Below are 65,228 nucleotides of genomic sequence, written 5' to 3'. Positions count from 1 at the left end.
TATTCTACCCACCACTGCAACCTGTATGCTCTCGTTGGCTGGCCCTCGCTTCATATTCATCGCCAAACCCATTGGCTCCAAGTCATCTATAAGTCTTTGCTTATCTTAGCTCACTGGTCACCATGGCAGCATCCACCCATAGCACGCGCTCCAGCAGGTATATTTCACTGGTCATCCCCAAAGCCCTCCTCTTTGGCCTCTTTTCCTTCTAGTTCTCTGCTGCCAATGACTGGAACAAATTTCAAAAATCACTGAAGCTGGAGTCTTTTATCTCCCTCACTAACTTTAAGCATCAGCTGTCAGAGCAGCTTACAGATCATTGTATCTGTACACAGCCCATCTGTAAATAGCCCACCCAACTACTCATCACCATATTGTTATTTTTTTTCTTCTCCTTTGCACCCCAGTATCTCTACTTGCATATTCATCTTCTGCACATCTATCACTCCAGTTTTGAATTGCTATATTGAAATTATTTTGCCACTATGGCCTATTTATTGCCTTACCTCGCCTTCTGGATGGTAACGGGGTGAACAGTCAGTGGCTCGGGTTGTTGTTGTCCTTGAGGATCTTTTTGGCCTTCCTGTGACATCAGGTGCTGTAGGTGTCCTGGAGGGCAGGTAGTTTGCCCCCGGTGATGCGTTGTGCAGACCGCACCACCTTCTGGAGAGCCTTGCGGTTGTGGGCAGTGCAGTTGACGTACCAGGCGGTGATACAGGCCAACAGGCCACCCTTTGCCTTGATGACAGCTTTGCACACTGTTGGCATTCTCTCAATTGTGCATATATAAAAGTTTGTGAGGGTTTTAGGTGACAAGCCTAATTTCTTCAGTCCCCTGAGGTTGAAGTGGCGCTGTTGCGCCTTCTTCTCCACACTGTCTGTGTGGGTGGACTATTTCTTCAACCTCATGGCTTGGTTTTTGCTCTGACATGCACTGTCAACTGTGGGACCTTATATTGACAGGTGTGTGCCTTTCCAAATCATGTCCAAACAATTGAACTTACCACAGGTGGACTCCAATCAAGTTGTAGAAACATCTCAAGGATGATCAATGGAAACAGAATGCACCTGAGGTCAATTTCGAGTCTCACAGCAAAGGGTCTGAATACTTATGTAAATAAGGTATTTCTGTTTTTTATTTTTAATAGATTTGCAAACATTTCCACAAATCTGTTTTTACTTTGTAATTATTGGGTATTGTGTGTAGATTGATGAGGAAAACAATTAATTTAATCTGTTTTAGAATAAGGCTGTAACGTAACAAAATGTAGGAAAAGTCAAGAGGGCTGAATACTTTCCGAATGCACTGTATCTGAACTAACATCTATCTGAATTTCTGTCGTTGTCCATTTTGAAAGTCCTGAAAGAATAGGCCTACCTCCTCGCAGCCCGTTTGTTTGCACTTGCTTATACTTACCTCAGCTTATACTATAGGGCTAAGTGTTAATGATATAAGAACAAACATGATGAATTTACTGAACATAAACTTAATATTGTTTGTGTATGGTTCAGAAGTTAAAACTCATGTTGGCGTTCATTATTATTGAAGGAGAATGCGGTTCTTATCCACTTACACAAAACCACAAGGAGTCAGTAGAAACCACATTTGTTTAAGCAAGTCAGCCCATATCAGCTTTAGTTTTAAAAAGGCAGCAATGAGGCTGAATAAACTGCTTCACTGCCAGACGAGGCTCCGCTGATAACCAGGTATAGCGGTGGTAAGGATTCATTCCATGGTGCTGAAAGGAAAGCTCCGCTGTTGGGACAGCTTTATGTAGGCCATAACAGTTTGTGGGCACCGTTTGTCACCATTATAATGCAATTTGTGTATTGTGCAGTGTTGTGTTGTGCAGTGGCTTTGCTGGCATGCAGCTAGAAAAAAATTGTTGAGTTTGCCCCACCAAGATTTATATGCTAAAATTGCCACTGACTGCAATGTGTACAATTTTATTTGGGCTTGTCACGCCCTGGCCTTAGTTATCTTTGTTTTCTTTATTATTTTAGTTAGGTCAGGGTGTGACATGGGGGATGTTTGTGTGCTTTTGTCTAGTCGAGGGTGTTTGTAGTGTCTAGGGGGTTTTGGTAGAGTTTATGGGGTTGTGTTCAGTGTAGGTGTCTAGGTATGTCTATGGTTGCCTGAGTGGTTCTCAATCAGAGACAGCTGTCTATCGTTGTCTCTGATTGGGAGCCATATTTAAGGCAGCCATAGGCATTAGACAGGTTGTGGATAATTGTCTATGTGTAGTGTTTAGTGTCAGCACTATTTGTTTGAATAGCTTCACGGTCGTCTGTTTGTTGTTTTTGTTCGTTTGTTCGTCTTCTAAATAAAAAGAAGATGTCTTTCTATCACGCTGCGCCTTGGTCCACTCTGCCTCATTACGACGATCGTGACAGAATTACCCACCACAAAAGGACCAAGCAGCATGTTAAGCAGCAGCAGGAACAACATACACAGGATTCATGGACTTGGGAGGAAATACTGGACGGTAAGGGACCTTGGGCACAACCGGGAGAATATCGCCTCCCTCGTGAAGAGCTGGAGGCAGCTAAAGCCGAGAGGAGGCGATATGAGGAGGCAGCAAGGAAGCGAGGCTGGAAGCTGGAGAGTCAAACCCAAAAATTTCTTGGGGGGGGGGCTACAAGGGTGTGTGGCGAAGTCAGGTAGGAGACCTGCGCCAACTCCCCGGGCTTACCGTGGGAAGCGAGAGTACGGGCAGACACCGTGTTATGCGGTAGAGCGCACGGTGTCTCCTGTACGTGTGCATAGCCCGGTGCGGTACATTCCAGCTCCTCGTATCGGCCGGGCTAGATTGGGCATTGAGCCAGGTGCCATGAAGCCGGCTCAACGCGTCTGGTCCCCAGTGCGTCACCTCGGGCCGGCATACATGGCACCAGCCTTACGCATGGTGTCCCCGGTTCGCCAACACAGCCCAGTGCGGGTTATTCCACCTCCCCGCACTGGTCGGGCTACGGGGACCATTCAACCAGGTAAGGTTGGGCAGGCTCAGTGCTCAAGGGAGCCAGTACGCCTGCACGGTCCGGTATATCCGGCGCCACCTCCCCGCCCCAGCCCAGTACCAGTGCCAACACCACGCACCAGGCTTCCAGTGCGTCTCCAGAGCCCTGTTCCTCCTCCACTCACTCGCCCTATGGTGCGTGTCTCCAGCCCGGTACCACCAGTTCCGGCACCACGCACCAAGCCTCCTGTGCGTCTCCAGAGTCCTGTGCGTCCTGTTGCTGCTCCCCGCACTAGCCTTGAGGTGCGTGTCCTTAGCCCGGTACCTCCAGTTCCGGTACCACGCACCAGGTCTACTGTGCGCCTCAGCCGGCCAGAGTCTGCCGTCTGCCCAGCGCTATCTGAGCTGCCTGCCTGCCCAAAGCCGTCTGCGCTGTCCATCTGCCCAGCGTCGCCTGCACTGCCCGTCTGCCCAACGCCGTCTGAGCTGTCCATCTGGCAAGCGCCGCCTGCGCTGCCCGTCTGCCCAGCACCGTCTGAGCTGCCCGTCTGTCCTGAGCCATCACAGCCGCCCGTCTGTCCTGAGCCTTCAAAGCCGCCCGCCGGCCAGGATCTGCCAGAGCCGCCCGCCGGCCAGGATCTGCCAGAGCCGCCCGCCGGCCAGGATCTGCCAGAGCCGCCCGCCGGCCAGGATCTGCCAGAGCCGCCCGCCGGCCAGGATCTGCCAGAGCCGCCCGCCGGTCCGGAGCTGCCGCTCAGTCCGGAGCTGCCGCTCAGTCCGGAGCTGCCGCTCAGTCCGGAGCTGCCCCTCAGTCCGGAGCTGCCCCTCAGTCCGGAGCTGCCCCTCAGTCCGGAGCTGCCCCTCAGTCCGGAGCTGCCCCTCCGTCCAGTGGCGCCCTCTGGGATGGTCTTCAGTCCGGGACTCGCTGCAAGGGTCGCCGTTCCAGAGGCGCCACGAAAGCGGGTAGTGACTATGGTGAAGTGGGGGCCACGTCCCGCACCCAAGCCGCCGCCATAAGAAGGCCCACCCGGACCCTCCCCTTCTGTGTCAGGTTTGCGGCCGGAGTCCGCACCTTTGGGGGGGGGGGGGTACTGTCACGCCCTGGCCTTAATTATCTTTGTTTTCTTTATTATTTTAGTTAGGTCAGGGTGTGACATGGGGGATGTTTGTGTGTTTTTGTCTAGTCGAGGGTGTTTGTAGTGTCTAGGAGGTTTTGGTAGAGTTTATGGGGTTGTGTTCAGTGTAGGTGTCTAGGTATGTCTATGGTTGCCTGAGTGGTTCTCAATCAGAGACAGCTGTCTATCGTTGTCTCTGATTGGGAGCCATATTTAAGGCAGCCATAGGCATTAGACAGGTTGTGGATAATTGTCTATGTGTAGTGTTTAGTGTCAGCACTATTTGTTTGAATAGCTTCACGGTCGTCTGTTTGTTGTTTTTGTTCGTTTGTTCGTCTTCTAAATAAAAAGAAGATGTCTTTCTATCACGCTGCGCCTTGGTCCACTCTGCCTCATTACGACGATCGTGACAGGGCTGTTGCTACTCCTCGTCTGTGCACCCCTTTGCTGACAATCAGTTGCACAACAGATGTTGTACTGTTTTTAGAGGCTGTCTTAAAATAGCAAGCATGAACACCCTAACTCAGTAGCTCTTTGTGTGTGCAATTGAATCATCTGGCATCATAACTTTCAACATAATTTTTTCACCTTGCCATTGTCACTCTTCATTCCAGTAGAACATAAATGAAAAATTTCCATGGAAGTTGGCGTCACTCAAAATAAATTGGATTGCAGTTTCACTACCGGTCAAAAGTGTTAGAACACCTACTCATTCAAGGGTTTTTCTTTATTTGTACTATTTTCTATATTGTAGAATAATAGTGAAGACACCCATAGAATCATGTAGTAACCAATTTTAATTTTTTTGACAAATCAAAATATATTTCATATTTGAGATTCTTCAAATAGCCACCCTTTGCCTTGATGACAGCTTTGCTAACTCTTGGCATTCTCCCCACCAGCTTCATGAGATAGTCACCTGGTATGCAGGTGTGCCTTGTTAAAAATACATTTGTGGAATTTCTTTCTTTCTTAATGCGTTTGAGCCAATCAGTTGAGTTGTGACAAGGTAGAGGGGGGATACAGAAGATAGCCCTATTTGTGTTTGTTTATAAAGTGTTGGTCACATTTCTCATGAGTAGACATTTCCATACGCACAAAAAGCTTATTTCACTTCAATTTTGTGCACGAATTTGTTTACATCCCTGTTAGTGAGCATTTCTCCTTTGCCCAAATTATCCATACACCTGTCAGTTGTGGCATATCAAGAAGATGATTCAAAGCATGATCATTACACAGGTGCACCTTGTGCTGGGGACAATATACGGCCACTCTAAAATGTGACGTTTTGTCACACAACACAAGGCCTCAGATGTCTCAAGTTTTGAAGGAGTGTGCAATTGGCATGCCGACTGCAGGAATGTCCACCAGAGCTTTTGCCAGAGAATTGAATGTTAATTTGTCTAGCATAAGCCGCCTGCAACATTGTTTTAGAGAATTTGGCAGTACATCCAACCAGCCTCACAACTGCAGACCACGTGTAACAACGGCAGCCCAGGACATCCACATCCAGCTTCTTCATCTGCGGGATTGTCTGAGACCAGCCACCTGGACAGCTGGTGAAACTGAGGAGTATTTCTGTCTGTAATAAAGCCCTTTTGTGGGGAAGTACTCAGTCTGATTGGCTGGAGGGCATGGGCCCACCCACTTGGGAGCCAGTCCCACCCACTGGGGAGCCAGGCCCAGCCAATAAGACTGAGTTTTTAGAGGGAGACAGAGAGAACATGCTGATTCTGTTGCATGAATGTAAGATCATAGTTTGGGGGTGCTGTCTTTTTAATTTTTTTTATATATATAGTTTTTTTGAAGGGGGGGTGCAGAACAAATATTTTTGCCCGCGCTATATCTGTCAGCTAATACAGCACTATTACAGCACTATGCCAGCTAATACACCACTATACACAGCCCAGTGCACTACTTTTGTCAGAAAAATACATAAAAAATATATATATTATTTCTATATTTTTTTCATTCTATTTTTCAGGAGGTGCTGCAGCACGGTCAACACCCCTACTTCTCGCGACTATGCGTAAGATTCACCATAATGGGTATCTGTTTGAACGGATATACACTCCATGCAAGATATACACTTGCACTATCAGTCAAAAAAAATCTGTATCTATATAGCTGCAAATATTAACAAAGCAGGCCAATTACCTAAATAGCAAAAAACTTGACTTAATAGTGGGTTAATTAGAAGGGTATTCCTTTACTTATTACTGTAGGTAATTTGTAACTAAATATCTGCACCTAAATTAACTATTATTTACAATTTGAGTGGAAATAGGATCAAAAATGTATTGATAAATAGAACACTGTAAAATCTAATTTAACCAAAAGTGTACTTAAAACAAATATCCAAAGTTATCTATGAATGTATCTCTTATGTGTTTTATTGTATCTCAGAGATTAAGTATTATAACAATTATTTGTGTTTCTTATAACAAAATAATTCGATTTCTCGGGGAAATTGTCTTTGCTCTGTGCATATCTTTCTTTTACATAATCTATTATATATTTGACATATTTTGAAGCAATTTACACCAAAAGTAAGGTAAGAGACAAAAAAAATCACTCTTAAAAAATATTATGGGCATTTGTTTTCTAGATGTTTTGGGGATTTTATACATCTTAATTTGTCATAGTAGTTTTTATTTTGATAAGAATCCTCTCATGACTGACCAACAGTGTCTCCTCTTACACTGTGGTCCATGTTCTGTGTCCCCTTACTGTGTCTTTGTCTAAGAAAGGGTTCGCAAAGTTATGTTTTCTGTTCTTTACTTCATTTGTTCTTGTGCTCTAAAGGACTGCAGTTTGATTTGATCTCTTCTGTGCTATTAACCCCACTACTCAGATTTTCAGTCTTACTGATGCCATGTCTATACTCACAGATCCAAGAGAGCTCTCCATATCTGTGTTTCATAACCCTATATTCGATGGAATGGCTATTCTGTGGTACCAGTCCCTGTCTTTCATATCTTTCATATTATTCAACCGAGATGTATGGCTGTTAAATAGTTATAATTCTGTACTGTTAAAATTAATAGATGGGAATATATTTACCACTTTAGGGGTTTCTGAAAATATATGCCCCTCATTTTAACGTCATAGCATGTTTTTTGTTATGTTGTTCTTTAGTTGCCTGGTTGTACTATGCAGCACTATCAATAAAGATTGAAAGTTAAATATCACTCGTATTAGATTGATTTATGCATTCAAATGTATTGAGGAATTCACAATAGTATCATCATTTTAACTTGGTTTCTCTCCAAGGGGAGGCTGCTAGAGTATTGAAATAATACCAATATTTCTTTCCCTATCTTTTGAGACTTGTTAAACAAAATCTCTTTCTCTGAGCAATTGTATTAGTATAAAATAATATAATTTACCAATATTTGAAACATGCAATAGGAAGTTCACTGTTTTCTGCCTTAATATTAAATCTAAAAAGGTATTTCATTCGTATCTAGAAGCACACCTGATTGTTTTCCTACAGATCTACACAACCTACTCAACATTTTCAAAGTGAAAAAAGTTATAGAAATGTTTCAAAACAAATACAAAATAAACTGAATGATCATAATTGGATAAGTCTCCACCGACCTTAGTTCGTCGAAAGGAGTGGACCAAGGCGCAGCGTGAATTGAGTTCCACATACTTTATTACAAAGTGAAACTTAACAAAAACAACAAAGAATAAACGAACGTCCAGTACAGAGCGCACTTAGGCACTAACTGAAAACAAAACAATATCCCACAAACGCAGGTGGGAAAAGGACCACATTAAGTATGATCCCCAATTAGAGGCAACGATCATCAGCTGCCTCCAATTGGGAACCATACTCACACCAACATAGAAATACAAAAACTAGAACACCCCCTAGTCACGCTCTAACCTATTGCACCATAGAGAACCCCGAGGGCTCTCTATGGTCAGGGCGCGACAGTACTCCGACCGCAAAACCTGAACCTGGATGGGGAGGGTTAGGGTGGGCAACTAGCATCGGTGGCGGCTCCGGTGTGGGACGTAGCCCCCGCTCAGACCGCGGATCTGGCCCTGAAGCCGGGCTGAACGCCTTGCCCTGGACGCCGTGCCTGGACTGGGCACCGGCGCAGAGGACGGCTCCGGCCATGGAGCCGGGACTGGACGCCGTGCCTGGACTGGGCACCGGCGCAGGAAGCTCCGGGCCGTGAACCGTCATTGGAAGCTCCGGACCGTTGATCGTCACTGGAGGCTCCTTGACCGTTGACCGTCACTGGAGGCTCCGGACCGTTGACCGTCACTGGAAGCTCCGGACCGTTGATATTTGTTTTATTAAACTGCAAATAAATGCCATTCAATTCTATTGTGTTGTGTAATTGGTTTCATAACATTTAAATTAATAAAAAAGGTGTAATTGTGCATTCACCAAATCTATAATCAGATTATGATTATAGATGCAGATTATAGATGCTCCCCATCATGCAGGGATGGGGAGTAGCTCATGAGACTGTGGCGCGCACCCAGAGAGAATTAAACTGATGCAATTAATGGTTTTAGACACGAGGGAGTTATTTCAATACATTTTTTTATTTATTTTTGTACAATGCTGGTTGTACAAAAAGACTAGGCTACAAAATATTGTATGTGCTATAGGTAGCAGATAAAAGCTTTCCCTGTAGGGAGATGCGCTCGGTAAACGGTATCGACGTCTCATCCATCGATCAATGTCTTAACCGCTAAAACATGTTATACTATCACACATTTACACAAACGTGTTGTACTTGCCGAGTTTAAGAATAATAATTTCAGAATACACAATGTGTGCACATCCAGGCACCCATTTTCAAGAGTTTACTCTTTCACACAAAGTGCGCAATAGTCTCTTCCAAGATCTTCAGCCAAATGCCTGTACCCGAGAATCAGTGAAAATTACAGTCACAGTCACATCTATCTTTCCTTACTCTCATAGGATCTTACCAAAATCCTCTTCATGTAAGCTGATGGTTGAGACAGGGGAGAGGGAATCCAAAAATATTCTACCGCATAGCGTGCGCTCTCTCTCTCTCTCTCCCTCTCTCTCTCTCTCTCTCTCTCTCAATTAAATTAAATTAAATTAAATTCAAGTCAATTCAGTGGGTTTTATTGTACATTACCAAAGCAAGTGAAATAGATAATAAGCAAAAGTGAAATAAACAAAGTATAATGAACAGTTAACATTACAAACACTCACAAAAGATCCAAAGGAATAGAGCCATATCAAATGTCATATTATGGCTGTATACAGTGTTGTAACGATGTGCAAATAGTTAAAGTATAAATAGGAAAATAAATTAAAATAAATATGGGTAGTGTATATCTCTCTCTCTCCCTCTCTTTCTTTCTCTCTCTGTCTCTCTGTCTGTCTCTCTCACGCTCTCTCTCACGCTCTCTCTCACGCTCTCTCTCACGTTCTCGCTCTCTCTCTCCACATGCCAAACTGCAGATATTAAATGCGTGGCCGTGATTCCTCCTCTCTTTCAGGACCTCTCCTCAACATCATAGCAAAGAGAGAGCCGTGGTAAAATTTGAGAAAACGTGAGAAGAAAATTTTAACTGCAGCTGTTGGAGCTGATCTGGCGTAAAGGACAAGTCGAGCCACTACCAGGTAAAGAAACTGTGCTGTTGTAAGAGAGGAATAGGTTTCTCGAACAACAAGACAGGGGTCAGGACTGCAAGGTGTGCCCAATGTTACTCATGAGACTTAGCTAAATGCGTGCGTAAATATACCCATACAGTGCGTCTCCATCATACATGGGCATGAATAAAAACAAATCATTATTATATTATTCGACCTACCCAACTGCAATAGTTATCAATTGCAGTTGGAGTAATGCAAATGTAAAAGTAAAATAAAGTCAGTATCAAAATGTGCTATAAATTGTTCATCTTTTTTTTCAAACATTGGAAATTACAACTGTTGGTAAAAATATTATCCAAGATATTCCAATAAAACACATCTAATTGGTGTTTATTTATTAAGGCTTGGTTAATTGGACATCATGTACTTGAAAATGGCGCAGTGTCTGTATGACCAGTCATCCTCTACGGATTGTGGTGTAATAATTTAGCCTATTAGAGGTTGCAGACAAGGAATGAAATTTGATTTTTTAAATATATATTGCTTGGGCTTGGTCGGTTCTGAAACCAAATTAGGTATAAACAGACCCAGTGAAGGGCTGCGCACACCTCTGTCTATTTCAGTCATTTTATGACATGATAAATGTGTCATTCCTTTTGGCTTTAGATTGTCATTTGTTTTACATGCAAATGTTGCATCTCATTCAATATTATACAGATTTTTACCTTTGACCTTGACAATATCAGACATATAAAAATGTAGCTCTTGTATACAAGCATCTCTAAAACGTGTCTGTAAATAGTGGCATAGTGACATTCCTGGCCAGTGATTACACTTGCTGCCTGTCTACAGCACTTTATTGATTTAATTATGATATTCTATGTATTTCTTTTCACTGACTGTCAATCATTAAAGGGACAATCAGCAGTAGAAACTACAACAAAGCACACTCTCCATAGCTGTTTTAGTAAAAAGCTGAGGTATGGGGCTAGAGAAATGTAACATAAAAATACAATAATCATAAACAGGGCTATGGATGCAAGGACTGACCATCCATGATACAATCATTATAATTTTAACCATGTTTTGAGGCTTTATAGTGTTTGTTTACATTTACTTTGTTGAAAAACATTGAAGTAAAACAAGCTTATTTTTTTAGGTTCTGATGGTGTACAACAGTTGAACTTAGCTTATGAGGCATTTATAAGTTATATTCTTTTAGAATCAATGTGTACATATCATTCATTTAGTGCAAAAAACTGTATGTAGGAACTGCTGATTACCCCTTTAAGATGTAATAGTGATGTGGCTCATAAATGTGTGTTTTGGTCTTTAACGAGGTTATCAATCCTATTTGTAAATGTCCAATAGCGATATCTGAATTTATAATTTATCTGTGTTACTCTGCAGGGAAAACTCACAGACTGCGCCCCCATAAGGGGTTGAATGTCAATTGTTATTATAGGGCATTCAACCACTTTATTTGAGAGCAATATGCTGCTTTTCCGTCCTGATTTTGAGCATGCTTTCTGAAGACCGGCACACCTAAACAAGAATTGACACATAGTTCAACTTTCCTATTGATTCTCCCTCCAGAGCATAGCAAGTCCTCTTGAAAAGGTGAAGGCCATCGAGGCTGTGATGGAGAGTTTTGAGCGAGGGGCTGAGGTGTTGGCCAGCGCAGTAGGGGAGCTCTTCCCTCTCTGTGTGGCAGCCGGCCCTGTCCTGCAACTAGCCCTGGACAACGTGCAAAGCAAAGAGGTCTTCTATGTCAAAGAGCAGTTCCAGGCCGTGGGGAACAAGTTGGACGTACTGTCCACCCAGCTGGAGGACATTGATTGTGAGATTAAGAAGGGCTGGCTGGATTCCAAGTACTTCTCGGTGGAGGAGAACATCAGGAACCAGTTCCGGAAATACATGGACATTCTGGAGGCCAAGCCACAGTTTCAGGAGGTCAAGAAGAGACTGTTTCTGGAGCACTTCTCCAAGACCGGAGGGGAGAAGAACCTGTATGTGCTGTATGATGCTCTGATGGGCACCAACAGCTTTGGGGAGTCCATCTTGGAGGTGGTGGAGAGGTAAAGTTTTCTTAACCATGCTAAATGGACCTTTATGCACCTGGGGAGCATGGTGTTTGTTGAGTGTTTTAGTTCGAGAACACTTGTGTTATCAATTTGAACTGCTAACTTGTGATTATGGGAAATAGGATGATTACTTTTATTGTTATTCATAACAACTGAGTGGTTGGTTCTTCATCTGTCTCAGGTATGAGGCAGGAAACAGGCGCCTACTGGAGGACTTCTGTGTGAGGATGAAGGAGCTCTTCTGCCTGGGCCTGATTGCCCTGCTGGGCCACTGTGCCCTCACCAAGGGCCCATGTGAGGAAACCATCCGCAACTGGAGAAGCAAAATCAAGGATGTGGAATTAAAGATGAAGGCATGCATCGAGGCCTGCGTAGCAGCCTTCCCTAAACAGGCTGCCCAGAGTCTTCTTCAGGAAAAATAAAAAAGGAATCTTCAGGACACGGCTCAGGAAGTACAGGAATTCCTCACCGGGAAGTACGACTGGGTGAGCTGGTCAGTCCGAGTGGTCAACCACACTGGCAGCAGCTGTTGGAACTGCTGTGCCAGGGACCACTTCCAACACATGGCCGGTCAGAACTGTTTAAAGGCGCTGCAGGTGAACGATACCAACCTGGTGGTTTCCTACAGCACCAGTCCCCAACCAGTGCCTCGCGACTGCATCCGGCAACTGATGGAGGGGCCGGGGAAGAAGGGTGATGCCCAGGCCGTGGTGGAGGTCCTAGAGAAGCAGCTGGCAGGGTTTGTGGTGCATGCTGTCAGTCACCACATGGAGAGCGAGGCCACCTGGAGCTTCCCTGAGGACTGCCACTACTGGGAGAGGCACAAGAACGTGGCGCTGTGCGTACATTCAGTGTGATGCTGATAGAGGTGCAACAAGCAGGACAAAAAGGGATAATCCATGTAGTCAACCTGAGGGGTTATTCTAAATTCTGAATTGACCGACTCAAAGAGGATGTGTGGGGAATTATGGTAAATGGTGATGAGGTTTTGTGACTACGCCATGCAGTTTGTCCTAGCCATTACATAATAAATTGCACTGTGTATAGCAAGTAGCTTTGGTTGCAATTAGATTCACTGTATAGAAATATGAATGTATTGCTAATTGGAGGCAGTGTTACAATAGTCCAGTGTTCGCAGAGTACTTAATGAACTGTATATGCATTTTATTATAAGTGACTAACCCCTACCATAACTTATGACCACATTTTACTCAATACTCTCTCGTAGTTAAATAGCTTAACTCAATGCATCTTACCCTACTGCCAAATAGGAATAACCTTGCTGCCCACAATTCCAAAGAGATGATTTTGCTGAGATTGCAACTCGTGAGCTGTGCTCTCATTTAGTCTCTCTACGACACAGGCTGGCCTACATTACAATGAAAGAGAGCATGGAAGCTATTTTGCCATCCGGGAGAACAACTTGACAGTGTTCTCTACTGTGCCTTGTCTTCACAATACACTCAAACCCTTGCTTCTGATCCCATAGCAGGCATGTTGCAGTAGCAGAACTTTAAGGGTATTACCTCCTGAGCTGTGCCTGTTTGTGAACACATTATTTATGCCAGTTGTTACAGCATGGATGTGAAGTGATGTTTAATTGACTAATCTTTCTAATTCCTACTAATTCAGTCATAATAAAAACAACCTTTGGCATTATGCTTTGAAATCAGCTGTTATTGGATGTATATATGTGTGTCTTGCCTGTCTTGTGTAAACATGTTGACGTCTATTGCCATTAAAGCAAGCTAGTGCAGCCGCACTCACTGGGGCCCCTACTAATTGAATTGATATTTGCACATAAGTCAGCGTTTCCTGTCCACAGCTTTGGTTTGATAGTCTATGAATAACCTTTGGCTGCGCTAATATCCTGAAGACGAGCTCCAAAGTGCTTGGATCAGCATGATGGAATCACACATTATCGGTGTTGGAGGTGGAGAGCGGTGGAAACAGCCATCGTTTCTTGGCCGGTGGAGTAGCTATACGGTTCTGCCAGGGCTTTAGCCTCAGTGCTACACTATCGGAAATCAAGCCTGTCAACATTGATTGAGTGCAGTCTGTAACATACAGTGCAGTAGGAAATAGACCTTTTTAATCATCCTCTTGTCTTCCATGCATCCTCTCAATGTGTCTAAGGGATGTGTGAGGAAAACAGGGGTTAGGAGATTTCTTGTTGTTTACTAGGGTGGCTTAATAGGGTAACATTGCTCCTCTCTGAAGGTTGAGTTTCATAGTCAAGGGTATGAGTTCCATAAGAAGGGTCTCATTGATCATACATTTACCACCATTGAAAAACAGGTGGTGTTGAAAAGAGATAGAATGCTGCAGACTGATGGGTGTGTCAAATATTCACCATTAAAGAGCACTTCTCTTCAAACACACCATAAAACCTGTCCTGCAGACCACTGGTGAAATGCATCATCACAACAGGATAAACAATGCCATAAAGTTGAATTTGCCAACTTTGCCAACTTTTTCCCAGGAGAACGGGAAATTGGGGTTAACAGGGCATCCTTGGACTTCATTTTGCTCTTCATGCAGCCTAGCATAGTATGCTATAGTATAGTATATAAGTATGGAAATAATTGCAACGTCTCAATTCATAGGCTGAGGGGGTTTATGTTTTTATTTTTTTAAATACAGGATTGGAGCCATGTTGTCCCTCTCCATGGTCTGTTTATCACTGTAGGTTGGTGATTAGTTCAGCTCTTATTACATAAACCATACAGCATAAGCCCATGGAACGTCTTGTATTCATTAGTGGTTCTGTGGGCTTTTCCTGGGTAACGTCTATTGATCCATGGAGCTCTACGCCTGCATAAAGAGCTTTCCCTGTGATAGCACGTCAATTCCAACTGCCAATATGGAACGATCAAAGCTTCTGCTTGCTAGCCTGATATATTGAGAGAGTCTGCTTTGTGGGGAAGGAGCCAAAGCTACCTTGTTCATCTGGATAAAAATATTATCTGGTTTCTCCATCATGAATGAGAAATGTTGTATGGTGACATGGAGTAGGTGCTACTCTGAAGACAGAGGGCGCTATCACCAAACAGATCAACAGGCTTCTCGTTGGTCTTCTCCAAGACTCCCTCAGAATGACAGATTTTGCATGTTGATTCTCCACAATCTGCAGCTGTCTCAAAGCAGTTAGGGATTAACATTTGAGGGTTTTTACCACATATTGTGCATGACCGTGTTTGATTTTTTTAGACCAGATTATTTGCAATATGTGCTAAAATGTTAAGCTTTTCAAAACCTTAAAAAAATACTATTCTGAAAATAATTTTCCAAAAGTCCTTGATTTTTACTTTCACTTTCATAAAGTATTCTAAGATTCCCATAATTCAACAGGACCACATGTAGCTAAGCAGTGGCACTGCTGAATGTCAGAGTATTGATCCCTGTCTTCCATCTCCAAATCTCCCCTAGATACGGATGAAATAGAAAAGAAGCGACGGCTGACATTTCCATTGGAATCTATGTCTATATACTTCCTCTCTGTGACAATCAGCATTGAGGAGACAGGACACGAAATCAATCATGTTGTTTGCACAGAATGGCTGAGCCCCCTAATGTTAGGAGACATTAACGAACAATCAGCAACAGGTTTGTTGGATTTAATATTTTAACCTGCTCAGGAATTCTAATAAACTCTATCTAGTAGATCCAAAAGCCTGCTTAGAGACATGTTCTTCTCCTACTAGCCACGTTTACCCGTCTTCAGGAAGAGATCGCAGCTAATATCAATATTTCATAAACAAATGAGTGATTTGATGGAGGACAGCATCAGAGTGGCCCTGGAGGGTCTGGATCAATGGCAGGATGGCTCTGCCTGGCTGTCTCTGCCAATCCCAGCCCAGGATAATGTTATTACCCATCAGTCCGAGTGGACCATCGACCAGCCCGCTGCTCTTTTAGAGGGCTAATCTGATAAAAAGCATTAAAACATTTGTTCAGTGACACACAGCAGCAGGTCCAGCCCAGCACTCAGGATCGACTCTGTAAAACGTTTCTCTATTGGTTGGAGGTTCTGCATTTAGAGTTTGGGGCTGTAGTCAGCTACGCACTTCTCTAGGAGTAGTGGTATATGAGACTTTTTGTAGAACACATCTTTATGGTGAAAAACCATGGGAAAGTGTTTCCAGTGAATACAAAACATGTGTTTTTGCCATCTGCACTGCCTCAAACAGTTCCCTCATGTTGGGCAACACTTCCGGTCTCCCCTCGAGCTCTCAGTGGCCTCCCTTTAAGGCCCCATGAAGTTTGTGTTCGCAGTATAGACTGGATTTCCCCCAGCCAAATTCCTCTCCTCATAGCTGTTCATACATCACATCAGAATCTCTACTCTCTCTCTCTCTCTCGCTCTCTCTCTCTCTCTCTCTCTCTCTCTCTCTCTCTCTCTCTCTCTCTCTCTCTCTCTCTCTCTCTCTCTCTCTCTCTCTCTCTCTCTCTCTCTCTCTCCCTCTCTCTCTCTGCCCTCTCTCTCTCAATTCAATTTAATTCAAGGGCTTTATTGGCATGGGAAACACATAACATTGCCAAAGCAAGTGAAGTAGATAATCTCTCTCTGTCTCTCTCTCTCTCTCAATTCAATTCAATTCAATTCGTTTTATTGGCATGACGTAACAATGTACATATTGCCAAAGCTATTTTGGATATTTACAATATAAAAATAAATAAAAATGAGAATCAAAATTGTCAACGGGACAACAGTAACAACAATAACCAAGGGTCAAAATAACCATACATTGAACAATAACAATAAGCATACAGTAGAGTACATTTGCAGGTTGATTGGTCTATCAGACACTGTCCCTCAACTTATGGCAGGCAGTAATGTAGTGCGTTGCCAACCCACAGCTCTCTGCGTCCTCCCCCAACAGGATGGGTAGCCTATCCTTGTCTGAGAGGTCGTTGAGACCTTGAATAAGGGTTTCAAATTTGGGAAAATGACACTCTCTAATTGTTTTATATTTTGTACATTTTGTCAGGAAATGCAGCTCCGTCTCAGGTCTCTCTCTCTCTCTCTCTCTCTCTCTCTCTCTCTCTCTCTCTCTCTCTCTCTCTCTCTCTCTCTCTCTCTCTCTCTCTCTCTCTCTCTCTCTCTCTCTCTCTCTCTCTCTCTCTCTCTCTCTCTCTCTCTCTCTCTCTCCCTTTCTCTCTCTAGGAGATAAGAGCCAGAACTTCTTGTTTGCTCTCCTCCCCCACACTTACCCTCCTCCCCAAACTACACGCAGAGTAGTTCCTCTTTTATACTGTCCAGCACATTAACCCATTTTGTTAGAGGACTCATCTACTGTAGCCTTGTATGAGCTGGGAGTTAGGGGCTATGGAGTGTGTGTGGGGAGGGGGCTAAGAGGCCTTCCCCCTGGGGAGGATAAGGAGTGTGAGCAAAAGCGTGAGAAAGAGGAAATGGAGGAAGGGAAATCAGGAAACCACACAGCAGCGATCTATGATTGTCAACGCACAGGAAGTAATAGTTTGGAATCTACATAGAATCCCCATCTAAACAATATACGTCATAACTGGCTTTGTGGCTTCCTAATTAGGCAGTAGACTTTCAGGGAAAATGTCACATGTACAGAAGAGAACCAGCTTCAACCTCAGTCTGGGTGGTTCCCTGTAGCAGGACTATAAATAGTCCTACAGGCTTCCTTTTATTTGTCTGTCCATACAACCATTAGCGAATTAAAGTTGTACTGTAATCTGTCTTTTGATCTGTGCTGTGAAACATGTGCTCTCTCTGTTCTCTCTCTCTGTTCTCTCTTTTTCTCTTTTCTATCTCTTTAGCTCTCTCTCTCTCTCTCTCTTTACTCTCACTCACCCCACACGCACTCACCTCTCACTCTCTTACATGCACATATACTGTACAACCAGTTACTCCAGAACTTCAGCATGGATAAAATACAATATATACTCTTCAAATTGTTTCAATTTCTTACCTTGTCCTTTGAGAATGATACCATTGCAAGTTCCACGTTTGCAACTTGTATGGTGTAAAATTGTCTGCCTGTAAAACAAATTAACATTCTGGAGCACAACACTGGTACAAGTATAGCTATATATACCTATGTAGCAGACTTTGGTGGACACTCATGGTTACCCTATGTGGCCTCTCTATTAAACCCAAACTGCTACAGACCTATATCTATCCTACCCTGCCTTTCTAAGGTCTTCGAAAGCCAAGTTAACAAACAGATTACTGACCATTTAGAATCCCACCGAAGCTTCTCCGCTATGCAATCTGGTTTCAGAGCTGGTCATGGATGCACCTCAGCCACGCTCAAGGTCCTAAACGATATCCTAACCGCCATCGATAAGAGACATTACTGTGCAGCCGTATTCATCGATCTGGCCAAGGCTTTCGACTCTGTCAATCACCACATTCTTATCGGCAGACTCAACAGCCTTAGTTTCTCAAATGATTGTCTCGCCTGGTTCACCAACTACTTCTCTGATAGAGTTCAGTGTGTCAAATCGGAGGGCCTGTTGTCCGGACCTCTGGCAGTCTCTATGGGGGTGCCACAGGGTTCAATTCTCGGGCTGACTCTCTTCTTTGAATACATCAATGATGTCGCTCTTGCTGCTGGTGATTCTATGATCCACCTCTACGCAGACGACACCATTCTGTATACTTCTGGCCCTTCTTTGGACACTGTGTTAACAAACCTCCAGACGAGCTTCAATGCCATAGAACTCTCCTTTCATGGCCTCCAACTGCTCTTAAATGCAAATAAAACTAAATGAATGCTCTTCAACCGATCGCTGCCCGCACCTGCCCGCCCGTCCAGCATCACTACTCTGGATGGTTCTGACTTAGAATATGTGATCTACAAATATATACAACTACAAATACCTAGGTGTCTGGTTAGACTGCAAACTCTCTTTCCAGACTCACATTAAGCATCTCCAATCCAAAATTAAATCTAGAATCAGCTTCCTATTTCGCAACAAAGCATCCTTCACTCATGCTGCCAAACATACCCTCGTAAAGCTGACCATCCTACCGATCCTTGACTTCGGCGATGTTATTTACAAAATAGCCTCCAACACTCTACTCAACAAATTGGATGCAGTCTATCACAGTGCCATCCGTTTTGTCACCAAAGCACCTTATACTACCCACCACTGCGACCTGTACGCTCTCGTTGGCTGGCCCTCGCGTCATACTCATCACCAAACCCACTGGCTCCAGGTCATCTACAAGTCTTTGCTAGGTAAAGCCCCGCCTTATCTCAGCTCACTGGTCACCATAGCAGCACCCATCCGTAGCACACGCTCCAGCAGGTAAATCTCACTGGTCACCCCCAAAGCCAATTCCTTATTTGGCCACCTTTCCTTCCAGTTCTCTGCTGCCAACGACTGGAACGAACTGCAAAAATCACTGAAGCTGGAGACTCATATCTCCCTCACTAGCTTTAAGCACCAGCTGTCAGAGCAGCTCACAGATCACTGCACCTGTACATAGCCCATCTGTAAATGGCCCATCCAACTACCTCATCCCCATACTGTATTTATTTATTTATCTTGCTCCTTTGCACCCCAGTATCTCTACTTACTTATTTATTGCCTTACCTCCCTTATCTTACCTCATTTGCACACACTGTATATAGACTTTTTTTTCTACTGTATTATTGACTGTATGTTTGCTTATTCCATGTGTAACTCTGTGTTGTTGTATGTATCGAACTGCTTTGCTTTATCCTGGCCAGGTCGCAAATTAAATTAAAAAAATTAATAGGGTAAATCATGCAGCGTCTTTTGTCACCATTTCAGATTTTAGAGAAACAACAAATGTCAGTACATATAAGTGTCTTATATCGGCTGAAAGCTTAAATTCTTGTTAATATAACTGCACTGTTCAATTTACAGTAGCTATTACTGAGATAAAATGCCATGCTATTGTTTGAGAGAGAGCTCCTAACAACAAAACACTTTTTCCACCGCGATAGGTTTGATAAATTCACCTCTGAAGGTGAAATGTGTACTTACATTCTGAAATCTTGCTCTGATTTATCATCCAAAGGGTCTCAGAGATAACATGAAGTGTCGTTTTGTTTGATAAAATCCTTTTTCATATCCTAAAAAGGTCCATATAGCATGCACGATCGATTTTTCTAACCTTTTGCCACAGCATGCCTTTTCCTTTTGGACAAAAATAAGAATATTCAGAGTTATGAATTTATGAAAACTGGTTGTTTTGCAAATGTTGAACTTATAATATGGCTACTAATACTGGAAAATCTAAATCAAGGTCCAAGTATACAGATTTGACAATATTCTTGCTGAAAAATGTAATATGAATGCCAATGTCTGTCACGCCCTGGCCTTAGTTATCTTTGTTTTCTTTATTATTTTAGTTAGGTCAGGGTGTGACATGGGGGATGTTTGTGTGTTTTTGTCTCGTCTAGGGTGTTTGTATTGTCTAGGGGGTGTTTGTAGAGTTCATGGGGTTGTGTTCATTGTAGGTGTTTATGTAAGTCTATGGTTGCCTAGATTGGTTCTCAATTAGAGACAGCTGTCTATCGTTGTCTCTGATTGAGAGCCATATTTAGGCAGCCATAGTCATTAGGTAGGTTGTGGGTGATTGTCTCTGTGTAAGTTGCCAGTGTCTGCACTTATTTGTTTGTATAGCTTCACGGTCGTCTGTTTGTTGTGTTTGTTTAGTTTGTTTTAGTGTTATTCGTCTTTCTTAAATAAATACATGATGTATTTATATCACGCTGCGCCTTGGTCCTCTCTTTCACCCGAAGATGATCGTGACAATGTTTCCTTCACGATTTGCCCAAATGTACCTGGGTGACTTCACACTAAAGGTCATGTAGTTCACTCATGCTTCATCTTATCCATCTGAAACTTTGCACATACACTGCCTCCATCTTGTGGACACCATCGGAATTACAACCAGAGTGATGGCTAGAACTGGGACCTTTCTCTTGCATTTCAAAGATGGTGTTAGAAAAAAAACAGTTGTTTTTTTCTTTGTATTTTCTTCTACCAGATTTATTGTGCTATATTCTCCTACATTCAATTTACATTTCCACAAACTTCAAAGTGTTTCCTTTGAAATGGTGCCAAGAATATACATATCCTTGCTTCAGGGCCTGAGCTACAGGCAGTTAGATTTGCTATGTCATTTTAGGCGAAAATTGAAAAAAAGGGGGCTAAGAAGATTTATTTAAACGCTGTGGCAGTCCTCTCTTCCTATGAATGGTATTAGTTGTTTGGCTGGCAGAGTGGGCCTGTGTGTGGAAGGCTGGGGTCCACAGCAGGGGGCCATGGCCAATGATACTGGAACAATGAGGCATGTGAAGGAATCACGTCACTGTTTGGCTGTCCACCTCCCCCTCTCAAATACTGATGAGGCCAGATTCTAAAGAGAGCTACACTGCCTCACTGGGTTGTGTGCAACTCAATCATGCAAATAGACCTCTATGTTTTGAGACACAATAGAATGTACAATCTGGTAACAATGAAACAGATGATTGGAATTTAGCTGTTGTCCACATTTTCTAACATTGCTCTTACCTGCGTGCACTAGAGACATTTTAATGTATGAGCCGCTCTGCTGAAACTTACAGTAAAATGCAATCCTGAAATAGGGGGGTAAAAACATATGCTTTAACAAGATTTACAACAGTCAGAGTAATTTCATTTCCAATTTGTATGAAGGTGGTTCGCTTGGTTTGTAAGGGCAAGAATGACCTTTCGGATGAATTTGTCTGCAATCAATAAGCTGACCTATCCCAGCCTCTGAACCTTTATCTGTTTCCTCTGATCTAACCTGAGTTTGTATCGATCCGTGGGAGTGGCTGATGGCTTGGGCCTGTTTGTGTGGTTGAGAGACAGACAAGCGTCCCTCACCACAAGAGCGGCTGTGTGCATACAGATCAGTGGCTTCTCACTGGGCTCTGACATCAATTCAACATCTATTCCACATTGGTTCAGCGTAAATTAATTGAAATGGCTTGGAAACAACGTTGATTCAACCAGTGAGGCCCAGTGGGTTATGACTCAGATTGGTCAAAGTTCTGTTAGAGCGCAGCATTTATGGATGATTAGCCTATTGTACTTAACAACACATGACAAAGAGGGAAAGGGAGAGTGAGAAATTGTATTTGTTACTGGCGTTAATCATTATCAAATAGTTAATTGCCATAGCAGCATTGTTTACCTTGTGTCCACAGAACATATTGAAACTGAAAAAGGTCAAAAGTAAAAGCAATGTTTTCTGTAACACACAACTTTAATTTATTGTAGCCTATAATTATTTGAATAATGTTGCCTCCCTGTGAGTACAGTTTGTTCAACACCATTCCTCAGCCGTAGTGCAGTGAAGTATCGGCACAAAGGAGTGGTCCTCGTTTTTTTGTCACTTTCATTTCATTTCCTGTGGGACCTCCCTCATTCACCAGGGGAAGCCTTAAATCAACCAAGTGGTGCTGAATCTCCCGAATCCAAGTTGTCTGTCATCATGTTACATGTTCTGTGACCTGGAAACATCTGCAGGACAGAGGACAGTGAGAAGCTATCCTTGCAGCTGAAGACAGAGCAGTACACTTCAACTTTAACCTATACTTTTTTTGTTACATTGAGATAGCACAGTTTATGCCCATATTAGCACTCACATACAGTGCCTTCAGAAAGTATTCATACCCCTTGACTTATTCCACAATGTGTTGTGTTACAGCCTGAATTCAAAATCGATCAAATATTTTAAGAAATCTCACCCATCCACACAAAATACCCTATAATGACAAAGTGTTTAAAAAAAAAACTTTTATTAAAATGAAATGAAGAAATATCACATTTACATAAGTATTCACACCGCTTACTCAATACTTTGTAGAAGCAGCTTTGGCAGCGATTGCATCTGTGAGTCTTTCTGGGTAAGTCTCTAAGAGCTTTCCACACCTGGATTGTTCAACATTTGCCCATTATTCTTTAAAAAATTATTCAAGCTCTGTCAAACTGGTTGTTGATCATTGTCAAAACTATAACTTTTATGCGCAGGATCATTCACACTCTTCTTGGTAAATCCACTGTAAATCCACTGTATATTTGGACTTCCGTTTTAAGTTATTGTCCTGCTGAAAGGTGAATTAATCTCCCAGTGTCTGGTGGAAAGCAGACAAAACCAGGTTTTCCTCTAGGATTTTGCCTGTGCTTAGCTCCATTCCGTTTATTTTTTAACCTGAAAAACTCCCCATTTCTTAACGATTACAAGCATACCCATAACATGATGCAGCCACCACTATGATTGAAAATATGGAGAGTGGTATTCAGTGATGTTTTGTATTTGATTTGCCCCAAATGTAACACTTTGTATTCAGGACAAAAAGTAAATTGATTTGGCACATTTTTTTGCTGTATTACTTTAGTGTCTTGTTGCAAGTAGGATACATGTTTTGGAATATGTTTTATTCTGTACAGGCGTCCTTCTTTTCACTCTATCAGTTAGGTTAGTACTGTGGATTAACTACAATGTTGTTGACCCATCCTCAGTTTTCTCCTATCACAGCCATTAAACTCTGTAACCATTTTAAAGTCACCATTGTCATCATTGTGAAATTCCTGAGCGGTTTCCTTCCACTCCGGAAACTGAGTTAGGAAGGATGCCTGTATCTTTGTAGTGACTGAATGTATTGATACACCATCCAAAGTGTAATTAATAACTTCACCATCCTCAAATGGATATTCAATGCTGCCTTTTTTACCATCTACCAATAGGTTCCTTTCTTTGTGAGGCATTGGAAACCTCCCTGGTCTTTATGGTTGAATCTGTGTTAAAAATTCACTGCTTCACTTACAGATCATTTTATGTGTGGGGTACAGAGATGAAGTAGTCTTTCAAAAAGCATGTTAAACACTATTATTGCACCCAGAGTGAGTCCATGCAAGTTATTAGGTGATTTGTTAAGCAAATTTTTACTCCTGAACTTATTCAGGCTTGCCATAACAGAGGAGTTGAATACTGATTGACTCAAGACATGTCAGCTTTTCATTTTTTATTAATATGTAAAAAAAAGTTTCATTTCACTTTTACATTATGGGGTATTTTGTGTAGGTCAGTAAAAAAACAATTTAAATTCAGGCTGTAACACAACAACATGTGGACAACGTCAAGGGGTGTGAAAACTGAAGGCACCGTATGTTGTTGACACAGGCATATGTTGAGGCACCTACAGTATCTGGCTGTGATCCAACCTTGGAGCCTCCGGCTTTATCTCACGTCTCATAGCACTCACTACGCCTGAGAAGCACTTTCATGGCTGTTGATCAACCCTTTTTCTAATGGACTGTCATTCCAACCCACATTTGTTTTCCCATGGGAGTTGCTCAAATCCGGGATGACGGGTGCTAAATCCTCTCTGAAAAGTAACAACTTTTTGTTTGCATAGCAATCCCTCATTCCAAGTAACACAACAATACACTGTGGTCATGTGGAATAAAGGATGGTTTCTTTTTATATAAACAGCAAACAGTTTTGACCTATAACTGTATTTTCATGTGTTTCTCAAAGGCCAGTTTTGTTGTTACTATAGGCTGCTTAGTCATAGTAAATAACTGTATAATCTTTCTAAATTGCCTGCAAATTAAAAACCAGTGAAGCAACAATAATCCACAAACCAGCAACAAACCAGCAACAATAATCCACAAACCAGATTATTCATGACATGAAAGGCTCTTCCAGTTTACCCTCACCCAACCAATCAAGACAAACTATTTATAGAACAAGTACATCATGTCTATCCCCATTATGCAAAAAGGTGTCGATTTATTGCCCAAACCGCCCTGCATCAATTTGATCCCATCTTTGGCAAAGTGGCACCTTCTGTCTTAGAAGAGACACTGGGAGGCTTTCCAGTGAACTAAAGTGACATCTTGTGGCAAGGAGGAAACACTATAGCTAGAGACCAAGGTCAGAAAGATCAAGTGTGGTCAATAGCATTGAGCTAATCTTCTATTTCAACAGCCATTCAACATGAGAAGACACAACCATTTTTGATAACCTTTCCTTTGAGGAAATATAATGTACATGCTAATCAAGTCCACACACCTCTCAATATTAGGAAGGTGTTCCTAATGTGTGGTATACTCAGTGCATGTAGCCTATTGTCTATTTTTAGTTGAACCCTGGGTTGAATTGAAACAATAGCTGTTGATGTCTTCACAAATGTTAAATAGGCCTAAAAATATTGATGATATATGACTTATAAAGTATGGTTACATTTAATTTGCTCTGTTAAACCTACCCTTTGAAATTACTTTGATAGCAACAGGGAATCTATTTAGTTATTAACCAGGGAAGCTATTTAATTATCATTCTCACGATAGCACATTGGTAATAGTCAGTGACAAATATAAGCAGGGCTTGGATATATTCTTGGATGGGAGACCAAATTAATATCTGTACGTAGATCAATTCTCCAGTAAGAGGTGCTGCCCAGCCTATCGTTTTTCTTTTCTGATAGTCGATATACAGTAACGTTGAAGATCTGAACATTGTTTCGAAGGTATATATTCAACATATTTGTCTATGTTTGAAATTGCTTACCATGATGACATAATCCTGTAGGTGATATTTCCATGTCACAATACCTTGACAAATGACCTTGAAACAAAATTGATTCAACCAGTTTGTGCTTAGTGGGGGTGTAGGATCTTAATTTGACCAGTTCCTTCTCAAGAATAAAATAATCCTGCAGCAGCAGGATTTGATTATTTTAAAACAAAAGGGATGATTTCTAACTGGAAATTTGTTTTGATATGCTACAGTAGGCTATAGTTTAGGTGTAGCCTACAGATGCATTTCAGATTCACTTGTGTGTAGTGGAGACCAATATCTATCTTGTCTTATTAAGTTATATAAAATAATGGTTGTTAATGTGTATGGCTGCATTTCGTATACATTTTTGTACATTTGAATGTAGCAGTTGTAGGAACTACAGTAGGAGGACATTTATTCTGTCTGGTGCTTTAGTGTTTTTATCGAGCGAGAGAGAAAGAAAACTGTGGGTTTTCAGGGAATTTATGTAAATCACGAGGCTGATTTGAATGCGGTGAAGGAATATTCTCAGCAACAACAGAGTGATCAAATTAAAATACCACACCTGTACATGACATAAGTGACCTAATAACTAGGTAGTATACCATGCCATGAAATTATATTATATTGTGATATCACAGTTTATGCTCATGTTAGCACTCACATATGTTGATGATACAGACATATGATGTTGATGCACCTACAGTCTCTGGTTGTGACCAAACCTTGGAGCCTCCAGCTGTATCTCACGTCTTATAATGTAGCACCCACTATGCCTGAGAAGCAATTTCATTTTTGTTGCTCAACCCTGTTTCTAGTAAACTGTCATTCCAACCCACATTTGTTTTCCCATGGGAGTTGCTCAAATCCAGGAATGACGAGTGCTAAGTCCTCTCTTAACCATTAACAAATGATAGACAAAGGACATCCTGTCTATCCCCATTATGCAAAAATATGTATATTTATTTCCCAAACAGAGCCCCCCCCCCCTCTGGCAAAGTGGTACATTATGTCTTGGATGAGACACTGGGGGGCTTTCCAGTGAACTAAAGTGACATCTTGTGGCAAGGAGGAAACACTATAGCTAGAGACCAAGGTCAGAAAGTGTGGTCAATAGTATTGAGGTAATCTTCTATTTCAACAGCCATTCAACATGAGAAGACACAACTGTTTTTGATTACCTTTTGTCGTGGAAATTCTTACACAGGGACACTCAAAGTCAATCTTAATGAATCATTGTCTATTGCCAGCGTGCTGGAGAGGCTCAAACCAACTCAATGCACCATAGTACACATGTCAATCAGGAACTCTGCCTGGGAAGTCCCAGCAGTTGTCTTATATATGGCTATACACAGACAAGTTATATTTGTATGATTTAGCATAATGAATGAATCATTACCGTTTTGTTTCATCCATGTGTACGACCAATACTGGTTCATAACACGTGACAGACCAATACCTCACGAGACTTCATTCTCTCTAAGCCAAGACCTTGAAACTGAGATATCTTTCGTTCGTTCTCAAAACAAGATCTGGGCGTACTGCCAAATTGCAGCTACTGATAGTGAGGATTTGTACAGTCAGCCACCTGCATGAACACAGAAATGCGTTATTTAGAACAGCACATGAATAGAACACAGAAATATGTTATGAGAATAGCACAAACATAAACATTTCCCTTGCACTTTCATTTGAAGAAATATACTGTACATCCTAATCAAGTCTGGAATTATTAGGGATAGCAGCTAAAGCATTGGACATGTGCCTCACCGTCAATCATGAGATTCTGTTGAGATTTTAGTTATATAGACTAAACCTGTCACGCCCTGGCCTTAGTTATCTTTGTTTTCTTTATTATTTTAGTTAGGTCAGGGTGTGACATGGGGGATGTATGTGTTTTGTATTGTCTAGGGGTTTTGTATGTTTATGGGGCAGTGTCTAGTCTAGGTGTATGTATGTCTATGGTTGCCTAGATTGGTTCTCAATTAGAGACAGCTGTCTATCGTTGTTTCTGATTGGGAAGCATATTTAGGCAGCCATATTCATTAGGTAGTTCGTGGGTGATTGTGTATGTCTAAGTTGCCTGTGTCTGCACTTATTGTTTATATAGCTTCACGTTTGTTGTTTTGTTTAGTTTGTAAAGTGTTCTTTGTCTTCATTAATTAAATATGTATTCATTTCACACTGCGCCTTGGTCCTCCTCTCTTCAATGTTACGACGATCGTGACAAAACCGGCATAGAATGATCATCAAAGAGAAGACAAAGAAGTTCAACGTGTGCCATAATGTCTGCAGATTCACTATGCACATAAAGTAATGAGAGAAATAATGTTTATTCCACCTGTTTATTAACATTAAAGCTGTTGAACAGGAATGTTAAGTTGATATGGCTATTAGCTGAGTAAAACCAGACAAAACATCAGCTAAAAGTACACTGACCTGTCTGGCACACCTTGTTCACCTGGTTGTCATTATTTTAATGATTTTAATACCATTGTTCCACCTTGTCTGCTTAAATCCCCTACAAAGGCCATGATTTTTTAAATGAGGCCCTATTTTCCATTGATTACATTTTATGTGAGATGGAATCTTTCTGAAGTTTCCAGTCTGTTGTTTTCAGTTCTCTTTTCTTCAAAAATGAACTACTAAACCTGTTGGCAAATGGGTAATGGATGAATGATTTAGGATTTTCACCCACTGGATAGTGAACTGTAATTTTTGACAGGATATGGGACATCTCAAATTACGTAATGTGGAATATTCGGGAAGTAGGATTCAGGAAGTAAGCTTTGCTTCATCACACTGATGCCTCCTAGTCAGCGTGTCTCCCAGCGTCAGTCAATACCACACGCCACCTACCGTTGAGCCCCTGCGAAACATATCCTCCCCTTTCCGATGGTAATGACTTAGCATAGTGTGACATCTGATTGCGGGACGATACAGGGAGACCCAAAAAACACTGGGGGTAGCCGGCAGGCTCGCCAACTCCTCCTCAATATGACTGACCGTCCTGACGTCACGACAGATATCCCCTCCTCTTCCTCTATCTCCTCCTCTTCAGTGTTAACTGGACTGATTGGTCATATCAGGCAGTGTGTGTCACGGTCAGAGCTGAAGCACAAAGACAGTGGGTGAGCGCTGTCTCCCATGGTGTGGATACAGAAACACAGAGGTCCTTTCACTGCTCTGCTCAGCACTGTGACAGAGTGACTCTGAGAGCACTGCAGCTCCAGGTTGTATTTCAACTCCATTACTACGCCTCAATCCAAATGTACAATGACTTGCCTTCAATGACAATGCATTTATAAGGTTCAAATCGTTCAGAATGTCACACGTTTTAGCTCTGATGTCCCTTATATGTGCTATTTTGAAAATACCAAAAACTGCCTCTGTTTAGGGAACTGCAATTCCTTATCTGTAAAAATTCTTGCTTACTTTACAGAACTCAGTGGCCTTGTTTAGCAGGCAAGAGGCAAGAAGCGGTGGCCATAGCAACCTCAGTGGAGACAGAACAAGCAGGGTTTTGTATTTGTGGGAAAGGGCTGCTTGGCTTTCCCTGTTTCTGCTCTCCTGCGCACTTGCACGGTTGGATGCACACATGCACACGCACACACACAATCCTCCAGACCCTGTGTGAATGGCAGTGTGGTGTCCTTGCATGGGCAATGTTTACAGGATGTTATCTGTCTCAGTGCCTACCCCTCATCCCTCTGAGTGGGTTCCCGTTGGAATGCAGAGAGGGGATGGAGGAGTTCCAAAGGGGGAGTGACGAGAGAGAGGAGAGAGAGAGAGAGAGAGAGACTACATATACATCCCAACACTAGGAGGCTGGTGTTCATAGGCACAGCTGGACTGTTGGATAACTGGACTTCACCCCCCTGTATACTTTATTCGACTATTAGAGGTGAGTTTTTTCCTCTTTTCTTTATCATGCTCCATTTTGTCTATCTCTCCGGGAAGTTTGAATTACCATCAAGGGTGTCAAGTTTTGTTTACCCAGAGTGTCTATTCTTTGATGACCTGATCTTGTTTGAGAAGTATAGAGTACCTCTGAGACCTATATGAAAAAGTGAGGAACTGGTTTTGAAAGATAATTATTTTTGTGTACTGACAAGACAAACAGGTGAAATTGAAGTGCAATTTGAGATGTTGGGAAAGCATTGTTAACGGATGTGGTCTTGCTGGTATCTCATGACTCAAGGATGTGGTCTCCATAAGAGCTCTATAGGCTGGTTTCTTCCCCAAGTGGCAAGGAAAATAATGGGTAGCAATACAATTTTACTCAGCACTCCTATGCTCAAAGGATTTGAGAGAAGTTGACTGATATTGAAAAGAAGGCAAAATGCCTCCTGTTGGTTACAAAAATAGTTTGGGGCTCGCCTTTTTCTTCCTCTTAATTGTACCCTTGGACTACCATTCTCACAGTCAACAATTTTTGTTTCGCTAGTGAAGACTTGACATATCCTAAACCAGGACAATTGCTCAGTAAGTATTTTCCTTCAGTATTATTTTTTATTAGAATGCCTTCAGTTCAATGTGGTGATGAGTCACAAGTGAATTCTACAAAATATTAAAAAATTCCAATTATTTCATGTACTCTTAACATTTTTTTTTAACATGTTATAACTTAAAAATGGGATAGCAATAACTGGTGATGTTAGCTTATTTAATAGGACTAATGTAATTAGTACAGTGGTAGTCTTTGGGAAAGCATGTAAAATGACACCATTCATCTTGCCATGCAGCAATACCTGGTAAGCCCATGGTCTATGGGTGTACATATGAATCTGTATTTTGTGTTTTTCATCTAAATATAAATGACTGAGGCTACATTGTACATAGAGCTGCTGTGAATTCAATGACCCAATTGCATTTCAATTAACTCACATTTTAGTGTGTGGGAGAAGAAAAAAAATTCAGTACAGAACAAGTGCAGTGGTGGATTTTTTTCCTTGGATCTGGGTGTGCCTTTTTTCTGTAGTGGATATTGTCTCAGGGGAATGAGATATGTTTGAGTTCATCTCTTTTGTGTATTTTACATTGCAAATAATATCTTCACAAAGTAAATCCCCTTTTTTTCCCAGGTTGTGGACATCTGTGTTTGATTTGGGTCTTGGCTATTGTTAGGCTTGTCAATTCAACTCCAAAAAGCCAGCACTGCAGTGTTGCGCAACTCTCCACGTCATAAAGCGAGAGTACACACACTGCTTTTGATATTTGCTCTGAGTCCCCATAAACATTCAGTATGTTAATTTTAAATCATGGTTTGAAGTGAGTCAGTGCCACCAAAGCTGTGATCGAGTCCTGTCGTAAACCTGTCATAAACCTGAGACTCTGGGTGTGGCATGAAACTAGACTCTTGCATGTCCCAACATGTTCTCCATTTGTTTTATTGCTGAGAGTACCTTGTTCTATTTGACTCCAACTGTCTGATGTAATCTGTGTTAGATGCTGTTCGTGTTTTCTGTGCTAGATACGATGAGTGGTGGAAAAAGTACCAAATTGTCATACTTGAGTAAAAGTAAAGATACCTTAATAGAAAATTACTCGAGTAAAAGTGAAAGTCACGAAGTAAAATACAAGTATTTGGTTTTTAAAATACTTAATTAAGTATCAAAAGTAAATGTAATTGCTAAAATATACTTAAGTATCAAAAGTAAAAGTATAAATCATTTCAGATTCCTTATATTAAGCAATCCAGATGGCACCATTATCTGTTTTATTTTATTTACGGATAGCCAGAGACACACTCCAACACTCAGACATAATTTACAAATGAAGCATGTGAGTCCGCAAGATCAGAGGCAGTAGTGATGACCAGGGATGTTCTCTGACCATTTTCCTGTCCTGCATTCAAAATGTAATGAATACTTTTGGGTGTCAGGGAAAATGTATGGTGCAAAAAGTATATTATTTTCTTTAGGAATGTAGTAAAGTAAAAGGTAAAGTAAAAGTTGTCAAAATATAAATAGTAAAGTACAAATACCCAAGAAAATTACTTAAGTAGTACTTTCAAGTATTTTTACTTAAGTACTTTACACCACTGAAGACGATGATGATCGAGTCATCTCCAACACAAACTTCTTCAAACTAATAGCTAGCTAATCCTTAGAAATAAAAAAAGACCAAATCTGATGTTGCTGCCTTAATAACACATGTATTATTTCACCTCAACAAACCTTCACAAGAGTTTTATCATTTGTTCCTCTTTCTCTTTCAGACATCAACATAGTTGAATATTCTTTGAAGACCTAGTTGGCCATTGTTACTTTGTGACAAAGCCCTCAAAATGACCAGTGTGGCAGAATGGCTCGTGCAGAACAGGGGCAAGATCGAGAAGGGGGTGGAGATCATGGGACAGGCCTCCGCAGTCCTGGCAGCCACTGTGGGTCAGCTCCATCCCGTCCTGGAGGCCGTGTTTGTAGCCTCCTCTGAGATCCTCAGCAACCCGGAAGGGCAGGATGCCCGTTACCTGACTGAGCAGTTCAGCATGGTCAACCAAAAACTGGAAGGCATCCAGGCTGAGATCGAACAAATCGCCCTGGAGCTGCAGAGAACCTCCTTGAATAAGCAGAACTTTGACCGTGAGGCACAAATGCTCAGCCAGTACGAAAAGTTCCAGGACTTTGTCAACGCCAAGCCCAAGTTCAAAGAGAAGAAGATGGAGAAGTTCCTCAGCCATTATGAGAACACGGACACGGACTTGAACCTGGACGCGCTCTATAATGCCGTTACCGGGGACAATACCTCAGGTGACCCCATGCTGGAGACAGTGGTTTCCACAGAACAAAGGAGTAGAAGGGCGGTAGAAGATTTCTGCGCCAGGCTTAAGAAGCTCTTTGTGGTGGGCATCATTGCTGTCATGGGTTACGCCAGCCTCAAGGAAGGGGTTGTGGGGGATGAGATGGTGAAGAAGTGGCAGGAGCGTATGGAAGATGTTGAGAACCGCATGAAAGCAGCGGTGGATGATTGCACTGAAAACTTCGCTGATCAAGCCAAATTGGACATGGAAAACCAGCTTCAGGAGAAACCTGGCAGTGTTGACCTTGACTTCACCAAATCCCTATTGGACACACTTATTAAGAAATATGACTGGGTTAGCTGGTCTATCAGGGTCTTCAATGACAAGGAGCGCATTTTCTTTTTCAACTGGCTAGCTGGAAAGAAATACCATGGCAGTGAGGGAGGAGCTAATTACTTTGATGTGTTGACCAAGAACAACATCAAAGTGGTGATCTCTTTCAGTGTTCAGCCTAAGCCTATCAACAAGGGTCAGATTCAGCAAGAAATTGAGGGGCAGAAACTGAAGGGGAACATGATGGATGTGGCTCAGGTCCTCAGCAGAAGTCTCCCCAACTGCTTGGTGCATGCTGTCAGCCACTATAAGGAAGTGGTGGAGACCAACAACTTCCAAGAGGATTCTTACTACTATGGAAAACACAAAAAAGCATACTTATGCATTCATCCTGAGTAGCTTTTTTTAAAACAGTGCAATGGAAAATAGAGTAGATATAATGGGGAAAACTACAAATACAATTCATGAATGTTTATAACTGAGTTTAGAGATGTTTTTATTGATATCTCAAACCTAGCTGATGCTTTAGCTAGTGATTGTGTGAAATGTAATCTCTTGTTACAGACTGCAAAATGTTTATTTGTATATCGACCTGGTATATTTTTGTGTAGTTAGTGATCATTTACCAGGGGTGTCAAACACATGGCCCGCGGGGCCAGATTTGTTTGGGGAAAAACAATGGATAGTGGACTGTCTTATGCAAAATTTCAAGGCGAAAAAATATAACAAATGTTTAGTATGGCGCCTCGATCTCTTTGAAGACTGAATGCGGCCCCCTGGGCAAAATGAGTTTCACACACCTAGTTTAAACTATCAGTATTTGTATATGTGTATTAATGGACATATATGAGACATTTTATGCCAGGCTGTGGCTATCTACTCAACAACAATGACAACGCATGAGAACGTAGTACTTCCTCCTACCAAATAGAATAGTAAGATACCTTGTTTTACCTGCATTCCAGTATTTCATGATGACCATACTGTAAATTAGCACACCAGCCAGCGTAATAATGAGTTATGTAAGCTTACTGCAAACAACTATTTCTCCTCGTCAATGTACTGAGGACTTACGCAAGCTCCTTTGAAAAATGCTGGTGATAGACCCACCTCACGGTCCAAATCTACAGCCTTACCACATTACATCTCTGTCTATATTCACACATTTGATATCCTTCATACAGCTATAAAATGTTTATGGTCTTCTTTATTCATAATAAACCACAATTTAAAGGACATTGTTATCTCGGGTCATCATTATGCAATAGTCAATTATGACTTGTATATTCTATCTCTACCTGCAGCTGAGGAAATGTGCCTAATTGGCATGATAACATCATTTTAGAGGGTACTTTATGTAAAAACGTTTAAGCAGAGGTACACGGAGTCATAAACATCGATAGTGATAATATGTGACAGTTTATATACATTACTCCCTAAACAATCATCAGCCCCAGCAATATGAGCACAATTACCATCAGCAGATGTTTTAATAGCCTTGGTAAAATACTTTTGTCAGTTGTTTGTCAAAGGAGAGTAAGTTAGTATAGTTTCCATGTTGACCAGGAAAATATGCTATCATTTGTTCAACAACTTGTTTAACCACCACCCAAGTTTAGCTCTCTATGGGTGTGTCACTTTAGCTGTAATATGAGAACCATATGACCAATAGGAAGAGAAAAACAGATCGGACAAATTATTTGCTTTTCTTCCTCAAACTACAGCGAATGAAAAGGTGAGTTTTTAGACAAACATTATTGCATATGAACATTTCAATGTTTCTTCAATAGGCTTATACAGTTATTGGGATGTTTTCCAAAAGTTATCGCAGCTGTTTTCATTAGTTAAGCAGTTCTTTAACGAGTCGTCTGGTAAACTTGGCCATGCCTTTTTTGAGATCCTACGACATATTTAAATACATTACTTTATAATGTCATGTGCGCATTTAAATAATATCCAATGTTTTACTGTAAATTGCGCAAAACACAATGTAACTATGTGCACAATGTGAACTTCTGTCAATACAGTAGATGGGCGTTGGTAGCCTAGAATAGTGTGCTGGCTTTTTCCAGGAAGTGTTTCTCGTGGCCATAATTATATATTGTCATGATTAAAGTACTGCAGTGGCAACAGTGCTGAATTAATCAATTGACATATTGTTGCAAGGCCTTATCATATTAATCCACGAGGTATGCTGGCTGTATAGGGAGTTAAACAAGATACTGAAATAAAGCAATTAGAGCCCTTGTTGAACGAGCTAATCGATACATTTCCCATTAAGAGGCCACATGAACAGCTTTTAACAACAACAAGTGTAATATGATTGCACTTCTCATCTTGCAAAGATCTATGTCCATTTGTTAAATGAAGCCAGTCATGGCCGGTCAGTGTTTATGTGGGCAAACTTCACAGGATGATTTGGCCACCTCCCTCAACTAGTCCTCAATCGACATAGATACTGTAGTTTACTGCTTGTTTGGGCCACTCAAATGTTGCCATTTATTCTTGCAGCTTGAAATTATTTTTATTTAATTTAGGACTCAAACCATGAAAAGAAGAAACTACCAAATGTATATCTTGATGGCCAGATATTGATATACAAATGGATCAGTTGTGATGTTGACATTATTACTTCAGTAGGCCTAACTGCTCGACAGTGGACATCAGTTAATGTACATTTTAAGGTTGACTGGCCTGCTTGTTATTGGGTGAATTGTTGGGCCTGAGATATGCCTCCCTTGTAGAGCTACAGATATAGCACTTTTGACTCTGTACCCACTGGGCAAAGATGTAAATTCAACGTAGTTTCATTGAAATGACGTGGAAACAACTTTGATTCAACCTGTGTGTTGGCCTAATTCTTTCACATCTGAAAATGTACAATCACCATCACTTTACCCTGGATAATTTGTCTGCTTTAGTGCGGTAGAGATACTTCACATACACTCAGACCATGAGATAACCCCTGGGAGTTAGGGTTTTAGTGGAGAGCTGAAATGTCTCCTATTTTTTTTTGCATGGCAGTGTGGATGGCTAAATCAAATGAGATGGATGTTTTTCTATCCTAATGCATGCCATTTCCCTACTATCCATCATTGAACTGGCTTCTAATGCAGATGTTGTATCAATGAGAGCTGTGTCTTTTTCAAAGCCATTTGCACCATAATTGTTACGATAGCTGCTGATCTAATAGTATCAGACCATCTGCTTTTATTTAGTATGCTGGATTATAAATTCTAATCAATTACATTGACAGGGCTGTCAACTTTTGAAGAAAGCTTGGAGTGAGATTTGCAATGCGAATTTCATTTCCCCCTGGCACAACCTCTAGACGAGGGTTCTGTGGGTCCTTAGGCCTATGACCAGAGTGCAAAATTAAAACCACAGGTCAGATGTATTCAGGATGCTTTCAACGTGAAATGAACACTCAAAAAAACACATTTTGGGGTCTGAAATTGTAAACATATTTTTTAGGTGGTTTGACACTTTATTCAGACAGTAATGAAATGAGATGGGAAGACAGGCACATGGGAGAAGCAGTGGGAAGGTTGGAAGCAGGGATTGATCCCTGTTCTCAGGTGGAAAGTTGTATGTGACACGTGCCGAGGAGTGTTACCACTTTTCAAATGCTCTGCACAAGGAATACTTATATTAATGGTTGATGGCAGTGGGTAACCAAATCATAGATTGCAGTATACAGTTGAAGTCGGAAGTTTACGTACACTTAGGTTGGAGTAATTAAAATTCATTTTTCAACCACTCCACAAATTTCTTGTTAACAAACTATAGTTTTGGCAAGTCAGATAGGACATCTGCTTTGTGCATTACACAAGTAATTTTTCCAACAATTGTTTACAGACAGATTATTTCACTTATAATTCACTGTATCACAATACCAGTGGGTCAGAAGTTTACATAGACTAAGTTGACTGTGCCTTTAAACAGCTTGGAAGATTCCCGAAAATTATGTAATGGCTTTAGAAGCTTCTGATAGGCTAACTGACATCATTTGAGTAAATTTGAGGTGTACCTGTGGATGTATTTCAAGGCCTACCTTCAAACTCAGTGCCTCTTTGCTTGACATCATGGGAAAATCAAAAGAAATCAGCCAAGACCTCAGAAAAAAAATGTAGACCTCCACAAGTCTGGTTCATCCTTGGGAGCCGCTCCATGAAAAGTCGCTCAGCAAGGAAGAAGTCACTGCTCCAAAACCACCATTAAAAAAGCCAGACTACGGTTCGCAACTGCACATGGGGACAAAGATCGTACTTTTTGGAGAAATGTTCTCTGGTCTGATGAAACAAAAATAGAACTGTTTGGCCATAATGACCATTATGTTTGGAGGAAAAAGGGGGACGCTTGCAAGCCGAAGAACACCATCCCAACCTTGAAGCACAGGGATGGCAGCATCATGTTGTGGGGGTGCTTTGCTGCAGGAGGGACTGGTGCACTTCACAAAATAGATGGCATCATGAGGTAGGAAAATGATGTGAAAATATTGAAGCAACATCTCAAGACATCAGTCAGGAAGTTAAAGCTTGGTTGCAAATGGGTCTTCCAAATGGACAATGACCCCAAGCATACTCCCAAATTTGTGGCAAAATGGCTTAAGGACAACAAAGTCAAGGTATTGGAGTGGCCATCACAATGCCCTGACATCAATCCTATAGCAAATTTGTGGGCAGAACTTAAACAGTGTGTGCGAGCAAGGAGGCCTACAAATCTGACTAAGCTACACCAGCTATGTCAGGAGGAATGGGCCAAAATTCAACCAACTTATTGTGGGAAGCTTGTGGAAGGCTACCCAAAACGTTTGGCCCAAGTTAAACAATTTAAAGGCAATGCTACCAAATACTAATTGAGTATATTTAAACTTCTGACCCACTGGGAATGTGATGAAAGAAATGAAAGCTGAAATAAATCGTTCTCTCTACTATTATTCTGACATTTCACATTCTTAAAATATAGTGGTGATCCAAACTGACCTAAGACTGGGAATTTTTACTTGGATTAAATACTAGGAATTGTGAAACTGAGTTTAAATGTATTTGTCTAAGGTTTATGAAAACTTCCGACTTCAACTGTACTTGACCATAGACTGCTTTCAAGTTAAGGACACAAACATTTAGTATTTTGTAATTAGGGCTGGAAGAAAATCCTGCTTGCTCTCCAGGAGGGTAGGCCACTCCTGATCTATGCTTCCCAAGTGCTGGGTGTTTGAAAATGTTGTTGTTATAACAATTAATTTCTCAATCACCCAACCGTCAAGAAAAATCTAATGAATATCAATATTCGGGTGGTTTATGTCTACTAGTTTAAGATCCTTGCCATCGTCTTACTCTATCTAGACAAAATATGTGCACAATACTAAAATAAAATGATATGAGGCCTGTGTGACTTATTCCAAACTGTCAATGGATTGCTGCAAAAATACATAGTCTCATAAAATTCATTTTCAAAGACACAAATAGGCATATCAGAATTCATATATGTGATTACACTGGCAACATTGGAAGAAGCGGAATAATAAAATAACTATGGGGGAAAACAGTGTTCTTGCTGACAAGCACACTAATTACCCTATATTTTACTCCATAATTAAGAATGAGAATTGTTCCACTGATCAGACTAAAAAAAGTAACTAGATAATACAATCTCCTGAAGACAAGATTACATAAATCTGCCCCTACACCATCCCTTACCAAATCATTTGTATATTTATGAGTTCCCAATCTGTTTGACAAAATGATTTTCATAGTTACAAATCAGGTCACCCTACTAAACTTCCCTGCTAAAACAAGGGGACTAATACAAGTGTGGATTAAATCGACATTAGTACGTGCTGTCAAAAGGCTGCATTCCTCAATAGAGCTCACCAGCTTGTAGTGGTAAAACCCAGAAATTAGTTAGTTACCTCTGGTTCGTTCACTCATCCCTATTGGAAAACATTTACGGTGAAAGAGTTTTGGAATAAACGCCCCAAATAAGGTCTGAGGTTAACACAGGTTTATGAGATCTTATACGTTTTGTTCTATGAGATAATAGCAGTCAGTTAACATCACCTTTATGAATTAATTCAACACGATTTTTAAAAAATCTCAAAAAGTGACGTTGGCTGATGAATGTTATCTCATAGAACAAAATGTATAAGATCTCGTAAGTCTTTGTTTACCGCAGACCTTATTTTCGGCATTTATCCCAAAACCCTACAAAAGCGCCATTAATCTTTCCCATAGGCGTTGTCCGACCAACTATGGGGGAGTTAGTGCCTAAAAAAAGACAGCATTACTATTTCCCCCCTATAGGAACGGGAATAACAGCAACATAATTTTGTTGACATTGTACATAAAACAGAGCTATCATGCTGCTCTTCTTAAACTTTTATAAACTCCACGGAGAACGCTCACTCTCTCCATTCAAATCCGCTCTAATCTCGAGGGGAATTTCTTTCAAACGCGCATCCAATCCCCTTGATCCCTTATATAACTAGATCAATCATATGCTTCAATGTGCCCCAGTTCACAGTGCTGTGGCAAGACAATGGGCGGATTCGATTATGCTGAGCCGCGGGGCACCGGGCAAAGGCCCGTCACGTCAATGGCCGAAAGCAGGAAGGGAAGAGCGCAATTCTCAAATAGAACAGTAATATGTGCCACTCGGTCATTTTGTCAACAAGGCAGCATGGTGCATCATCCAGAGACATACATCTCTTTTCCATAAAATTAATGTTAGAAAATTCAAACTATTTTTCATTGGGAAGGCAGATAACGCATTTTTATAAAAAGTAAATCACTTTTGCATGGGAACACACAATCCTACTAATTACTACACGTGCATAATTATGTCACTTTTGTTTTGAGCCAATTTAACCGTGGGCATTGAACAGGGCACCTGGCTCACGCCCTGGAGGCAGCTCGGTTCTCTTATCGAATGCAATCAACTTTGAGCCGATGCAAAACACACCTATATGGGGGGTGATTCATGCCAGAATTAAGCGTAGTGAAGCTAATGATACCTCTCACCAAGTCACCTAACGTCTTCCTAGCGCCGTGCCGTAAAATAACACCATGAATTAACATGGACTGAAACTGCCAACGCGTTCACGTCACGTAGTCATCACGTAACGTGTCAGGTTGTGTACGTTTATTAAGAATGATCTTACCATGAACGCCTTAAAAACATCTACATGTGTTATGCGTTACGTGTTAGTTTAAGTGTCTGTTTAGTTCATCAATTTCATTTGTCGATTTAGCTAAAATAGGCCTATCACCTCAATGCAAAAATTATTAGGCTAGTTGATATCGCAGCCACCATTACCCTGTAGATATGCCTATTTCTTGCATCCATATGAAATCAAGGGCTTCTTAGTAACCTAGTGGTTAGAGTGTTGGGCCAGTAACCGAAAGATTGCTGGATCGAATCCCAAAGCTGACAAGATTAATTTTTTGTTGTTTTGCCCGAGCAAGGCAGTTAACCCACTGTTCCCTATGCGACTGAATACGTGTATTTCGATTAAGGCAGCCTCCCGCACCTCTCTGATTCAGAGGGATTGGGTTAAATGCGGAAGACACATTTCAGTTGAATGCATTCAGTTGTACAACTGACTAGGTATCCCCCTTTAATTGTCTTTGTTGGAGGTAGCCTAGGTCTCTAGTGGCACATTTAAAACAACTCGGAAGTCGGCAATCTCTGACTTCCGACTTCAGTGCGTTCAAGACAACTGGGAACTCTGGGGAAAAAAACAAGCTGATTAGGATTTTTATTTTGTACAGTAATCCAACTCGGAATCTCTGGCATCTTTCTCTGACCTGAAAATCACTGATGTCATGATTTGACCTTGTTTTCCCCCCCACTTCCCAGTTTACCGGATTAACAGACACAATCACCATGCAATCCTTCGTCTATACATTTCTGTTGAGCTATTTTATGGTTAAAAGCAGGGTTCGAATTGAGGGGGTATGTGAGGATATAGGCCTTGTTATAGACATGCAAAAAGCATATGCTGCCACTTGTTTGCTTAGCCATAGGAAAAGCAACGCTCCAGATTTTATAAAGCGATCTAGGCTATAACAATGATAAACTCCATGATTATTTCTGCATAGTCTACTAGCCTATCGAAGGTCTTGCGCAGCCTAAACATCACAGGAAAATGTGGTTGGTTTATTAAATGCTCTGCAATGTAGAGCTATGCCTAATGCAAAATACCAAAATGTTAGAATCGGTATGGGTCTATGCATTGACCAAAAAGCTTAACAGATAAAAACATGAATTATTCAGGAGAATCCCATTGAATCAGGCTATTCATTTCAGTGCAGTTCCATTCTTACTCATATCCTTAGACAAAACAGAACCGAAAACACCCCAGCCTGTTTTGATCACAGACCATGATGAAGCCTGAACATTTAGGCTGCGTCATTGATTTAGCCCAGAATTGCCTACAGCTTTGATACACATGAAGACCTATATTTAATCTGGAATTGACAAACAAAAGCCTGACTAGGATCTCGACTTTCCCCCACGTCAAATGTATTACCAATTAGGCTAAATGTATTCCTATTAATTTGTATAGGCTAACCATTGTGATTAATGTTATTTAACATCTTCTGCTTTTCATGAATGAACATGAATCAGGGTAAACATGTCATTTCAATGACCCCACACGCACACATTAATGATACTTACCTTACAGATCACAAAGTGAGCTAATTTCCACTCCATACATATGCAAATACATTTGATTCATACACTGGCTTGTCTGGCTGGTATGTTTTCATTTTAATCAGGCATTCCCTTATCTACACTGAAATAATTTCAGTCCTCAATTATGAAAAAAATAAATAAATCATAGCTCATTAGTACACCCTTGTGGTGGAATATATATATATATATATATATATATATATATATATATTGTATGTCTTAAGATACAATTAATAATGTTGAACTAACAAATACCATCAAGAGATACGTTACAATTTACAGTACCGAACACATTATGAAGCTGCTGTGAAAAACAATCTAGCAATATTTTAGATTTAAATATATAACCATTGATATTTTTTGGTACATGTTTGTCAATTTACTTTCAGATTTGTTTTGTATACTCACATGGCAATCAGACTGAAATACAGAATTCTAGTGTGTGGACTAGAGAGGAGGTGGGTATTGTGTGGATGGGAGGTTCTGCCCGTCACTTGTTTTTTAACAGGTAGTGGACTCGAAGAGGGAAACTGCAAAGTCCAGGCGCTGCTGCCCTCTTTGTTCTGAGTGTTTGCAGTGCTAGTGTTTTTAGCTAATCTGTGCATCTCACATTATGTGCCTAGTACTTTAGTTTTCTTGCTATTTATTAGCAGATAATGACAACTTGACAATAACAGTAGCTGATGGAAAGCACCAAGCTTTCCCAGGTCTCGCCTTCCTTTCGTCCTTCTTCCAAGCCGAGTCATTCACCCAGATGTCGAAGCACTTGGTCCCCTTGATTCTTCTCAGGTGGCTTTCCTTCTCATGGGCCCTGTCCATGTTCAGTCTCACCTTGATTGATAATAGAAATAAATGGACTTATATTTCATATTATTACAAATACATCTCTTATATAATTCTTGGAAGGCCAGAAAATAAATTAACAGCGGACAATAATTTTCACCTGGTCAAAAACCTCAGTCCGTGCCTGAAGGTGGTCTTCGAAGGCGTTCTGGTCTGGTTCGACAACTTCCACATCAGGTGGAGTATCAGTGACCTCAAAGTACGTTATACGAAAACAGCAAAAGAAAAACACTAAGTCAATCCAAAAAATATATACTACAGTATATGCAATAATGTTATTTACAATTGCATTTGTGGCGAAGAAATATAATACACCTAGACTGTACCACATATTTTCCTAAGCTAACAAAACCAGGCTAATATGCTGCTAGCTGGTGCTCATAAATCTATAAAACATATACTTTATACTTTTGTCAAATTTCCTGCAATCATGGGGGACACACAGTATGGATGAATGATGAGTAGTCGACCGGATATAAATAGCACTTCTAAAGAAGATGTATTTTCAAGTTAGCTACCAACTTCAAAGAGGGAACTTTAGCTAGCATAAAACCCACATGGCAAACTGAGATTCGGCAAATAACATATAAAGACTGGCTTATTTGACGCCAAACCATTAATCTAATGTCTGCCATATGAGGTGTGGCGTGAGAAAATGGTCAAATGCGTGTGTCTCACATCCAAGGCGTTGTCAGCTTTGAATCATTGATGATGATTTAATACAGAGTTAAAATCTCTTTTTATTTTTTTTAACTAGGCAAGTCAGTTAAGAACAAATTCTTATTAAAATGACAGCCTAGGAACAGTGGGTTAACTGCCTTGTTCAGGGGCAGAATGACAGATGCTTTACCTTGTCAGCACGGTGATTCTATCTAGCAACCTTTCGTTTACTGGACCAACACTCTAACCACTTGGCTACCTGCCGCCCCAGGTAGCCTAGTGGCTGTATTGAGATTGGCTGTATTGAGATTGTTCTAGAGTTCTTGGATTTTCTTAGAGAACAGAGACTACTGAGAGAGAATTGTCTATGGGCATAAAGACTGTGCCTCCCCTGACAGCTGTAGGTGATAGATCAGGTTGAGAAATGAGGGTGACATCTTCACTGATCATCTGCAGTGTAAACCCCCTTGGGTCAGACCTCAGCAGCAGACAAAGGCAGACTGAGACGCTGACAGAATAGTTTCCATTGTCTTGTTGCTGTGGTTACTGGCATTACTGTGGAAAATGCACTCCTGCTCAGCAAGTTTAATCTCCAACAGACAGTTTATCACTCCCACACTCTCTGTGGCATTGACTAGACTGGCTGAGCGAGCTTGGTGGGGATGGTGGTGGTAGTTGAAGGGCCAAAGGAGAATGAATTAGGTTTTTATTAATAAACTGTGAGCTTATAACATTGTACTTTGACTTGGAAGTAATTTCATGCCAATTGTCAAATACATTTTACCATGATTTATTTCAGCAGTGGTGTATACGTTATACTGAATAATAAATGTTCTGTAACTTCTTCTATAACATATAATGATAGTATTAAATCTAAAATGGCCCCCAGGCTGAAATTTGTCTTAATTCCTGCTTGTATTATGTTATTCCAATGGTAGATACTGTATGTGATTTCCTCAAATGTACACTGTTACAATGCACTTAGCACCACCCCTTCAGTCACAGTCTACTCTAGTACATCATAGTGTTTGAAATTACTAATTGGCTTTCTGCTTGCTGTGCATACTTCATACTGTATTTCAGATCTTCATTAGTTGGTTGTTTTTTCCCCATTTGGCACTTTGTTGATGTGTTATACAACACACTTGAATTGAGTGTATACTGCAGACAATAAATGGTAAATACTTAAAACATTTCTATAACATAAAACCATTAAAACACTACCTTGAAATACACATTTGAAACTCCATAGAGTATCTACCCCTATGTGTCATCCCTCACTGGTGAATTCTCTTTGCATTGTTGCCTTATTGCTCACTGGGTGTGTCCAGCTGTAATCCCAGCAGGCTTGGTTACTGAAATGTACACTGATCCCTCTCTCTCTTTCTTTATCAGTTCTCACTGTGAGGCCAGCAGGGATTCACTCTAGTTGAGAGTTTGAGCAAAGAAGCAGAGCTACAGTCCAACAATAGCGGAACAGCTCTACGTAAGTTCAGAGAATAATATACTATACGGAGGGAGGGAGGTAATCAACTATATGGGCCTAGTTTTTAAGACTTTGGTATTGCTGTTGAACTTTTCCTTCATTTTAACTAAGGCCTTGAACTAGGGGATGATTGGTTGTCTATATTTTACATGTTTTAAATGGATATTCAAAGTCGGGGGCAGGACCGACTTTGGGAAATCCTGCTATAGACCATAGACTTTATCATGTCCAATGTAAATAAAACAGTTCTGGCCTCACGAGTGGCGCAGCAGTCTAAGGCACTGTATCGCAGTGATAGCTGCGTCGCTACAGATCATGGTTCGATCCCAGGCTGTGTTGCAGCCGGCCGCGACCGGGAGATCCCTGAGGCGGCGCACAGTTGGCCCAGCGTCATCTGGGTTTTGGGAGGGTTTGTCCGTGTCCCATCGCGCTCTAACGACTCCTGTGGTGGGCCGGGCGCAATGCACGCTGACACAGTCGCCAGGTGTACGATGTTTCCTCCAACACATTGGTATGGTTGGCTTCCGTGTTAAACGAGCATTGTGTCAAGAAGCAGTGCGGCTTGGCGGGGTCGTGTTTCGGAGGACGCATGGCTCCTGGCCTTTGCCTCTCCCGAGTCCGTATGGGAGTTGCAGCGCGATGGGACAAGACTATAACTACCAATTGGATATCACGAAATTAGGGGAGAAAAAGGGGTAAAAAAATGTATAACAGTTCCGAACATCCTTTTGACCATGCCCTTATGCTCTTTTTTCAGATGTTATACTGGTATTTGTTGTGCACTGAATAATAACAATACCAGCAAAGATGGCCAGCCAGCTACAGAAGATTGTATCAGAGAAGAAGAACATGGTAGAGACTGTAATGGAAGTGTTTGAACAGGGAGCTGAGGTGGTGGCCAGTATCGCAGGTGACCTCTTCCCTATTTTCGCCATCGCTGCTCCCATCGTGAAATTGGCCCTGGACAATGTGGAGAGTAAGGAAGCTGTGTTCATGAAGGAGCAGTTCCAGAAGGTTCGTGAACGCCTGGAGGTGATTTCAGAGGAGATGCAGCGGATTAACGAGGAAATCAAGAAGAGCGGCGCGGACGCTGCCTACTTTTCTGTAGAGGAGAACATATCTAACCAGTTCCGCAAGTACATGGACATCCTCAATGCCAAACCCAAGTTTCGTGAGGTCAAAAAGAAGCTTTTCATGGAGCATTTTGTCAAAACAGGTGGCGACAAAAACCTACATACCCTCTACAGTGCCGTGACAGGAGACAACTTCTCTGGAGAGTCAGTGTTGGAGATTACTCTTAACTATGAGGAGAAAAGTCGACGCGCCATGGAAGACTTCTGTGCCAGGTTGAAGAACCTATTTTGCATAGGCCTCATCGCTCTGATGGGTTACACCGCACTAAAGGACTGTGATGACGAAGAGAAGCTTCTTCAAGACTGGGGTGAAAAGATGAAGGAGGTACAGGTGAAAATGAATGCTGTCATCGAGGACTGCATCACCAGCTTCTCCAAGCAGGCTGAACTGGATTCCCGGAGGTTGGTTAGGGACCATTCTGACCTGAGCAACCAGCAGCTGGCTGACGCCATTTTGGAGAAGATGAAAAAAAAGTATGACTGGGTGTGCTGGTCTGTCCGTATATTCAGCTCCCCTTCGGGCTTGTTCTCGAACAAAAAAGACATCCAGTGCCCCACAGGAAAAAATCGCTTTCAGGTGCCAGCGACAGACGAGAAGCTGAACGTCATGGTGTCCTACAGTGCCTCGCCCGAGCCTCTGAACAAGGCCCACATCCAGCAGCTGATCCAGAGTCAGAAGAAACTCACCGTAGTGGGTACAGCTGAGCTCCTGTTTGAGCAGTTGCCAGGTGCATGTGCAGTCCACACGGTAAAGACTTGCAAAGACCTGGCTTGTGCCTGGAGCTTTGCCGAAGAGCTACACTACTGGGAGCAGCACAAGAACTTCTATGTTTGCGTTCACTGCAATTGATGTTTTCTCACTTAAAAATGAATTAATAATTAGCTATAGATACCAAGATTATATTCATTCCAATTTGGTCTTTGCACTAAGACTGACATTCCCAAGAACTTTCTCTCTTTCTCAGTTGAGTTCTGATCCCCAGCTATACTAATGAGGAGGAACACAAGCTAACACTTATTATAAAGCATGATAGACTGTTTTACCTGTTAATCTATTCTTTGTAATGTTTTTATTTTATGTATCCCCCCTACTCTGTGTTGCCTCTGATAATGTAAATTCAACGTTGGATCTTGATACATATTCCAAATTGATCAAATCATAGATTTTTTAGGAAGTGTGTAAATATAAAAGCCTAATGTTTGTATTGTCTGTAAGAAATCCCTCAACATTTTGCATAACTAGAACTGCATTTTCCCTCTTTATATACAGTTGAAGTCGGAAGTTTACATACACTTAGGTTGGAGTCATTAAAACTCGTTTTTCAACCACTCCACAAATTTCTTGTTAAAAAAACATTGTTTTGGCAAGTCGGTTAGGATATCTACTTTGTGCATGACACAAGTCATTTTTCCAACAATTGTTTACAGACAGATTATTTCACTTTCACATAATTCACTGTGTCACTATTCCAGTGGGTCCGAAGTTTACATACACTAAGTTGACTGTGCCTTTAAACAGCTTAGAAAATTCCAGAAAATTATGTCATGGCTTCTGATAGGCTAATTAACATAATTTGAGTCAATTGGAGGTGTACCTGTGGATGTATTTCAAGGCCTACCTTCAAACTCAGTGCCTCTTTGCTTGACATCATGGGGAAATCAAAAGAAATCAGCCAAGACCTCAGAAAAAAATTGTAGACCTCCACAAGTCTGGTTCATCCTTGGGAGCAATTTCCAAACGCCTGAAGGTACCACATTCTTCTGTACAAACAATAGTATGCAAGTATAAACACCATGGGACCACGCAGCCGTCATACCGCTCAGGAAGGAGACGCGTCCTTTCTCATAGAGATGAACGTACTTTGGTACGAAAAGTTCAAATCAATCCCAGAACAACAGCAAAGGACCTTGTGAAGATGCTGGAGGAAACAGGTACAAAAGTATCTATATCCACAGTAAAATGAGTCCTGTATCGACATAAACTGAAAGGCCGCTCAGCAAGGAAGAAGCCAATGCTCCAAAACAGCCATAAAAAAGCCAGACCACGGTTTGCAACTGCACATGGGGGTAAAGATTGTACTTTTTGGAAAAATGTCCTCTGGTCTGATGAAACAAAAATAGAACTGTTTGGCCATAATGACCATCATTATGTTTGGAGGAAAAAGGGGGAGGCTTGCAAGCTGAAGAACGCCATCCCAACCGTGAAGCACGGGGGTAGCAGCATCATGTTGTGGGGGTGCTTTGCTGCAGGAGGGACTGGCATCATGAGGTAGGAAAATGATGTGGATATATTGAAGCAACATCTCAAGACATCAGTCAGGATGTTAAAGCTTGGTTGCAAATGTGTCTTCCAAATGGACAATGACCCCAAGCATACTTCTAAAGTTGTGACAAAATGGCCCAAGGACAACAACGTCAAGGTATTGGAGTGGCCATCACAAAGCCCTGACATCAATCCCATAGAAAATTTGTGGTCAGAACTGAAAAAGCGTGTGCGAGCAAGGAGGCCTACAAACCTGACTAAGTTACACCAGCTATGTCAGGAGGAATGGGCCAAAATTCACCCAACTTATTCTGGGAAGCTTGTGGAAGGCTACCCAAAACGTTTGACCCAAGTTAAACAATTTAAAGGCAATGCTACCAAATACTAATTGAGTGTATGTAAACTTCTGACCCACTGGGAATGTGATGAAAGAAATGAAAGCTGAAATAAATCATTCTCTACTATTATTCTGACTTTTTACTTGGATTAAATATTAGGAATTGTGAAAAACTGAGTTTAAATGTATTTGGCTAAGGTGTATGTAAACTTCCGACTTCAACTGTATAAAACAGCACCTTAGAGTGAACTTTCACTTGCAGATTCAATTTCAACTGCTGCAATTTACATTCATATGGCACAGTGGAGGCTGCTGAGGGGAGGACGGCTCATAATAAGGGCTGTAACGGAGCAAAGGGAATGGCATCAAACTATGTGTTTGATGTATTTGACACTATTCTACTCATTCCTTTCTAGCCATTCCCATGAGTCCCTTCCTCCCCAATTAAGGTGCCACCAACCTCCTGTGATATGACGACAACTCAACTGATATTTTATCATTCCTGTCTCTGTTATTTTGGCACACACTGCTTCACTGAACCTGCTCCCATTCCATGTGATTTGATCAACCAACCCACTACACAGGCATGCTAAGACATATTATTGCTGTGAAGGTGGAGGAAGATACGCTTGTTTACTCATGAATGCCTAGCATAGATATGCTCGTCACATCTTTACCTGTTGTGATGTGCAACAGAAATGGTGGTATCACAGGTCATCTCGACTCAGTCCATAGTTCCACAACCCTATGAAGTACTTACATTTAGTATCATAATGTTTAACCCATTCCACTTTCCATGCATTCATTCTATTTTGCACCTTTATTTTCTGAGCAATTTTACTAGTTTTATATGTTTTCTTTTACAAAACATGTTGATCTGAAGTGGGTGCTTCACGTTGGTGGTAGATGACATCTGGAAAGGCGCTATATACACTACCAGTCAAAAGTTTTAGAACACCTACTCATTCAAGGGTTTTTCTTTCTTTTTTACTATTTTCTACATATTAGAATAATCATAAAGACATCAAAACTATGAAATAAAACATATGGAATCATGTAGTAACCAAAAAAGTGTTTAACAAATCAAAATATAGTGTAGATTTTAGATTCTTCAAAGTAGCCATCCTTTGCCTTGGTGACATCCTTTGCCTTTGTGACAGAGTTACCTCTGCAGCAGAGGTAACTCTGGGTCTTCCTTTCCAGTGGTGGTCATCATGACAACCAGTTTCATCACACTGTAGTGCTTGATGGTTTTTGCGTCTGCACTTGAAACTTTCAAAGTTCTTGAAATTTTCCGGTTTGATTGACCATGTCTTAAAGTAATGATGGACTGCCATTTCTCATTGCTTATTTGAGCTGTTCTTGCCATAATGCACTTGGTCTTTTACCAAATAGGGCTATCTTCTGTATACCCCCCTTCCTTGTCACAACACAACTGATTGGCTCAAACGCATTAAGAAGCAAAGAAATTCCACAAATGACCTTTTAACAAGGCACACCTGTTAATTTAAATGCATTCCAGGTGACTACCTTATGAAGCTGGTTGAGAGAATGACAAGAGTGTGCAAAACTGTCATCAAGGCAAAGGGTGGCTACTTTGAAGAATCTCAAATATAAAATATATATTAATTTGTTTAACACTTTTTTGGTTACTACATTATTCCAAATGTGTTATTTCATAGTTTTGATGTCATCACTATTATTCTACAATGTAGAAAATAGTACAAATAAAGAAAAACCCTTGGATGAGTGGGTGTGTCCAAACATTTGACTGGTACTGTAAATGCAATCAGTTAATAATTATGAAGTGGTGGTTTGATGTCTATGTCCTGCCTATTACAAACTAGCCATTGCCAATAACTTCAACCTTTTTAAAGGGGATGAAAAGAACACAAGTCATTGCACTCCCTTAAACTAAGTAATAAGGACTCCATATTCAACATTATCAACTGTCTGGTTTGAGCTCTGAATGCTGATTGGCTGACAGATTGGTATATCAGACAGTATACCACAGGTATGACAAAACATTTTATTTTTACTGATCTAATTACGTTGGTAACCAGTTTATAATAGCAATACGTCACCTCAAAGGAATTATTATTTTATTCTAGTATCTCTATCAATATGCCTTGTATCACACAATTACTGTATCAAATAAAAACAAAGATGGATATTACTATGTTAATTTATTTTATCTTGATTTATTTGGTTTGCTGTTTGCCTTTGGTCACCACAGTATAATATGTTTGAGGAAAGGGCTGATACTGCACTGGAGTATTGCCTAAATCTGCATCTAAAGTGAGGAGTTACAGATTGGAAAAAATACATTTTACTCAATGTTATACACTACCATTCAAAAGTTTGGGGTCACTTAGAAATGTCCTTGTTTTCCATTAAAACATACATGAAATTAGTTGCAAAATGAATAGGAAATATAGTCAAGACGTTGACAAGGTTCTAAATAATGATTTTAATTTAAATAAAAACTGTGTCCTTCAAACTTTGCTTTCGTCAATGTCAGGTTTTGGCCAGGACTGTTCTGTTTTTTTGTCACTAGATGTCCCCATTGCACCTTTTTTGTACCTTTTGTTTTTCCCTTGCTCTAATTATTGTTTGCACCTGTATGTCGTTCCCTTGTTAGTATTTAATCCCTGTGTGTTCCTCAGTTCCTTGCTCAGTGTTTGTATGTTAGCACCCAGCCCCAGCCCAAGCCTTGTTGTGAACATATATTTTTCTCTTGTTGGATTTTCCAGAGGTTCTCTGGTTTTGTTCTTTTGTATTTTGGATTAGTCTTTTGAGGTTTGTTTTTCCCTTGCTGTTTTTACCACTTTGTGGATTTTCTTTGTATTTTGGAAGATATCTATTTTTTATTAAACCACCATCTCGAGTACTGCTGTGTCTGCCTCATCTTCTGGGTTCTGCCGATTTAGTGACTGTTTCTCGCACCGGGTCCTGACAGAAACACTGAGCCATTAAAATGAACCCAGAGGCAGCCAGTACCCAGGACTTTTTTCCCATGCTGTCCCACCACGAGGGGACTGTCCAACGTCACAAAGCTGCTCTGGTTCAGCAAGAGGCCTTAATGGCTGGACATTCTCAACTTCTGTCGGAGATGATGACTTCCATAAAGCAGATTTCTGATCAACTTTCTCCTGCAACCGCTTCTGCTCCAGTTCATCAGATTCAAGTGCCCGTGGCAGTTAACCCCCTGGCTGAACCTCGTCTGCCGCCTCCCCAACGGTTCTCAGGTGATCCGAGTGGTTGTAAGGGGTTTTTCACCCAATGTTCTCTCTCCTTCGAGCTGCAACCCTCATCATTTCCCACCGACCGGTCCAAGATAGCATATATCATCACCCTGCTGTCGGAAAAAGCCCTAGCCTGGGCTACTGCTGTGTGGGATGCCCAAAGTCCCTGCTGTGCCAGCTACTCTACCTTTGCTGAAGAATTCAAGCGAGTGTTTCAAGGTCCTACCAGCGGTCCTGACTCAGCCAAACAGCTCCTGACTCTCCGCCAAGGTCGGCGCAGCGTGACGGACTATGCCATCCAGTTCCGCACGGTGGCAGCAGCGAGTGGCTGGAATGACGAGGCGCTCACAGTGTGCTTTTTGAAGGGTCTTTCCGACACCATCCAAGATGAACTGGTCACTCGGGAACCACCGGACAACCTCGAGTCCCTGATCAAGTTGGCTTCACGCATAGACCAGCGTCTGAGAGAGAGAGAGCTCAACCGTAGATCTCTCACCCTAGCTCCTATCGGTCCCAGCTCCGAGTCTCCACCTTTATCCCCGCTGACTCCACCGGAACCCATGCAGGTTGGACGCATCTCCCAGGCTGAGAGAGACCGCCGGATGAGGGAGCGATGCTGTCTATATTGCGGCAAACCGGGCCATTTCCTCTCCACGTGTCCCGGGCTCCAGGGAAAACGCACTCTCCCGTGCAGGCCTGGGAGGACGGTAACGGGAAACATAACCTCCTCTCATCCATCCAACTCCCGCCTGCTCATTCCAGTTACCCTTTCCTGGGACAACCACGAGCTTCCCCTTCAAGCCTTGGTAGACTCTGGAGCCGCAGGTAACTTCATGGATGGTGTCTGGGCGAAGGAGAATGGCGTTCCCTCTGAACCTCTAAGTGACCCCATAAGGGTTACTACGTTGGATGGAAGCCCTTTGGGATCTGGACTTGTCACTCGTGTCACTACCCCCTTGCGTCTTTCAGTTTCCCAACACCAGGAAGTGATGAACTTTCATCTGACCTCGTGTTCCGAGTTCCCTCTCGTCCTTGGATACCCCTGGCTTCACAGCCATAACCCTCACATCGACTGGTCTGTGGGCACTATCAAGCAGTGGGGTCCTACGTGCCAAGCCACTTGTATCTTCCCAAGTACCCCGAGTTCCCCTCCCGAGTCTCTAGAATCCATCGACCTGTCCCGAGTTCCCGAGTGTTACCATGACCTCAAACCGGTATTTAGCAAACAGAGGGCCACCAAACTACCACCCCATAGACCTTACGATTGCCCCATCGACCTGTTTCCGGGCACCTGCCCCCCCAGGGGTCGGATCTTTTCCCTATCTCCTCCCGAACGAGCTGCTATGGATACCTACATCAAGGACGCTCTGGCAGCAGGCCTCATGCGTCCATCCACCTCGCCGGCGGGAGCAGGGTTTTTCTTTGTGGCCAAAAAAGACGGGGGATTACGTCCTTGCATCGACTACCGGGGACTTAATGCCATAACCGTCCGTAACCGCTACCCGCTACCCCTTATGGCCACAGCCTTTGAGCTGCTCCAGGAAGCAGTGGTCTTCACTAAGCTTGACCTGCGGAACGCATACCATCTTGTGCGGATCAAACCCGGTGACGAGTGGAAGACCGCTTTCAACACGCCTACTGGTCACTACGAATACTTGGTGATGCCCTTCGGCCTGACCAACGCCCCGGCTGTGTTCCAAGCGCTCATAAACGATGTGCTTAGGGATATGCTTAACATTTTCGTGTTTGTTTACTTGGATGACATCCTCATCTTTTCGAGCTCCCTTCAAGAACACACTAAGCATGTCAGACAAGTGCTCAAACGCCTCCTAGACAGCCATTTGTACGTTAAGCCGGAAAAGTGTGAATTCCATTCCTCTCGAGTACAGTTCCTGGGATTTGTAGTGGAACCCGGTCGAGTCCAGATGGACCCCAAGAAGGTAGGGGCGGTAGCAGATTGGCCCACCCCCAAGTCCGTTAAGGAAGTTCAGCGTTTCCTGGGCTTCACTAACTTCTACCGCAAGTTCATCAAGAACTTCAGCTCGGTGGCAGCCCCTCTCTCAGCTTTAACCAAGGGTGGCAACAAGGTTTCTGTGGGGAAGAGAAGCTGAGACGGCCTTCCAAGGACTCAAGCAGCGCATCCTCTCTGCTCCCATCCTGACACTACCGACGGCGGATGAACCTTTTGTGGTGGAGGTAGACGCATCAGAGGTTGGTGTTGGAGCTGTCCTGTCTCAGAGGGGTGAAGACAAGAGGCTTCATCCTTGCGCCTTCTTCTCTCACCGGCTTACCCCGGCCGAGAGGAATTACGATGTGGGGGATCGTGAACTCCTAGCGGTTAAGATGGCATTGAAGGAATGGAGACACTGGCTCGAGGGGGCTTCTCAACCGTTTCAAGTGCTTACGGACCACAAAAATCTGGAGTATATCCAGCAGGCGAAGCGGTTGAACTCCAGACAAGCTCGATGGTCTCTTTTCTTCAGCCGATTCCAGTTTATTCTCACCTATAGACCCGGGTCGAAGAATCTCAAACCGGATGCCTTGTCACGAGTCTACTCTCCTGCCATTCGAGAAGATACTGACATGACTGTTCTTCCTGCCGCTAAGATCGTGGCTCCGATCTCGTGGCAAGTGGAGGATACTGTGAAACAAGCTCAAGCCATCGAACCGGGCCCTGGAGGAGGTCCTGCTAATCGGTTGTTTGTTCCCAAGGCAGCAAGGTCCCAAGTCCTTCTGTGGGGGCACTCCTCTCGCCTCACCTGTCACCCGGGCGTAGGTCGCACCTTGGAGTTCATCCAGCGTAAGTTCTGGTGGCCCACCATAAAAGAAGACGTTGCCACTTTCGTCAAGGCCTGTTCCGTGTGCTGCCAGGGCAAATCTTCTCACCTCCGCCCTCAAGGACTCCTTCACCCTTTATCTATTCCTCACCGACCCTGGTCCCATATCTCGCTGGACTTTATTACTGGCCTTCCTCCGTCCCATGGTAATACTACGATCCTAGTCATCATCGACAGGTTTTCTAAGGCGGCCAGGTTTGTTCCCTTGACCAAATTACCTTCTGCCAAGGAAACAGCTGAGTTGGTGATTAACCATGTGTTCCGAGTCTTTGGCATCCCGCAAGATATGGTTTCCGACAGAGGTCCCCAGTTCGCCTCAAGGTTTTGGAAGGCCTTCTGCCAACTCATAGGGGCCACGGCCAGTTTATCTTCAGGGTACCATCCGGAGTCCAACGGCCAAACAGAGGATGAATCAGGAGCTGGAAACCACCCTCAGATGTATGGTTTCCAACAACCCATCCACATGGTCATCCTTCATTGTTTGGGCTGAGTACGCGCACAACACCTTGTGCTCCTCCTCCACTGGTATATCCCCGCACGAGTGTCAGTTTGGCTATGCTCCTCTATTGTTCCCGGACCAGGAGGCAGAAGTCAGAGTGCCTTCAGCCTCGAGGTTCATCAGACGCTGTCGGCTTACGTGGAAGAAGGCCCGTCTTAATCTTCTGCGTTCCTCACAGCAGTACCAACGACAAGCCAACAGACGTCGCCGTCCCGGTCCTACCCTGTACCCCGGCCAGAGAGTATGGCTCTCAACAAAAAACTTACCGCTACGGGTGGAGTCTCGCAAGCTGTCCCAGAGATTCATCGGACCCTTTAAGATTGCCAGGAGAGTCAATCCCGTTACTTTTCGCCTGCACTTACCCAGATCCCTTAAAATCAATCCCACATTTCACATTTCTTTATTAAAACCTGTTGTTTTTTCTCCCCTTATTCCGGCAGGCAGACCTCCGCCCCGTGTCATCGGAGGCCAGTCGGCTTATACCGTCCACCGGATACTGGACTCCCGCCGGGTGCAGCGGTCCTGGCAGTATCTGGTGGACTGGGAAGGCTACGGTCCCGAGGAGCGCTCCTGGGTTCCTGCCAAGGACATACTGGACCCTGACCTCATTCGTCAGTTCAGGGCCCTCCACCCTGAGAAGGCTGGTAGGAACGTCAGGAGCCGTTCCTAGGAGGGGGATTCTGTCAGGTTTTGGCCAGGACTGTTCTGTTTTTTTGTCACTAGATGTCCCCATTGCACCTTTTTTGTACCTTTTGTTTTTCCCTTGCTCTAATTATTGTTTGCACCTGTATGTCGTTCCCTTGTTAGTATTTAATCCCTGTGTGTTCCTCAGTTCCTTGCTCAGTGTTTGTATGTTAGCACCCAGCCCCAGCCCAAGCCTTGTTGTGAACATATATTTTTCTCTTGTTGGATTTTCCAGAGGTTCTCTGGTTTTGTTCTTTTGTATTTTGTATTAGTCTTTTGAGGTTTGTTTTTCCCTTGCTGTTTTTACCACTTTGTGGATTTTCTTTGTATTTTGGAAGATATCTATTTTTTATTAAACCACCATCTCTAGTACTGCTGTGTCTGCCTCATCTTCTGGGTTCTGCCGATTTAGTGACTGTTTCTCGCACCGGGTCCTGACAGTCAAAGAATCCTCCATTTGCAGCAATTACAGCCTTGCAGACCTTTGGCATTCTAGTTGTCAATTTTTTGAGGTAATCTGAAGAGATTTCACCCCATGCTTCCTAAAGCACCTCCCACGAGTTGGATTGGCTTGATGAGCACTTCTTACGTACCATATGGTCAAGCTGCTCCCACAACAGCTCAATAGGGTTGAGATCCGGTGACTGTGCTGGCCACTCCATTATAGATAGAATACCAGCTGACTGCTTCTTCCCTAAATAGTTCTTGCATAGTTTGGAGCTGTGCTTTGGGTCATTGTCCTGTTGTAGGAGGAAATTGGCTCCAATTATGCGCCGTCCACAGGGTATGGCATGGCGTTGCAAAATGGTGTGATAGCCTTCCTTCTTCAAGATCCCCTTTACCCTGTTCAAATCTCCCACTTTACCACCACCAAAGCATCCCCAGGCAATCACATTGCCTCCACCATGCTTGACAGATGGCATCAAGCACTCCTCCAGCATCTTTTAATTTTTTCTGCATCTCACGAATGTTCTTCGTTGTGATCTGAACACCTCCAACCTAGATTTGTCTGTCCATAACACTTTTTTACAATCTTCCTCTGTCCAGTGTTTGTGTTCTTTTGACCATCTTAATCTTTTCTTTTTATTGGCCAGTCTTAGATATGGCTTTTTCTTTGGCCAGCATCCCCAGGAAGAGTAGCTTCTGATTTTGCAACAGCTAATGGGGATCCTAATAAAATACCAAATACCAAATCCCGGAGTCTCCTCTTCACTGTTGACATTGAGACTGGTGTTTTGCGGGTACTATTTAACTAAGCTGCCAGTTGAGGACTTGTGAGGCGTCTGTTTCTCAAACTAGACACTCTAATGTACTTGTCCTCTTGCTTAGTTGTGCACAGCGGCCTCCCACTCCTCTTTCTATTCTGGTTAGAGTCAGTTTGCGCTGTTCTGTGAAGGGAGTAGTACACAGCATTGTATGAGATCTTCAGTTTCTTGGCAATTTCTTGCGTGGAATAGCCTTCATTTCTCAGAACAAGAATAGACTTGACAAGTTTCAGAAGAAAGTTATTTGTTTCTGGCCATTTTGAGCCTGTAATCGAACCCACAAATGCTGATGCTCCAGATCCTCAACTAGTCAAAAGAAGGGCAGTTTTATTGCTTCTTTAATCATAACAACAGTTTTCAGTTGTGCTAATATAATTGCAAAAGGGTTTTCTAATGATCAATTAGCCTTTTAAAATGATAAACTTGGATTAGCTAACACAATGTGCCATTGCAACACAGGAGAATGATGGTTGCTGATTATGGGCCTCTGTACGCCTATGTAGATATTCCATAAACAATCTGCCGTTTCAAGCTACAATAGTCATTTACAACATTAACAATGTCTACACTGTATTTCGGATCAATTTGATGTTATTTTAATGGACAAAAAATGAGCTTTCTTTCAAAACAAGGACATTTCTAAGTGACCCCAAACTTTTGAACGGTAGTGTATATAGTCAATGACATCATAGCAAAACAATCGGAGTCACAGGGTAGAGCTATCTGAGGGACAGAAGCGTTTGGCTATGGCATTATAGTTTGAAAACACCCAACATGCTCTGTAATTTTGTGGCCATGTGACAGAACTTTCATATCCCCTCTTTGGAAATTGCAGGGTCAAAAATACTCTTACGATGAATAAAATGTTTGATAGAAATGTTTCTGTTTTGTTGATATTAAGTATGTGTTCTACATGACAACTTGTAACGCTCGTCTTCGGGTGAAAGAGAGGAGGACCAAGGCGCAGCGTAGTAAGTGTTCATGATGATGAATTTGAATGCTAATCCAACAAACAGAACACTACAAAATACAAAACAACAAACGAACGAAACAGTACCGTGTGGCGAACAAACACTGACACGGCAACAAACACCCACAACTCAAAAGTGAAACCCAGGCTACCTAAGTCAGGGACAATGATTGACAGCTGCCACCGATTGAGAATCATACCAGGCCGAACTCAAAATCCCAACATAGAAAAACACACATAGACTACCCACCCCAACTCACGCCCTGACCATACTAAAACAAAGAAAACACAAAAGAACTATGGTCAGAACGTGACACAACTAGACTATACAGTTGAAGTCGGAAGTTTACATACACCTTAGCCAAATACATTTAAACTCAGTTTTTCACAATTCCTGACATTGAATCCTAGTATAAATTCCCTGTCTTATGTCCGTTAGGATCACCACTTTATTTTAAGAATGTGAAATGTCCAAATAATATTAGAGAGAATGATTTATTTCAGCTTTCATTTCTTTCAGCACATTCCTAGTGGGTCCGAAGTTTACATACACTGTCACGCCCTGACCTTAGAGATCCTTTTTATGTCTCTATTTTTGGTTGGTCAGGGCGTGAGTTGGGGTGGGCATTCTATGTTTTGTTCTATGTTGTCCTTTTCTAGGTGTTTGGCCGGGTGTGGTTCTCAATCAGAGGCAGCTGTCTATCGTTGTCTCTGATTGAGAACCATACTTAGGTAGCCTGTTCCCACCTGTGTTTGTGGGTAGTTGTTTTCTGTTTTGTGCGTCTTCACCTGACAGAACTGTTTCGTTTTCGTTCTTCCTCGTTGTTATTTTGTTTAGTGTTCAGTTTTAATTACATTTATAACATGAATACTTACCACGCTGCGTTTTGGTCACCTTCTTCCCAGGACGATCGTTACATACACTCAATTGGTATTTGGTAGCATTGCCTTTAAATTGTTTAACTTGGGTCAAACGTTTTGCGTAGCCTTCCACAAGCTTCCCACAATAAGTTGGGTGAATTTTGGCCCATTCCTCCTGACAGAGCTGGTGCAACTGAGTCAGGTTTGTAGGCCTCCTTGCTCGCACACGCTTTTTCAGTTCTGCCCACAAATTTGCTATAGGATTGAGGTCAGGGCTTTGTGATGGCCACTCCAATACCTTGACTTTGTTGTCCTTAAGCCATTTTGCCACAACTTTGGAAGTATGCTAGGGATCATTGTCCATTTGGAAGACACATTTGCGACCAAGCTTTAACTTCCTGACTGATGTCTTGAGATGTTGCTCCAATATCCACATAATTTTCCTCCCTCATGATGCCATCTATTTTGTGAAGTGCACCAGTCCCTCCTGCAGCAAAGCACCCCCACAACATGATGCTGCCACCCCCGTGCTTCACGGTTGGGATGGTGTTCTTCGGCTTGCAAGGCTCCCCCTTTTTCCTCCAAACATAACGATGGTCATTATGGCCAAACAGTCCCCATGTGCAGTTGCAAACCATAGTCTGGCTTTTTTATGGCGGTTTTGGAACAGTGGCTTCTTCCTTGCTGAGCGGCTTTTCAGGTTATGTCGATATAGGACTCGTTTTACTGTGGATATAGATACTTTTGTACCTGTTTCCTCCAGCATCTTCACAAGGTCCTTTGCTGTTGTTCTGGGATTGATTTGCACTTTTCGCACCAAAGCGCGTTAATCTCTAGGAGACAGAATGCGTCTACTTCCTGAGTGGTATGACGGCTGCGTGGTCCCATGGTGTTAATACTTGCGTACTATTGTTTGTACAGATGAACGTGATACCTTCAGGCGTTTGGAAATTGCTCCCAAGGATGAACCAGACTTGTGTAGGTCTACAATTTTTTTTCCTGAGGTCTTGGCTGATTTCTTTTGATTTTCCCATGATGTCAAGCAAAGAGGCACTGAGTTTGAAGGTAGGCCTTGAAATACATCCACAGGAACACCTCCAATTGACTCAATTGATGTTAATTATCCTATCAGAAGCTTCTAAAGCCATGACATAATTTTCTGGAATTTTCCAAGCTGTTTAAAGGCACAGGCAACTTAGTCTATGTAAACTTCGGACCCACTGGAATAGTGATACAGTGAATTATGTGAAAGTGAAATAATCTGTCTAAACAATTGTTGGAAAAATGACTTGTGTCATGCACAAAGTAGATGTCCTAACCAACTTGCCAAAACTATAGTTCGTTAACAAGAAATTTGTGGAGTGGTTGAAAAACAAGTTTTAATGACTCCAACCTAAGTGTATGTAAACTTCCGACTTCAACTGTATATTTAGGAAACTGTATTGGAGTTTGTTTCTGTTTGTCCGACCTGGGATGCAAACTCACACTATACGTTGTACTCTCAAATCTACACTGAGTATACAAAACATTAGGAACAGTATCTCTTTCCATTACATAGAATGACCAGGTGTCTCCAGGTGAAAGCTAGGATCCCTTATTGATGTCGCCTGTTCAATCCACTTCCATCAGTGTAGACGAGGAGGAGACAGGTTAAAGAAGAATTTTTAAGTTTTGAGACAATTGAGACATGGATTGTGTATGTGTGCCATTCAGAGGGTGAATGGGCAAGACAAAAGATTTAAGTGCCTTTGAGCAGGGTATGGTAGTAGGTGCCAGGCGCACCGGTTTGAGTGTTAAAGAACTGCAACCCTGTTGGGTTTTTCATGCATAACAGTTTCCCGTGTGTATCAAGAATGGCCCACCAGCCAAAGGACATCCAGCCAACTTGACACAAATGTGGGAAGCATTGGAGTCAACATGGACCAACATCCCCGTGGAACACTTTTTACACCTTTTAGTTCATGCCCCGACGAATGTAGGCTGTTCTTTTGGGTTTTCGCTGTCCGGTATTTTAGTAACTATGGTTTTGGGTTTGTTGCGCCTGTGTTTTGGGCTTCACCCATGTTTGTAACTGGTTACTGTGTGAAAGGACATTAAAGCGTTTTTCCCGTCAACCTTCTGTTCTCTGCGTCTGACTCCACACCCATCACTCTCCAGACATTACAAAACATTTGAAAAACTAAAACTGTACTGAAACTATTATCTTTGACTGAAAAACTAACAAGAATAAAATACAAACCATCATACATTATGTTTAGTTGTAGTTTTTTTCCTTCTCAAATGGGGTTTTCAAGTCATTTTTTTCTGATGGGGTTTTCAAGCTTCTGAATCTGGCGGATAAATGCTGCCAGTAGATGGCGATGTTTGAAATAGGCCTAGCTTGTGCATCACTATCACTAGCTATCTAGCTAACAGGGAAGAAATCAGAGGGTGATCGCTGACCGTGAGTGTGAACAATGGCGGCAGCAAAAGTTAAAGCCCTGTATGGGATTGTTTTGAGTACATTGCTGGAAAATACAAAAGCAAATGTGTTGTAGTGTCAGCAGCATGTGTGGAACAGAGATAAATGGTAAAACCCAACCAATCTCAAAGTTCATCTGAACAGCTCCCACAAGGAATCATAAAAAACATGTCAGGATAAAGACAAGGTGAGAGACACCAGCTATTAGTAGCTGCACGTCAACGGCATCGCTAGGGCAACCAACTTTAACGGTTTGCATGAAAAGAGCAGAAACATGGCAACCAAATTCAAATGAGTTAAAAAATAGAGAGAAGCAGCACCGGTTCATTTATTCATCCAGTCTGGCAAGTCCACGACACTGTGCAATGAACTAGCCTTCCGAAAATTCAACCAAACACTTGATCCCAAATGTACAACTCCTGGCGTTGCTAGAGTTGGCTTTGCAAATGGATACAGTAACATAGAAAGTTAAGGAGATTCTAAAAGAGGCATAACCCTGTGTGTAGACGGATGGAGCAAGAAAAGACTGACTGGTTTGTTAATGGGCATATCAGCCTGCTTCTATCACCCCTCTTCCAACAAGGCACAGAATGCATTGCTCAACCTCCATCGGATTTAGCATCCACACACCGGAGAGGTAATTGACCGCACATTGGACACATGGGACATACCAGAAGAGAAAATCCTACTCGTAGTAACTGACAACGGGGCGAACATAGTCAATTCTATTAAGCTATTACAGAACAGGCAAGATAATATCCATGACCAACATCAACCAGAGCTCGCAATAGTTTTGAACAGCGAGGCAGAAATGTCTGGATCTGAGTGGGACACCGACGATTATCATTTTAAATCCACGTCATATTAAGATTGATTTATAATTTAAACATAATCAAACCTATGTATTACTCACCTTATGTATTACTGACCCCCAGTGGCAAGAGGTGACATCCCCAGAAAACACAAACTATAGGCCTACAACACAGGCAAGAGAATATCCATGACCAACATCAACCAGAGCTAGCAATAGCTTTGAACGGTGAGGCAGCCTCCCACGCTCCTAGCCTCCCACGCTACTTTCTGTCCCTAACACTAAAACTGAAAATAAATAATATAAAAACGAAATAGAAATTGTTTTATAAACCTCAAACTAAATAAAAACTAGTAAATCAAAGTCTGAAAGCTACCTGAAACTAAACTGAATTTCTAATTAAAATAAAAAATGAATAGAAATAAAAACTCCTAGAAAATCACAAAACTATACGTTTCATTTCTATTAAAAAAATCCATGATTAAGCATGAGTACAAATAGTCTCTTGAATTCAACAATGCTGCACAGTAGCATTGACGTTTTTGGCAAGATATTGGCCAAATCAGAGAGACTTGCAGACAGGCTAATAATAAACTCCACATATCAAGATGTTTGATCATGATATTCTTTGATAGGAATAACCCAAATGTGGGTATGTGTAATCAGAAACTGACAGTTTGGGTAAATGCCAGATGGGCTGGTCCATCTAAGGCCAGTGGGCCTGTCTAACTGAGGGGAATTGTGCAGAATTATCATTATTTGCCTAAAATACGGGCATCAAGGGAAAAAATGGGACAATTTCTGGTCCCAGTCCGTCTCTGTGTGTAATCCAACATGACATAATCCAGAGCTATTGAATATCATGATGGACATTCTGGAGCACCTCAGGCTTCTGTTGAAGGCCCATCTCTTTTCCCCTCTGAATCCTGGTTAATTTCTCTTTTACCTGTTAGACAGTAATTTGGACTCTTCTCTATTGATCTTGACTTTTTCACTTTTTGTCCTTACCGTTTTGTGTCTACCTAGACTCATTGTTAATTTCTCCTTCTCATGAACAATCTAAAATCAAGAACAGTGTTGATTAGACTGACTTAATGTCTGCCTTTTGATTTCAGTGTCCATATTGTGAAACCATTCTCATCGTTTCTTCAACAACTTTTTGAACAATCTGAATGGAATTGTGACACAATATTCTTAAATTTTTTAACCTCTATGGGATCGGTGTCCCCCCCGCGAGACGGTTGAGCTAACGTGCGCTAATGTGATTAGCATGACGTTATAAGTAACAAGAACATTTCCCAGGACATAGACATATCTGATATGGGCAGAAAGCTTAAATTCTTGTTAATCTAACTGCACTGTCCAATTTACAGTAGCTATTACAGTGAAAGAATACTATGCTATTGTTTGAGGAGAGTGCACAGTTATGTACTTGAAAATGTATCAATAAACCAATTCAGCACATTTGGGCAGACTTGATATAACATTTTGAACAGTAATAAAATGGTTCATTGGATCAGTCTAAAACTTTGCACATACACTGCTGTCATCTAGTGGCCAAAATCTAAATTGTGCCTAAACTGCAATAATTCATTGTGGCCTTTCTCTTGCATTTCAAAGATTATGAGAAAAAAAATGAATGTTTTTTTCTTTGTATTATCTTTTACCAGATCTAATGTATTATATTCTCCTACATTAATTTCACATTTCCACAAACGTAAAAGTGTTTCCTTTCAAATGGTATCAAGAATATGCATATCCTTGCTTCAGGTCCTGAGCTACAGGCAGATAGATTTGGGTATGTAATTTTGGGCTAAAATTGAAAAAAAGGGTCCAATCGTTTTTAAGTAAAAATGGGGACGGTCAGCTCCAGTCCTCGGGGGCCAGAGTGGTGTCACACTTTTTCCTCATCCCTAGCAAACACAGCTGATTAAACTAATTTCATTCTAAACTGAAGATCATGATTAGTTGATTATTGGAGTCAGGTGTGATAGCTGCGTCAAAAGTGTGACACCAATCAGGCCTCCGAGGTCTGGAGTTGCCCATCCCTGACCTAACACAAAGTGTCCTCCGCATTCATGGGATGGCTTCACTCTCTTGGCTAGACTTTGTCTATATTCAAGAGAGGGCTGACCATGCAAGACTGGTGAATAGGCTGAGAGATGCTTTCAATCAGACCAAAATGACTCTTCCATAGATATGATTTGTCCACACAGTCCGTAATTGAGCCGGCCCATCAGGTGACCTCAGGAACGCAGAAAAACATCACGAGGTAACGAAAAGATGCGTCCGCCATGCAGGGATACATTGTGCTGGCACTTATCTACCTTAACGTCACCCTGTCTCTTGTTTAATCTCGTCTCCGTGGAAATGACTTTATTTTCTCCTGGGAAATAGAAACCCGTAAATGGTTATCAGATGGTGGGCTCCAGAAATTCACTGGCAGCATCACAAGGCCCTCACAGAGGCACTGCACAGAGAAACTAGGAAGGATTTTGAAGCTGTATCACAAGGTTATGAGACTAAGTACAGCGAAGTTTAAACCCTTTGCAGAGAATATATTGAGTTTTCACTATGAGGAACCTGACAGTCTATTTATGTAAGGAGGAATACAGATAACCCATGTGAGAAGCTTCAAAGGGAACTGATTACGTTTAAATGTAAGTTTGCCTAAGTTACAGTCTATCCTTTGCATCCTTTGAATATTACAACATGCTTACAGAATATAGTTGAGTCATTTTCCTCCAATCCTTCATTCATTGATTGCCCTTTTTTTCTTTCTTCTTTTTTTTGCTCTCTTTATTATGGCTACCATGGTTAGAAGTGCCCATTATTATGGCTACCATGGTTAGAAGTGCCCATTATTATGGCTACCATGGTTAGAAGTGCCCATTATTATGGCTACCATGGTTAGAAGTGCCCATTATTATGGCTACCATGGTTAGAAGTGCCCATTATTATGGCTACCATGGTTAGAAGTGCCCATTATTATGGCTACCATGGTTAGAAGTGCCCATTTTTATGGCTACCATGGTTAGAAGTGCCCATTATTATGACTACCATGGTTAGAAGTGCCCATTATTATGACTACCATGGTTAGAAGTGCCCATTATTATGGCTACCATGTTTAGAAGTGCCCATTATTATGGCTACCATGGTTAGAAGTGCCCATTATTATGGCTACCATGGTTAGAAGTGCCCATTATTATGGCTACCATGGTTAGAAGTGCCCATTATTATGGCTACCATGGTTAGAAGTGCCCATTATTATGGCTACCATGGTAAGAAGTGCCCATTATTATGGCTATCATGGTTAGAAGTGCTCATTATTATGGCTACCATGGTTAGAAGTGCCCATTATTATGGCTACCATGGTTAGAAGTGCCCATTATTATGGCTACCATGGTTAGAAGTGCCCATTATTATGGCTGCCATGGTTAGAAGTGCCCATTATTATGGCTATCATGTTTAGAAGTGCCCATTATTATGGCTACCATGGTTAGAAGTGCCCATTATTATCGCTACCATGGTTAGAAGTGACTGAAATAGGGGCCTCCCGAGTGGCGCAGTGGTCTAAGGTGCCACTAGAGATTCTGGGTTCAAGTCCAGGCTCTGTCGCAGCCGGCCGCAACCAGGAGACCCATGGGGCAGCGTACAATTGGCCCAGCACCATCCGGGTTAGGGGAGAGTTTGCCCGACAGGGATGTCCTTGTCTCATCGCGCACTAGCGACTCTAGTGCACGCCGAGTTTTAAAAAAGTAAAACGTAAAATGTGATTTAATTCTGCACACACC

At 42.0% G+C, this 65,228-nt stretch overlaps 2 protein-coding genes and 1 pseudogene across 3 annotated transcripts; all 3 read left to right on the top strand.

Annotated features, from left to right (window-relative positions):
- Positions 1 to 8,737: 8,737 nt before the first annotated feature.
- On the top strand, positions 8,738 to 13,480 carry LOC139572596 (protein rapunzel-like; annotated as a pseudogene).
- Positions 13,481 to 29,076: 15,596 nt separating this feature from the next.
- On the top strand, positions 29,077 to 33,615 carry LOC139573729 (protein rapunzel-like). The gene is made up of 2 exons (XM_071397521.1): positions 29,077 to 29,208; positions 31,525 to 33,615. Exon 2 carries the CDS (start codon positions 31,594 to 31,596, stop codon positions 32,776 to 32,778), a length of 1,185 nt encoding a protein of 394 aa, XP_071253622.1. The 5' UTR covers positions 29,077 to 29,208; positions 31,525 to 31,593; the 3' UTR covers positions 32,779 to 33,615.
- Positions 33,616 to 34,000: 385 nt separating this feature from the next.
- Positions 34,001 to 46,530, top strand: LOC139573730 (protein rapunzel-like). 2 transcript variants are annotated; one of them, XM_071397522.1, is made up of 3 exons: positions 34,001 to 34,114; positions 43,978 to 44,068; positions 44,826 to 46,530. In XM_071397522.1, exon 3 carries the CDS (start codon positions 44,876 to 44,878, stop codon positions 46,049 to 46,051), a length of 1,176 nt encoding a protein of 391 aa, XP_071253623.1. In that variant the 5' UTR covers positions 34,001 to 34,114; positions 43,978 to 44,068; positions 44,826 to 44,875; the 3' UTR covers positions 46,052 to 46,530. The 2 variants fall into 2 exon arrangements, with proteins under 2 accessions (XP_071253623.1, XP_071253624.1); XM_071397523.1 differs by lacking the exon at positions 43,978 to 44,068 and having other exon boundaries at positions 34,032 to 34,114; positions 44,826 to 46,186.
- The last annotated feature ends 18,698 nt before the right edge of the window (positions 46,531 to 65,228 follow it).

The sequence above is a fragment of the Salvelinus alpinus genome, chromosome 4 (genome assembly GCF_045679555.1).
Source record: "Salvelinus alpinus chromosome 4, SLU_Salpinus.1, whole genome shotgun sequence".
Lineage (NCBI taxonomy): Eukaryota > Metazoa > Chordata > Actinopteri > Salmoniformes > Salmonidae > Salvelinus > Salvelinus alpinus.
This window is presented reverse-complemented; position numbering and strand designations above follow the sequence as displayed.

Coding starts and splice junctions, on each gene's coding strand:
- LOC139573729 (XM_071397521.1), top strand. CDS start 31,594: ATGACCAGTGTGGCAGAATGGCTCGTGCAGAACAGGGGCAAGATCGAG.
- LOC139573730 (XM_071397522.1), top strand. CDS start 44,876: ATGGCCAGCCAGCTACAGAAGATTGTATCAGAGAAGAAGAACATGGTA.